At 38.5% G+C, this 60,948-nt stretch overlaps 1 protein-coding gene, 1 non-coding gene and 1 pseudogene across 11 annotated transcripts; all 3 read left to right on the plus strand.

Moving 5' to 3' along the window:
• Positions 1 to 15,057: 15,057 nt before the first annotated feature.
• Positions 15,058 to 59,261, plus strand: CFAP206 (cilia and flagella associated protein 206). 10 transcript variants are annotated; one of them, XM_042939312.1, is made up of 14 exons: positions 15,058 to 15,127; positions 15,704 to 15,816; positions 22,172 to 22,284; positions 22,893 to 22,976; positions 25,671 to 25,761; positions 27,258 to 27,446; positions 28,242 to 28,400; positions 29,643 to 29,851; positions 40,528 to 40,647; positions 42,018 to 42,216; positions 44,469 to 44,609; positions 47,687 to 47,880; positions 51,231 to 51,374; positions 58,817 to 59,261. In XM_042939312.1, the coding sequence occupies exons 3-14, from the start codon at positions 22,177 to 22,179 to the stop codon at positions 59,045 to 59,047; spliced, it is 1,869 nt and encodes a 622-aa protein (XP_042795246.1). In that variant the 5' UTR covers positions 15,058 to 15,127; positions 15,704 to 15,816; positions 22,172 to 22,176; the 3' UTR covers positions 59,048 to 59,261. The 10 variants fall into 10 exon arrangements, with proteins under 10 accessions (XP_042795246.1, XP_042795249.1, XP_042795247.1 ...); XM_042939315.1 differs by having other exon boundaries at positions 22,176 to 22,284; XM_042939313.1 differs by having other exon boundaries at positions 15,069 to 15,127; positions 15,717 to 15,816.
• LOC122220892 lies at positions 43,158 to 43,284 on the plus strand (annotated as a pseudogene).
• Positions 44,850 to 44,956, plus strand: LOC122220792. Its single transcript, XR_006202975.1, has one exon. It is a non-coding gene; the product is annotated as a U6 spliceosomal RNA (small nuclear RNA).
• Positions 59,262 to 60,948: the final 1,687 nt, after the last annotated feature.

Below are 60,948 nucleotides of genomic sequence, written 5' to 3' on the forward strand. Positions count from 1 at the left end.
GTTTCTAAATTGCTTCAAATATATGGTTTTTGCCCCAAATGCCCCTCACGCTGTGATAAAACATAAACATGCACTTAGCTATTTACTTGTGCCAGGAGCCGGGCAAGAGTTGAGAGAGGGTCAGTTTTTGAGAGTCTGCAAATGAAGAGGAGAAAAAAGATCTCTGGCATGGCTTTTAATCAATATCCAATCCATCAGCTCTTATTCACAAACTGTGTTTCTAAAGAGTTAACCTATGATTCATCCCTTCAGGGAGACCTCGAACTCAACTTGTGGAATAGTATGAACACTTACCCTCTTTCATCTCAAAGGATGGCATTAGGGTCCATTTGAGGGTCACTAGGAGTGCCATTGGGGACACAGGTTTCTGCAGAGGGAGAAGGTGATTGAGAAGACAGAAAAAGTGACAATGCTATTCTCCTCCATCATGGACACATCTGTACATATTCCTCCCCCCACCCCCATAATCCCAGGGCCAAGCCACCTCTCTTGCACCTCTCTGGTCCCTATTTTACCTACACTCAATTTTGTATTTCATTTATTTCTATTTAAACAAAAAAGCCCCGGGGCTCCTGGCTGGCTCAGTCAGTAGAGCATACAACGCTTGATCTCAGGGTAGTGAGTTCAAGCCACATGTTGGGTATAGAGCTTACTTAAAAAACAAAACAAAACAAACAAACAAACAAAAAAAACACCATAAACATAAAAAGCTTTATGACAGAAAAAAAGGGATTGTTTATAAAAAGTCATGAGGAGGGGCACCTGGCTGGTTCAGTCTAAGCATCTGACCTCGGCTCAGATCATGATCTCATAGTTCCTGAGTTTGAGCCCCATGTGGGGCATTGTGCTGACAGCTCAGAGCCTGGAGCCTGCTTAGGATTCTGTGTCCCCTCTCTCTCTGCCCCTCCCTCCCTCACACTCTGTCTCTCTCTCAAAAAAATTTTTTTTAATTAATTAATTAAATTTAATTTAATTAAGAATAGGTTATATAAACCTTTAGAAGGAAACATGAAAAAGTCTGGGTGAAAATAAAGTTAAAAGAAAAATCTGGGTGTGGGGGGAAATTGCTGAACTTGAAAAGGGTAAAAAACAGTAGCTTTTAGAGGAAATGGCTTTTGATTTTACCCAAATTAATTCCTCATGTTGCTAAGAAATCTGAGCTGAAAATATACTGCATTCTCTTCCTGAGTAAGTGATATCCATTTCCCAAAGACCATCTGTGGTCATTATGATGTCACCTTGGCAGAAACTTGAGGACATTAGTGGATCAGATGTCTTGAGTCTTAGTAAAACACCATTAACATTTTAAAATAAATGATTATATAACGGATTCCTACTTTCTTTGTAGAGGGGGCACTTCCAAAATATATCATCAAACATATTCTCTTTCAATTACAAATGGATTCAGATGTAATTTTTTCCACCATGTCAATGTCACACTTTATGACCCATCGCAGAAAAATAAATAAAATGGAGTGTTTTCTGGATTACTGGAATCTAAAAGTAAAGCCAGCCTTGAGGTCATGTTATCGTTTTGTAAAACCTAAAGCCGTCCTAAAGGTTAGCATCAGATTCAGAGTCATGTTTGCCTAGTCCTTATGTGATTGTAGTGTTTGAATAAGTGCCTATGGCAGATGTTTTTCATTTTTCCCAGAACTATGATTTTATGTAGAAAAACACCTAGCAGTGGCATATCAAACATGTCAAAAATGATAAGGTAAAATCTGGTACTTAATAAGGAAGGTGATTTGACTCCAAAATGTAATGAAAACCCTTAAAAATTGAATTGTTTTCATATCTTGTGTAGAGAATTTAGGCTGGAGATGGTAGGTTTGGTCATTCATTAAGCGTTTGTGGAAAACCTATTATGTGCAATCATTGTGCTAAATTTGCAGGAATTAGAGATATATCAGACAGTAGTGGGGGATGATGGGTTTATAAATAATAATAATAACAACACAATGCCAGAGTGCTCCAGGGAAAGCATTAACAACGGGATGTAGGAGTTGTGAGAAATATAATGGTTTAGTTGTGATCAGGGCCTTGAAGGACTAGTTGAATCTCAATTGGCAGATTTGGTAAAAAGAAGTTAGGGTAATCTAAGCAGAGAGAAATTTATGAGGAAAGGCACAGTCAGGGAAATGTAAACAAAATGGTACATAAAGTGGGGTCGTGAGGAATGAAGCTGGAAAGAGAGGTCACAGGTAATCATGGAGGCCCTCCAATACCATGCTACAGAATTAGGAATTTGCTAGTTAAGTCAACACATGATCATGAACATCTTCAAAATGGATCAGAGAAAGATATCCACAGTAAGATCAGGAAATAAGGAGCTAAATCAACCAGGTGATACTCCAGATTCATGACTCAGGAAGCTCTTCAGTTAAGAGGAACTTTTCTATTTAGGAAATAAAAAATAGGTAAAAGCTCTTTGCTGTCATTATTTGTTTTTGTAATTTGGAACATTGCTTTCTAATGGGGTGAGAAGACCTAAGGATTAACAAATTAAATCATGGAAAAGAGCTTTGCAAACAATAAAGTCTTTTATTTATTTATTTACCAGTTAACTTCCAGTATTGTCAACATCTAGTGTTATATTAGTTTTAGGTGTACAATATAGCGACTCAAAAATTCTATACATTACTCAGTGCTCATCATGATAAGTGTAATAGAGTCCTATTTATTTCTTTCATCCCAAGTAACATGAAACAATCATTTACATGAGTGGAAGAATAATATAACATTAAGGACATGGAAGAGAAGTATTTTGTTGCATAAAAACTAATAATACTCTTGAGGATAAAGTAAGAGAGGAGGAGAAAGGACGGTGCGCAGGGAGGGAGATGGAGGAAGGGAACAGGGAAGACAGGAGCAAAAAGGAAGATGGGGAAGAAAGGAAGGCACATGGATACAAGTATACCAGGTCCACAGAGAGAGACACAGGGTGGGTAGTGCTTAGGCACACAGCAGGCAAGAACTTCAGAACATCCCTCATTTGTTCACTTTCTCCTGACAACTTCTCTTCTTCCATCGCTGGCACTGTCTCCAAGGTTCTGAGCTGGGCATTTCTCGCTCTTCTCCAAATCAGGAGAACCTAGGGGTTATATTTAGGTCGTAGTTCACATGATAAGACTCTCAACAGCCTATGAACAGATAGCAATCTTAGGAATTGCCTACTTTACAAAAGGCCCCATACATGTATAATTTTACTGCAAAGACATTTCACTTCTCAAAGAGCCTTCATATCTACTATCTCCTTTGAGCTTCCAGTTATGTAGAACAAGCATTCTTACTCTCACTGTGCAGATAGAAGAGGAGAAATGGTTGTAAGGTCTTCCTGAGTGATATCCATTTACCAAAAGACCATCTGTGGCCATTATGATGTCACACTGGTAGAAACGAGGATATGAGAGGATCAGATGTCTGGAGAGTGAGTAGAAACTATCTCAAGTCTTGATAAAAAGCAATAATATTTTAAAATCAATGATTATATAACCTATCCCTGTTTTTTCTTTGGGGGAAAGTACAGTTTATTATAGTGTAAAGGGTATTAGGATAAGTCAAAAGATCTGAATTTTAATAGTAATAATGATATTATTAGCTAATAAAAATAGCTACATTTAGTAAACGTTTATGCCAGACACTGTGTTAAACCCCTTATGTGCTATTTCCATTCCCCTCTACTGCAACTGTATGAGGTCAGCACTGTTTTTTGGTAAATAATAGAGCTAAGGTGTAGGGAACTTAAGTAATTTGGCCAAGTGTTTTAGCTCAGGTTCTATATCACTCAAACTATTTATAACCTCTTTGGGTCTCTTATTTCCTTACAAATTACATTTGTAATTTCTAAGATGACTTGAAAAAGAATGAAGATATAGTTTGTTCACCAAAGGAAGACAGTCTGATACACAATGTCAGGGGTTGCTAAACTTTTTCTGTAAAGAACCAGATATGAAACATTTCCAGCTTTTCAGGCCATACCAGCTCTGTCACAACTCCTCAGCTCTGCCGATGTGGAGCAGAAGCTGTCATAACAACACCCAGGACAAGGGTGGCTGGGTTCCAATCCAAGTTTATTATGGACCCTGACATCTGAATTTGGTGTAACTGTCACATGTCACAAAGTATTACTGCTCTTTGTTTTTTTCAAGTAGTTAACAATATAACAATTATTCTTAGCTTACAAGCCATACAGGCAGGGTAATTAATTTGGCCTGCAGGGCAGATTTACAGAACTTTACTTTGTGTAAAGATGTCACAGATATCTACGTCCACAGAAAAGTTTTCCTTTTCTGTGCATCTACAAAACAGACATGATTGATAACATTATTTACAGTTGCATCTACAAAACAGACATGATTGATAACATTATTTCTAAACGATCAGGAAGGAAATATTTTTCGAGTAGAAGAAACTATTTCATCTATTCTTAACAATAACCACTGCCTCTGCAGTGCCTTATACTTGTGATATGTGCCATGTTAGAAGGCACTGCTGGAGGGGCGCCTGAGTGGCTCGGTCGGTTAAGCGGCTGACTCTTGGTTTAGACTCAGGTCATGATCTCACCACTCGAGAGATCAAGTCCCAAGGTAGGCTCTGCGCTGACAGCTTGGAGCCTGCTTGGGATTCTCTCTTTCTCCCTCTCTTTCTCTCTGCCCCTCTCATGTGCACATATACTCTCTCTCAAATTAAATAAATAATTTTTTTTTTAAAAGCAAGAATTGCTGGAACACATAAGAGCCTATATATCCTGGGACTAGATGGGGTGGATTCACTAGAGGCTAAGACCAAATTGATCCCAAAACAAGCCCCAGAAAAAGACTTCTAGGTAAAGAAAGCGTTGTTGCTAAATTCAGAAAGAGTTGTTTTTTTTTTTTTAAATAAAAGCATTAAACAGGCATTTAATTAAATTAATGGTTAGCTTTTTGAGCATCTCTAATTATGGGTCTCATTCTCCTCAAGGTAGTCAGGCTCCTGGCAGCAGCAGACAAAAAGGTTTGGAGGTAATGTCAGTAGAAGTGATCGTGAATATACTGTCCTCAATGATTTTATCTCCATACATAGTCTCCTTGATGATCTCCCAGTCATTAGCACCTCAGATTACAGTATCTGGAAACAAAAATGCCCATCAGCACCCTCTAATCCATGCGCATGCAGGCTCCTGTGCACATGCACATGTTTTGGGAGATGAGCTCTTGGCTGGAGTTCATTCATTGTATTGGCTTCATTAATCTCTTGGGCATTCTGGTATGAGAATTCTTTTTGATACCCTGGCCAACGACATTGGTTTGTGGCCATCTACTACTGTACATGTAAATATATTATAGAGGCATTAGATTTAGGATGTCCTATTAGCCTTAAAAACAGGTCTCATTCCTGGAGGGAGTGGCTAACGGGAAGGTATCTCCCCAAGAAAGCGTTCAATGCCAGGGTCTGTCATCTGTGGAAGAAGCAGGAAACAGGAATCTGAATTCTGTCTCATCCCACAGAAGGGTCTTATTTTTCCTGGACCAAGCCCTCTAATGGCCTCATGACTTTGAAGAGGAAGGGTGCCAGGTGAGTGCTCTTGTGGGGTAAACACAAGAATGGAGCCTCAGCAGGAAGGAAGGTCAAGCGTACATTTAGTTCAAGCAGGCCACATCTTTTTTATTTTTTTAAGTTTATTTATTTATTTTGAGAGAGAGAGAGAGAGAGCGAGGATGAGCTGGGGAGGGGCAGAGAGAGAGGGGACCAAGGATCCAAAGCAGGCTCTTTGCCCACAGCAGAGAGCCTGATATGGGGCTTGAACTCACAAACATGAGATTGTTACCTGAGCTGAAGTTGGATGCTCAACTGACTGAGCCACCAAGGCGCCCTCAGCAGGGTACATCTTATAAGCAGATTATGGTACTCTTTGTTACGCTCTTTCTTTCTTTGTTTTATTACCCTGGACTTTGGCAAATTCTGATTTAAATGTTCCAGACTTGCTTTAGGATTGCTGTGAGTTTTAAAAGCAAACGTGTCAAAGCCAAGGTGTTAAAAGGGGAGCAGTGCCCCCCTGAGGCCAGCTCATGGTGGCAGCAGTAACCAGTGAGGTCCCCAAGGGACAGTGCAAAGCATCTGTGGAGACTCACCTTCTTGTACCACTCCTGCAAGATTGAGAGTTGGTATAAGATGGGGAAGGTCATTTTCACTTTATAGCCTTCAAAATTTCTAAACTCCTTTGCAGAGAAGCATTCTTATGTAGTATGTATGAGATGATAGCATGTAGATTAGGCATAGGCTGGAGTCTGTGTGACCTCAAGCAAGTTACTCTACCTCTCTGTGCTTCAGTTTCCTCAAGGGCCAAATATGTATAAGCATACCTTTCTTAAATGACTTATTCAAAGGATTCAATAAGTTAGTATATAAACATACCTACCACGGTGCCTGGCTCATAGTACATCCTCAGTACAAGTTTCTTGGTATTACTGTAGTATCTCTTTTTTTATGTGCCTGATTAAATGGGACAAAATGATCTTCTTCTCTCAGTCTTCTGACTTACTGTAAAATTAGTAAACTGTGGTAAAGCTGTGGACATCAGCCCCTAAGATCCTAGCGCCAGGCGAGGCACCGTGAAAACTCCTGAAGAATGTTACAACACGGTTCTTGTTCTCTGAGTGCTTATAAGCAAATGGGAAAGGCTGACGTGTGAGTTTAATGGTGGCCACATGGTGTGATAGCCTTGATGGTGTTGGACAGGGGTCTTTTTAGCCTCGCTCGGGCTCAGTTTCCTCTTTTGCAAAATGGGGACTATAATAGTAACTACCTCATAGGGTTGTTACGAGAACTGAACAGGTTAATACAAGTGAAGTGCTTACAACAGTGCGGATGTGTGGTAGATGCTGGCCGTCAGCATATGTTACCATGAAGCGGTGCGTGGACGATGATGTGCCAGATGATGTGCCAACTGGTACAGCAGAGGTCCAAGGAGAGGTCGTTGTATGCTAGAGCAATGACAGAGTCTTCATGAATGCAATAAGGCTTGAACTGAGGATGTGGGTTGGGTGGGACTGGGACAGGCAAAGACAAGTTGAGGAAGGAATAATATTACCAAAAACACGAAGAAGGAAATTGACAGGGACGTTTTTGATTACAGACTGCCGTATTAATTCCTGCATGACAGAACCCTCTTTGAGAATTGCAGTATGTAATAAATGTATTTAAGTGAATATCTTATGACTTGCAAAATGAATATTCAGAAGAAATGAATATCTTCTGACTTGCAAAACAGATTGGGTACTCTGAGTTACTTCTCTCTAAAAGTGATTTATGTCAATTTCTCGGATTCTACAGAATTCTATAGAATTGTTGGTCTGGAACTAGCTTATGCAGTTAAGTAGTTGCGGGGAGAAGTGGAAGAATTTGTAGCTGTAGGATCCTGTTTTGACAGCAGATGGCTCCCTTACATATAGGTAAGAAAAGTGGCATGATGGTCTACATAGGAATCCTTTCCATCATTTGTGTGGTTATCACTTATTGTATATCATTGAGGCTGAATTTGGAAGTAATCCTTCTCAGTGTTTTTTTGTTTGTTTGTTTTTGTATGAAAGATGATATTAAAGCAGCAGGAGGAGCTTCCTTCTTAGGAGCTCTGCTTACCTCTGAGGATAACAACCTGATTATTATTCTTTCTGGTAATGAAAAGTCACACACTTGGCAATACTTATTCCCTTAATTCCCTCATAGAGGTTGTTGTTCAGCCTCAATAGTACCTCACTTATACATGCTGTAGACAGCACAAATTTGGTCTTCCCGCCATTCCAACGTGTTTTAGTGGTAACACTGATCACACACCAGGAAATTTTCATTTCACCCTTTCTTGACATTTAGACTCCACAAACCTCAGCTTTGTCTCACTCAGTATCAGAAGTAATAGCACTACTCTCTCTTTCCACCACGTGGGCCTTGGTAAACACACTTGGTAAACTCAGCCCCATCCTGGTCAGCTTGGCACATTTTCCCATACTATTTCTCCACGTCAGTTTGACCTTTGCTAGTGTCTTTTCCTTGGCGTACTGCTGGGGAAAGTACACAAATGGAGCAAATATGGGTCATTGCAGATTTAAAATAACAGGATTACAGTGTTGGGAGCTTACTTAGGGCTCCCCTTTTTTGTGGCTTTCTAAAATGAGGAAACAAGAGGGGCGCCTGGGTGGCGCAGTCGGTTAAGCGTCCGACTTCAGCCAGGTCACGATCTCGCGGTCTGTGAGTTCGAGCCCCGCGTCAGGCTCTGGGCTGATGGCTCGGAGCCTGGAGCCTGTTTCCGATTCTGTGTCTCCCTCTCTCTCTGCCCCTCCCCCGTTCATGCTCTGTCTCTCTCTGTCCCAAAAATAAATAAAAAAAAAAATAAAATAAAAAAAAAAAAAATAAAATGAGGAAACAAGAAAGGTTACCTGGTCCATCAATTCCACCTTTGCCTCCGCAGGCCAGTCTTAGGTCTCCCTTCCCTGCACATACCCTATCGACTCTCTTATTTATTCCATGAGCTGCATCCAGAATGTTTTATATAGGATAGGCTGGGGCAGCAACATACTGGAAGGAGCTGAGGACTTGCCTAGAAGCTATATTCACACAGCACACTCCTCTTTCTACTTAGATGTGTTTATTAAGGAAGTAAGATGAATCTAACGCTCTTGTCTCTAAGCCACCCCTTGTTTCCACTACTGTACTGTGCTCCTTGGCCTCCCTGCCCAACATGGTAATTGTCAAGTTTGTTTCAATGAGGGATGGAGAGTATGAGGCTGGAGTGTTGTGGAGCAGAGTATTTCCTCACCACGGCACTCTCTGTTCACACCCTCTCAGTCTTTTCAACCCTTAACCTTCACTGAATCATAAAACTCTTTGAGGATCTGATAAAATCATGACCCCTCTCTCCAAAAAAAATGCCCGTGTACACAGCAGTTTGAATATAGTATCAGGTCCATACAGCCTTAGAAGCTCCCTATGCACCTCTGATTAAAACTCTGTCTTAGAAAAAGAGATATTTTTTTCCTTCAGAAACAAAAACAAACAAAAAAAACAAAAAAACAAAATGGGGCACCTGGGGGGCTCAGTCGGTTAAGCATCCGACTTTGGCTCGGGTCATGATCTCACGGTCTGTGAGTTTGAGCCCCGCATCAGGCTCTGTGCTGACAGCTCAGAGCCTGGAGCCTGTTTCAGATTCTGTGTCTCCCTCTCTCTCTGCCCCTCCCCCGCTCATGCGCGCGCGCTCGCTCTCTCTCTCTCTCTCTCTCTCTCTCTCTCTGTCAAAAATAAATAAACATTTTAAAAAAATAAAAAAAACAAACAAAAACAAAAACACCTAACCATTCTACCTGCTGTGTCACATTCTTTCTTTATGATGTTTTCTTTTCTTTTTTTTTTTTTTTAACATTTTTTTAAATGTTTTATTTATTTTTGAGACAGAGAGAGAGACAGAGCATGAGCAGGGGAGGGGCAGAGAGAGAGCGGGACACAGAATCCAAAGCAGGATCCAGGCCCCGAGCTGTCAGCACAGGGCCAGACGCAGGGCTCGAACTCACGAACCGTGAGATCATGACCTGAGCCGAAGTCGGACACTCAACCAACTGAGCCACCCAGGCGCCCCTGATGTTTTCTTTTCTTACAATAATTGTTAGCACAGGATCTCTTCCAAGGGCTTTCTGTATCTTAAATAACCGGATGATCACAAGGACCATTTGGTCAGTAGGCACTGTTGTACAGATTAGAAAAGTAAGACCCACAGAGTTCAAGTAAGTTTTCCAAGTTCATGTCCAAAGCCTTAATCACTCCGCTCTATTTGTATGTTTCTTTTCTAGCATATTCAGCTTGTAGGTTTAAATGAGCAGATGCTATCCGAAAAGGCCATGTATTAATTTCCTAGGGCTGCGGTAATAAATTCACATGAACTGAGTAACTTAAAACAACAGAAATTTATTCTGTCACAGCTTTTAGAGCTCAGAAGTCTAAAGTAAAGGTATCGTCAGGCCCCACTACCTCTGGAAGCTTTAGGAGAAAACCTGTTGCTTGCCTGTTCCATCTTCTGGAGATTGCTGGCATCCCTTGGCTTGTAGCTACATCTCTCTGTGCTCCCTCTTCACATTGCTTTCTCCTCATTGTGTCTGTGTTCTCTTCCTTTGCCTCTCTCTTATAAGGATACTTGGAATGGTGTTTAGGGCCCACCTGGATAATCCAGGAGAATCTCCTCACTGACTCCTCACTCAGGGTCCTTAACTTAATTACATCTGCAAAGACTCTTTTTCCAAATAAGATAACATTGATAGGTTCCAGAGCTAAAAGGCCAAGACTGGATGATAATATATGTAAACAGTTTTTAACTGGGTGAATGACAGCACCTCAAGAACACACATAATAGATTAATTACAGCCTTGAGAGAGGTTTCCAGAGCAGTGTTTCTCAACTGTGGCTACACACTATAACCACTTGGGCATCTTGGAGAAATACCAGTGGAACCTATACCAGACCAGTTGATTCAGAATCTCTGGGAGTGGGGCTTGAACATCAGTACTTTTCCAATGGCCCTCAAATTAATAAAAGATATGCAAAACATATGCACAGGAAACTATAAAATATTATTGAGAGAAATTAAAGAACTAAGTAAATAGAAAAATATTTAATGCTCGTCCATTGAAAGACCCAATATTATAAAGAGGTTAAAGATTAATTTATAGATTCTAGTTGATCTATGGAAACCAAAAAATATCTAACCAGTAGTTTCATGAAAATTAACAAAATTACACTAAGTTTTACATGGAAGGGCAAAGAGCTAAAAATAACCAATATAATCTTAAAGAAGAACAATGGTTGTTTTGTTCTTACCAATATCTATTACAGAGCTACAATAATTAATACAGTATGGTATTGTGGCAAGGATGGATAAAAGACTAGAATACAGGTCCATAACAGCACATTTACACCTACTGACTTGTGGTAAAGGAGACACTGCAATATGATGAAGAAGAATGATCTTTTTAAATAAATGGTGTAAGACCAACTGGATATCCATATGGGGTGGGGGTGAGGGTAGGGAAGAATATTTGCTTCTACTTCACACCAATGACCAAAATCAGTTCGCAGTATAGCAGAGATCTAAATGAGAAAGGCAAAACAGTAAAGCTTCTAAAAGGCAACTTAAAATATCTTCAAGTGGTAGGTAGACTTTGGTGGTAGGTAAGCTTTTTCTTAAATAGAACATAAAATGTATTAACTGTAGAGAAAAAGATTGATAAATTAACCTCATTAAACCTAAATGTTTTGAAATTGACTGTTGTACCTGCTACCAACTTCTTATGATAGATTTTTCAGTTCATATTCTATTTTTATTTTCCAAATTCCTCACCCTCCTCTGCCTTCTCTCTTTCAGACTTTGTTCTCATCACAAAGATCCTACCCTGATCCTACCTTTTCTCATAATTTATTCTTCATTTCCTTGTTTGGGGAATTTCTGTAATGTTAAAGGGTTTCTAATCTGTTCTTCTGAGCCAAATAACTTTGTTATTACCACATTAAAAATTTGGATTTACTAGTGACAAGAAAATTGTGGTATATCCATACAATGAAATATTAATCAGTAAGAAGTGGGAATGAACTATTGATGTACACAATGACATGGATGAATCTCAAGACAATTATGCTATCTGAAAAAAAATAGAAAAGCAAAAAATACATATTGTATGATTCCATTTATATAAACATCTAGAAAATGCAAACTAATCTATTGAGACAGAAAGCAGATAAATGGTTGCCTGGGATGGAAGCATAAGGGAGGAATGAAAGGGAGATTACACTGAGACAGGAGGGAACTTGGGGCAGAGGGGCTGATGATATGTTCATTATCTTGATTGTGCTTATGGTTACCTGGTTACATACAATTTATTGTACCGGAAGTCTTCAGCAATTCTAATATTGGTTAAAAAATTACAAGTGTCAGTAAATTATGACATTTTTGGTATTTTAAGTCATGTTTATTACTCCATCAACAACATAGCTGATCTATTTTTTAAAGTGTCTAATACACAAGTGTATCGTTCTCCATTAGAATCAAAGACAGAATTTGTATATAATGCTAAAAAGATGGGGGATTCCTTGCTGGATATGGTATTTTTCTATTAGTTACTTTTTCAAAGTGTGTGTCTCTGGACCACTTGAACTAGAATAGCCTGGAGTGTTTGTCAAAATGCAAATTCCCATACCAGGAATAGCAGGGAGCTTCCTTAACCAAAAAAAAAAAAAAAGGGAGGGGGTATTTATTTCCAGCAAATACTATAATTAATGTGATAATATAAGCATTTCTCTGAAAATGATGGAGCTCGGTATTACCAATACTACACTTCAACATCTAACCAGAAGGCCAAATTAGAATAGTAAAAGATGAAAAGACAAGAAAGTAATGGAATAACTGATGGTACCTTACTTTCAGACTTACTACAAGCCTATAGTAAACAAGACAGTGTGGTATTGGTCAAAGAATAGACAGATCAATGGAATAGAATAGAGATACCAGCAATATTGATCCGCACAAATGTAGTCAGCTGATCTTTGACCAAAGGAGCAAGTACAATTCAAAGGAGAAAGGATAATCTTTTCAACAAATGTGCTGGAATAACTGGACATCCAGAAACATAAAAACAAGCCAACAAATACAAACCTTAAACCTGTCACAAAATTAACTCAAAATGGATCATAGACCTAACTGTACAAAACTGTAAGACCTCCTTGAGGATAACATAGGAAAAAAAAAAAAAAAACAATCTGCGTGCCCTTGGGTTTGGCAATCACTTTCTAAATAAAACATCAAAAGCACAATCCATGAAAGAAAAAATTGGTAAGTTGGACTTAATTAAAATTAAGAACTCTATTCTGCAAAAGAGCTGATTAAGAGCATGTAAAGACAACCATAGACTGGGACAGTCTTTGCAAAACACATATCTGATAAAAAACAACAACAACAACAACAACTATTTCTCAAAATACACAAAGAATTCTTGAAACTCAACAGCAAGAAAACAAACAACTTGATTTTTATTTAAAATTTATTTATTTTTGATAGAGACCGTGCATGAGAGGGAGAGGGGCAGAGAGAGGGAGGGAAAAAGAGAATCCCAAGCAGGCTCCAAGCTGTCAGTGCAGAGCCCAACTTGGGGCTTGATCTCACGAACTGAGAGATCATGACTTGAGGCAAAACCAAGAGTCAGATGCTTAACTGAGCCACCCAGGTGTCCCAAACAACTCAATTTTTTAAATGGACACAAAATATGAATAGACACCTCACAAAAACAGATATCCAGATAACAAACAACATTTGAAAAGATGTTTAACATATAGTCATTAAGGAGTTGCAAAATGAAAGCAGTGAGATACTATTACACACCTTTTAGAATGGGGAACATCCAAAATATTGACAATATCAAGTGCATGTGAAAATGTGGAGCACATGGAACTCTCATTCATTGCTGGTGAGAATGCAAAATGGTACAGCAACCTTGGAAGATAGTATGGCAGGTGTTTTTTTGAAAATTAAACATAGTCTTATGAGTCCGTAATTTCACTCTTTAGTATTTACCTAAAGGAGTGGAAATTCTTTTTTTTTCAAATTTTTAGTTAAATTCTAGTTAGTTAACATACAATGCAATATTGGTTTCAGGAGTAGAATTCAGTGATTCCTCACTTACATAAAATACCCAGTGCTCATCAGAACAAGTGCCCTCCTTAATGCCCATCACCCATCTAGCCCATTCCCCAACCACTTCTCTCCATCAACCCTCAGTTTGTTCTCTGTCTTTAAGAGTCTTTTATGATTTATTTCCCTCTCTCTCTTTTCACCCCACTTCGCATATGTTCATCTCTTTTGTTTCTTAAATGCCACATATAAGTGAAATTATATGGTAGTCTTTCTCTGACTGACTTATTTCACTTAGTGTAAGTAATCCCTTTTGAGTTAATTCTAGCTCCATCCATTCATGGCAAATGGCAAGATTTCATTCTTTTTGATGGCCGAATAATATTCCACTATGTATATATACCACATATTCTTTATTCATCAGTCAATGGACATTTCGGCTCTTTCCATAGTTTTGTTATTGTTGATAATGCTGCCACCAACATTGGGATGCACATATCCCTTCACATCTGTATTTTTGTGTCCTTTGGGTAAATACATAATAGTGCAATTGCTGGATCATAGGGTGGTTCTGTTTTTAGTTTCTTGAGGAAACTCCATACTGTTCTTCAGAGTGGCTGTACCAGTTTGTATTCCCACCAACAGTGCAGGAGGGAACTGTTTTATATCTTCATGGTCAAATGCAGTAGCCACTAGCCACATGTGGTAGGGAAACTGAGGAATTGAATTTTAAATTTCATCTAATTTTAACTAATTTAAATGTAAACAGATCATATGGCTGGTGGCTACCATTCTGGACAGTGCAGGTCTAATGATGAAGAGGCCAGATCAAGAAGGAACTTGCATCCCATGCAAGGGGAACTGGATTTTCTCCTGTAGGTAATGAGAAGTCTCCAAACGGCTGTACATAGGGAATTATACGATCAGCTTTGCCTTTGGGAGTGGAGCAGGCTGGAAGCAAAGGAAACATGTAAGAGATTCCAGTAATGGACCTCAGAACATGGTAGTTAGGGAAGGGAATGGCTATGAGACACGCTAAAAAGGTAGGATATATAGGCTTAGTGATGGATCTGAGTGTGAAAGATCAGGGAGAGAGAGAAGCAGGGTTACCCAAAGCAGGTTTGGGACTGCTTAAATTACGGGGCCTGTTAATAAATTAAAGGCAATTCATCCCAATAAAGAATGAAGAGAGCAGGACTGGTTTGGAGAGAAGATTGGTGTTAGAGATAATGAGCTTGGAGTGGAGTGAGAAATCCAGGCGATACATTATCCCTTGCAGTGTGTCAGGAGGAACTGGCAATCCAGCCTGCCCCATCAGAGGAACAATTGAAAGGAAATAATTTGATGGGTCTTTGGCCTTTATTTGGTCATAAGAAGACAGCTGCTGAAAGTGGAATGTAACTCTTTTATAATTTCAGCAAACCTGGAAGGGGAGCCAAAAAAAAATCCCTCCTCACAAAAATGAGGACTTATGGGCTTCAGAGCAAGGTGAGTTCCTTGATAACTGAGAAAATATTCTTCCTTTAATAAAGGTTTAGACTGTACCAAATTAAAGTTCACCTTTGGGAGTCATGCCATAGTTCTCCCCATTGTGGGGAAAATAACAAAGATGAAATTCAATCTGGAACCAAATCCCCACCCCCACCCCCCATGCCTACCTCCAACACCTGGTCTCCTAAGAAGTCTTATAAGCCTAGGGGTTAGTTAACTCAGCCCCCACCTTCTGAAGCCCAGGTACCACTAGAAACTGTTCAGCTCTAGTTTGAGGCATGGAAGGAAGGGGAGAAGACTGAGGCAGTCTCTTCTTGGGGCTGCGTAAAGGGGTGTTTGGGGATAAGTAGGGCATCCTGAATCAGGAGAGCCAAGGTAGAGTCAGAAGTTCTTCTGGAGACCTATAATTTAAATGCTTTCTCCTTTCCCTCTAAAATTGTTATTTCCTTCTGAAATTTATCCAACCCTCCAGTAAAGACGTTAAAGACTTCCAAAATTTCTCTTTTTTTCATTCACCCACACCTATACTCACCTTCTTTATCCAAATAATCTGGTGTGACTATTTCATACCAGGCTCTGTTCTTAGGTCCACAAAACATGTTCCCTGCCTTCAAGGAGCCTATGGTCTAATAGAAGAGACAGACAAGAAAATAGACTTCCCTAGAGTACTGACAGCTCTGTCAAATGTAAGTACTGTGGGGAAGGGGAATGGGGAGTGATTGCTTAATGGGTATGGAACTTTCTTTGGGGAGTGGTGAAAATGTTTTGGAATTAGATAGATGTTAAGGTTTAGGACCCTAAACCTAATATTGTCAGGCCACAGAAAGCTTCAAAATAGACATGACTTCTGGAAACACGGAGAAATTAGCCAGGTGAAGAGGGAAAAGGGACATCATCTAGAGGGAGTAACCTATACGCAAGGGAGGCCAGTGAGCAATCCAACATGATCAGAAAATGGAAAGAGTGTTCTGTGAGGAGGAGGGAGGCAGTTGCAAGAGCTGAGGTTGGATGGGTGGAGCTGAGATCACACCATGAAAGCCCTTACATGCCATGCCTAGGAGTTTGAACTTCACCCCAAAGCCACTCAGAAGCCTTCATGAGATTTTAAGCAGGAGAATGACACAATAAGATTTATATTTTTAAAATATCATTTTAGTATAGGCAAAGATTTGGAGGGTATAACACTGAAGTCAGGGAGCTCAGTTAGTCGGCTGCTGCAGTAATCCAGACAAGAAAAGATTGCTTCAGTTAATTCAGGAGAAGTGGGAATGGAGAGAACTGAATGGATTTGACAGACATTAATGAAGACTTGGTTATGAGTTAAAGATTGGGGAAATGGGTGTGGGAGTGGGTGGGTAAAGACAGGAAGACACTCGCAGTAATATTGTCCACATACACAAAATGGGTAAGTAGGGCATATCAGAGTTCATCATGGGGGCTCCCAAGGAACGCTACCCATCTCCAGACTTAGACTTGAGAATCTTGGCCACAGAGCCTATAATAGCAAAGGTTGTTGTGCTTGGATCTTGTTTTCCTGATGAGGATTATTATAAGGGAAAAATAATTTTAAGAAAGAACCACTACTGCCTTCACTTTTTTTTAGAGGTTTCAATTTCATGATAATAGAATTCACTGGTTTAATTTGTTTCATTTTGTGTTTTTATAATTTTGATTCATCCGTAATACATGAAAGAGCAGGACCCCATGCTCGGTTATCTGCAGTAAAAGTTTCAACTTCCCCCTGATTTGTGAAAATCTGATCCTAAGGCTTGTTGTTTGTCTACTGGTTGACTCATATGATGGACAAAAAGATAGGAAACAAAGAATTAATGCTTTCACTCATCATTTGTTACCTTTAAAAAAATGTTTATTTATTTATTTTTGAGAGAGAGAGCATAGCAGGGAAGGGCAGAGAGAGAGGGAGAGAGAGAATCCCAAGCAGGCACCAAGCTCTCAGTGCAGAGCCTGACATGGGGCTCGAACCCATGAACCATGTGATCATGACCTGAGCCGAAGTTGTAAACTCAACCGACTGAACCACCCAGGTGCCCCTCATCATTTATTGCCTTTAAAGATAGTTTGCAATCATAAAGAAAAGTAGATTTTTAAAAATAATTTTTAAAATTTAATTAATTAATTAATTTATTTATTTAAAGTATGGTTGACATGCAACATTAGTTTCAGGTGTACAACATAATGAATAAATACTTAATACCTCATGAAATACTTACCATGATAAGTGTAGTTATCATCTGCCATGATTTGTCACCATACAGCATTATTACAGTATTATTGATTTTTTTCCCTAGGTTATGCTTTGCATACCTGCATACTTGTGACTTACTTGTTTTATAACTGGAAGTTTGTACCTCTTAATTCCCTTTACCTACTTCACCCCATAACATTTTTTCCTCTAGCTTTATTGTAAGGACACAGTATATAATACATACAACATACAAAATACATGTTAATCAACTGTGTTATGGGTAAGTTTCTGGTTAACAGTAGGCTATTAGTAATTAAGTTTTTGCAGAGTCAAAAACTTTTGATTTTTGAGGGAGGAGGTGGGTGTCAGAGCACCCAAAGATGTTCAAGGGTCAACTGTCTTTCCTGTTTCAGAAAAATTGTCAGTAGCCTGTTTAAAAATAAAACTTTGTTGGGGCGCCTAGGTGGCTCAGTCGGTTGGGTATCCGACTTCGGCTCAGGTCATGATCTCGCGGTCCGTGAGTTCGAGCCCCCGTGTCGGGCTCTGTGCTGACAGCTCAGAGCCTGGAGCCTGTTTCAGATTCTGTGTCTCCCTCTCTCTCTGCCCCTCCCCCGTTCATGCTCTGTCTCTCCCTGTCTCAAAAATAAATAAACGTTAAAAAAAAAAAAAAAAAAAAAATAAAAAAAAATAAAAATAAAACTTTGTTGATACTGGTTTCTAGTATCGGTTTAATCCCATTTTGTACTTCCATGTCAGTAGGCAGGCCTAATGAACATTACTGTTAAGGAATAAAACCTCATTATCCCAACTTTAGTCGTGGGTGTGTCCTTATAATGTGCTTCCTTGAATGTGTGGTTTTCTCTTCTGACATCTTACACCATCCTATTACAGACTTCCTTTAAACAGTGCATGAAGTTAAACTGTGATCCTTTTTATTTAAAAAAAAAAACAAAAAACCCAGGTACTTTTATATAAACTCCAACAATACAGCCCCTCCATTTTCTTATCCTCTCCACACTGGATCCTGCCTCCCCTGGCTCCCTTTTAAAGGTGGCACCGACTTGGTTAAGTGACAGACTTTTGATTTGGGCTCAGGTCATGATCTCACCATCTGTGAGTTGGAGTCCTGCATTTGGCTCTGTGATGACTTTAAGAAAAATAAAGCTTCAGTTAGTTCACTAGCAAAATAGGTTTATTCAGGAATAACAGATGACTGCAACTTGGGATAAGAGCGGTAGGCAAAAACAACAAACAAAGCAAAGGAACATTATTTAATTGAGAAGGAGGAAGTTGGGAGGGGTTGTTTTGAATAAAAGTCCATTGGAGAAAAGCAAGAATTTAGGGGGATGAAGGTTTCTCACTGGCTGAGTTGCAGGGGTAGTCAATTTCTTATAGGCTACAATATACATCTTTCTCTGTTGGGGCCTGTAATTGATGATTCTTTCCTTTTGAGGGTTCTTTTGTTGAAGTGTGTAACTGACAATTCTTCCTATAATTTAATGGTGAAGAGGTAGAGGCTCCCCCTACCAGGCTCCCCTTCTAGCCTCTCAACTGCGCTTTTAGTGACGTTTCCTTTTATTAATTTTTCACAAAAGTAAGTACTCTTTTTTAGGAAATCTTGTGTTTTGATACAATTAACCACTGAGGTGTAGTGAACCTGTAGTCTACTTCGGGTTTAGGACCTTCCATATTCTGTTTCGGTTTTTAAAATCTCTTGCCCATCCTTCCCGGGAAAATCTGCAGCTTGGGCCCAGCCACGCCTCCCTACGTTGGTCCCACCCATGCCGGCCCCGCCCATTCTGGCCCAGCGTTCCATCTCCATGGTTACCGGGCCCTCGTGGAGTACCCTGAAGTCCCGCAAAGCGGGGAAAAAGGGAAACCATCGTATAGACTGGCCACCGGCTCTCCAAGCCACCGTCAGCCGCGAGGAGGGAGCACGGACAGCGGGTAGAGCCCCTGAGGCTGGAGACTCTCTGTGCAGCCTCGGTTGAGACCTAACTGTCGGTCAGAACTCCTTTCCTTGCGCCCAGGCTGAGCGGAAACAGGTTGCTTCCGGCCGGAGTCGCCCAGGCCCGCAGGTCAGACCTCTAACTCGCTCTGAGCCGGCATCAGAGGTTCGGGTCTCTCCGGGGTGCTACTCGCACCCCTAAAGGCCAGATGTTGGGAGATGTAGAGCTTCAAGTGGGAAGGAGGAGGGTACTGAGGGGAGTCAGTAGTGACCCCCTGCGCGGGGCCCACGGCACTCGGGAACGCGCACAGACTTGGGCGCACGCACAGACGGACACGCGCACACGCGCAACTAACACTTTTTGAATACTAGTTACACGTTGTATTAAGCGCTTGCGTTATGCCACGTGCTGTTTTAAACACTAAGTGTGTAGAACTTACTTAGGTCTTGGGACAACTCTGGGGAGAGGGTAGTAGTCTCATCAAATTTTTTAGAGGAGGAAGCCGGCTTATGCAGAGGGGAAGCAAATGTCGAGTCTCAGGTACATGGCAATGAGAAAGAACGAAATATGGCCCTTTGTAGCAACGTGGATGGAACTGGAGAGTGTGATGCTAAGTGAAGTAAGCCATACAGAGAAAGACAGATACCATATGTTTTCACTCTTATGTGGATCCTGAGAAACTTAACAGAAACCCATGGAGGAGGGGAAAGAAAAAAAAAAAAAAAAGAGGTTAGAGTGGGAGAGAGCCAAAGCATAAGAGACTGTTAAAAACTGAGAACAAACTGAGGTTTGATGGGGGGTGGGAGGGAGGGGGGTGGGTGATGGGTATTGAGGAGGGCACCTTTTGGGATGAGCACTGGGTGTTGTATGGAAACCAATTTGACAATAAATTTCATATATTGAAAAAAAAATAACCAAGGAAATGAAATTTCAAAAAAAAAAAAAAAAGAAAAGAAAATGAACAAGTCACCGTGGATCCCAGGCAGTCTGGTTCTGCTGGACAAAATGCGAAGTGCTACCTTATCTGAACACAAATAATGCAGAGAGTTAGCTTTATCTACCCGAATTGTCTTTGTTATTCTCTACATGCAAAGAAATCCTGTGCTCAGTTACTGATGGATGCTTAGGAAGATCGGAAAACTCAATAATCATTAAAACCTACCACCCTTTACTGGTTTGTAGTAAATGGAATTAATACTTAATACTAGGAGTTCATTTAAAAATTGTTTGATATTTCACATAATAGATTTTGATTTCTTTCTTTTATGTTTTTAATCAAAAGTCCAAACTCCAACTTGGATGTGTAGGAAAGAGAATTTAGATGATCCAAGCAAGAATTGTTTTCCAAGAGTCTCATATAATTATTAAAGATCATTTAGTGAATGTGGTGGCATAAGCGTTTCCTCTTTCAAACTGTAATCTGCCATCTGCCCATAGGCCTGATGTTTCTCATTATATCTACCTCCCCAATAATGTTTAGTTATCCAATTAAAAAAATATAAATATGCTTTTGGTGACTATCATTTAAATTGTCAACCCAAAAACAAACCAGTTCAAGGGATAAGGCGGTTGTTTGGGATAAAATGATTGGGGTCAGGGGTGTACAGGTTTAGGTAGAAACCCAAATAGTGTACTGATTAAAGGAGGTGGCCTCAGGGTTTTTATGGAAAAAAAAGTGTAGGTAAGTTTTTAAAAAAGAGCTCATTGGTGCTGACAGGCAGGGCTAGATTTATACTTCATTCATTGGTCAGGTGAAGTAGTCACTAGTCAAAAGTTCGTATTTATCATCATGCTTTTCAAACAGGATTTTCTTGTTCTTGCCGACATGGAATGTTGGCAGTTTGGCTTAGTTCAAAGATTCAGAGAAGGGGACGTGTGAGGCAGTTCCCCTGAAATGGCTGCTCCTACTCTATTTTAAAAATGTCTCTACTTAGGTCATTTTCACAAAATTGGAAATATTTCAGTCCCAGTTTGACGTCCTGATTGCTCTTTCTGTCATCAACAAAATCCCTCATTTTTATAAATATAGAAGTTTTTTATCTTTATAGATGCTAATGCATGCTGATAAGTTGAGATAAATAATTGTATGACTCTTTACAAATATAATAAGAAATCTAAAGAGGAAAAAATCATATATAAATACTGTTAGGGTGGCAAAGAATTGCACGAAGAGTAGAGCAAGAGGCAGGACAGAGTTTATTTACTCTCCACGGGAGGAGAGGGGCCAGATATCCAGAGAGATGTCGCCGGGACTTCTTTTGGGTTGGGCCTTTTTAAAAAAAAATTTTTTTTTAAGTTTATTTATTTATTTTGAGAGACAGAGCAAGCAGGGTAAGGGCAGAGAGAGAGGGAAGGGGGAGAGAGGGAATCCCAACCAGGCTCCAAACCACCAGCATGGATCCCAACACGAGATTCGAACTCACAAACTGTGAGATCATGACCTGAGCCGAAACCAAGAATCAGAGGCTTAACCTACTGAGCCACCCAGGCGCCCCTGGGCTGAGCCTTTTAAGGGTTTTGTTTGTTTGTTTTTCTTCTTTTAGGATGTGAGAGGGTTGCACCTGTACCCATGGTGGGTGTGGGGAGGTGGGGAGGGGGTCAATTCTTGTCCAGGTAGAGCAGGAGGCAGCAGGTTTCTCCTGGGGCTCTGTCTGGGGCTTGTCTGAGATGAGGGTTGTGGTCAGGCTAGAGAAGAATATGTTTTATAGTTGGGGTCTATTTTCTGACAGTGTAGGGAGGGCCCTGTGACCTAGGAAAACAAAGAGTCGGGGCCAAGTGCAGCCACCTGTGAATTTTGTCTGTAAGCTTGGCTGGGGGTTGGGGGTGGGGTTTTTGAATAGAGTCATTTCAAATATAATTCTTAAAAAAAAACATTGTTTTATTTAGCTAGAATGCCTCCCACTCAGGCAGAAAGTGTTATAAAGAATATCATTCGAGAAATAGGACAAGAATGTGCAGCCCATGGAGAGACTGTTTCTGAAACTCTGGCAGCTTTTATGGTAAGAATGAATATTTTTTTGAATTACTGCTTTATTAAAAAATAGCCTTAAGTGGTACCCATTTCGCTCTTAAAATTCTGTGAAGCTTTCCTAAATGTTATTCAGTTGAAAACATTGAGACCATTGGACAAGTTAGCAAAAAAATGTTTTTCAATGAAGCATGTCAGTTCTAGATATATAGAAACTGATTTAGAAGATCTTGATTGGTTTTGGAAACATCAATTATGTCATACGTCAGAGTTTTAACGTGTATTTTTGTTCACCTTTGTAAAAATTACTCATTGCCTTGGTCTCTATGTTCTTGCTTTTGTTTTAATGATACACAATAAAAATGTGATAAAATATTCAAATAGTTTCCCTATCTAGAGTCTACTCACTGCTTTCAAGTTATTTCTCCATATAATTTTTTGAACACCATATTCAAATTTGATGTTTATTGCTTCCTTTCTTCGACCTGTAATGAAGGTGCTGATGAATTGGATGATAATAAAATCAGCTGAATAATCGACCCCTGAGTAATCAGGAGGCAGCTGTTTAAAAAATGGAAACAAAATAGTTTCATAATTATATGAGATAAAATGATTTAATAGATTCTTTCCTATTCACAGGTGAAAGCTGTTGTCTTGGACCCAAGTAATGGCTTTAACATGGATAGAACCCTCATGAAAAGTGACGTACAGAAACTTGTTAAGGTGGTTATACAACAGTTCTCAAATTTTAAATTATTTATTTGCAATTCTGAGTACAATAGTTGTGTTAGCCATTAGTGCTGTGCTTCATGAAATAAGACCCTACCAACTAGTGGTAGAAACAAGTGTGAGATGTATTGTTTCTCATAAAGTCTAGAGATACACAGGTTGTTTTTCCTGGCTTCCTGGGCCACCATCCTGTATAGGCTTTCATGCAATGGTTACAAGATAGCTACTCCATCTCTAGGTAGGTGTGAGGGAAGAGGGCAAAGGGCAAAGTGTGTGTGCCAGTTGGGTCTGTCACTTTCTATTAAGAAAGTAATAGCTTTCTCAGAACTTTTCTCATGTGCTTACATTTATTGACCAGAATGATAATGCAAGTGAACCTGGGACATTGATTTCTTTTTCTTTTTTTCAACAGAACAAATCTTTGTCCCAGTCCAGATTGGGGCTATTAGGAAGGACGGGTATGGATATTGGCAGGCAGCGGTATCTTCACAGTATTTTAGAGACCTCTTGTTATTAATCTAATGTTACATTGAAAACATTATTATTTTTTAAGTTCTTTTAGTGTTTATTTATTTTTGAGAGACAGAGAGACAGTGCGAGCATGGCAGAGGGAGAGGGAGACACAGAATCCAAAGCAGGCTCCAGGCTCTGAGCTGTCAGCACAGAGCCCGACATGGGGCTCGAACCCACAAACTGTGAGATCATGACCTGAGCCAAAGTTGGGACGCTTAATTGACTGAGCTACCCAGGCGCCCCACATCGAGAACATTATTAACTGACTTGTCATACAGTATAAAATTACATAGTACTAAATTAAGATTCATATAATTATTGATTCAGTGTAATTTGTGCTTTTCAATTCTGGAGGAAAAATTGAAGCTCTAGCAAATAATTCATAGTTAGAAATAAAGTATATTTGCCTGAAAACTAGTTTTAGGAACCAAAGAAGGCAGAAATTTTAGACATCATTAGTTTTTTCACGTGTTTTGAGTTTGACTCACTGGATATAGGTGCTTACATATTTATTTTGTAAATATTCCTAAATGTATTTCCTAAAAATTGAACATAATTTTTTCCCCCAGGCTTAATGATTTTAATTTTAATTCCCTCCTTCACATAAAGGACTTTATAAACAAGCTTTCCCAAGCTGGTGTATGGATATTTCCTGGGCTCAAGCAAATGGCAGAGAAAATTTTCATCACCCCATCACCCATCGTCTCTCATAGCCAACAATTCACACAATGGAGCACAGGTCTATATGCAGCTTCCAGAGGGATCAGGAAGAGCTTTGGAAGCCTGGAGCTGTTAGGATGATTTTGCAGTAGAGATTCCATGATTACGCAGGGCAGCCTAGAGCTGGGTCTTTCTGTGATGATTGTCTGTCTGTCTGTCTGTATGTATGTATTTTGAGAGACAGAGAACGTGAGTGGAGGAGGGGCAGAGAGGGAAACAGAGAATCCCAAGCAGGCTCAGCGCTGTGAGTGCAGACTCTGACTTGGGGCTTGACCTCACGAACTGTGAGCTCATGACCTAAGCCAGGATCAAGAGTCAGTCACTTAACTGACTGAACAACCCAGGAGCCCTCTGTGCTGATTTTAAATGTGGTATGAAACCTGTTCTTAGCAATAGGGGAAATGGCCGTGATGGTCGGTCAGAAATTTTATTGGAAAGATCTGGAGGAAAATCAAGGAGAGGCAGAAAATAAATTTTTCTCTTTTTCAGGGCTCAAGAAGAGTTTTTGTTTTTTCCTCTAACTTACCTAAGTTAAAAACAATCAAACTCAATTTACTTTTAATGTGACAGGTACATAAATTATCAATGTACCTCTTGCTTCAGAGGACAAAGATTGTTTCCTTTTTTTCTCAATTAAAAATCATGTGGATGAGTTAATTTTTGTATTTGTGAAGGAAGTTTGTTTTTAGAACAGTACTTTTCCACCTGGAGGGATCTAGGTGCACAGGCTCCATAAAAGCACAGGTTGCAGGCCTTGGTCTTATATTCAGTCTCCGTCCTCCCAGGAAAGCAGGGTTGGTGCTCAGGAAGGTGCAAGGAGGGTGTTGCCGCTGCTATGTCTGCTGCCTGCATATATAAAGCCTAAGAGGTGAGATAGGAAAGAGAGAAAGAATTCAGGTTGATCATCTAATCTAAAGAGAAGTAGAATGGGCCATCTATGTGGGAGGAAAATGGGAGAAAACAGACCAGGGGAGGAAATTTTGAAATAGAAACCAGAGCCAAAGAGATTTTGTGAGAGAGGAACAGCCTTTTATGAAATAAAAGTAACCCCCAAAATCAGCAAAGAATGAGTGTTGCTTAAGAGGCTCAAATAAATAGTAATGAGGGGCTCTAGATGAGCTCTGGACAGGAGCCTAAGCTTCGTGGAGCATTTACTCATATCCAGACTGGATAGACAAACCAAAGGGTCAGATTTCTCGCCTTTGACTAGACTATTAGCCACCTGCATATGGTGATATTGCTGATCTCAGGGAAATAACTTATTACTTAATAAACGTTGTGGTGGGGTAAACTGTGAAGCATGAAGTCCTCAAAGAGCAAAATAATAAAAGGGGCTATTGGTGGATAAATGTCAGAAACCATTGCCTTGATGTTTCTCTTAATTTTTGAAAATAACTGTAGGAAATACTTATATTTCAGAAAATATAACCAGAAACATGGGATATTCTTTTCTAGCTTTGTGTATCTCGGCTATTGGATAGTAAAAATCCATCCCTGGACACCATTAAGATGCAAGTCTACTTTGATATGAATTATACAAGTCGAGGTAACATATCTACCTATTTTGATACCCTTTTTAAAGGATTCATATTGTATTGCAAGTAATAAGGGCATCATTTGGTTGACAGTGATTAATTTAATTTTTTAGTCTATCTTTTGAAAAATTTTCCAACTTTGAAGAATGTAATGAAGGTGGATATGCTCAATGAGAAAAACATTAATGGCCTTTGTGAGTGTTAAAAGTAAAGTCTAATTATTATGCCTATGATAGTTATGTTTCCAAGTCCATTGTGCTTTAACCATTTTATCGCTAACACTATAATTAGAAATTAAAACAATCAGCCCACTGAAGTTAAGAGTTTCTAATTTGCTGATTTTTTTGTTTTTGCTTTATATTATCTTATAGTGCTTACCTAAATTAGGTAACTATCTCAAAATGAAATGAATGACGAGAAATTGAAGTTTAGAACTTATTTCCTTATGTAAGTAGTTTAATATATACATCAAAGGTACACTGGAAACAAGAGAAAGAGGAAAATAAATTCCTCTATAGACTAGACTCCCTCTGCCCCACTGCAATACCATTATTATTAACCATTTGGTGAAGTGTATTCAACTTGCAGTTATGCTACATATATAAATTACATATCTTGCTTTTTTGCTTAATAATAATGAAATTTTAAAGTGATCATGGAATTGATGAAATTGTAATTTAGATTTTTAAATTTCATAAAGTTCCCAGTTGTTTTTGTGGTAAGGGTTTAGATATATATTGTACATGGTTGGTATGTTAATTATTGCCCTTGTAATAGTAAAATAGGATGTCTTACTGAGTTAGTTGCAAGAATTGTCCTACGTGAATTGTGGTTTCTGTCACAATTAGGCCTAGTCCTCACCATATCACAGGAAGAGGGGAGAGGGATATAATTCTCAATGCAACATCAGATTACCAGTAATGCTATTCAAAGTAAATTTATCTAGACCTAAAATAATCGAACAGGAATATTTACATATATGTATATTTATACTATACATGCTTGCATATAGTACACTACCTGGGCTTACATGTAGTGTAAATATATGTGTGTGTGTGTGTGTGTGTGTGTGTGTGTATGTGTATATATAATATATATATATATTATAAACACACATACTAGAAACATATATGTATATATATATGTTTCTAGTATGTGTGTTTATAATATATATATATTATAAATTGTCTTTTATGCTTTTCCTGCTTAATTAGGAGGTTTTAGCCCTCTTAGATATTACTGTTGGGTTGTCTGTTGAAAGTCTTATGTATTTTGAAAAAACATGCCATTTAAAGCCCTGTAATAATCTTTCCTACTAGATTTTTGCCTTGAGGTTACTTACTGACCACTGTTTATTTTTTATTGTGATTATTACACCTTAAGAAAACACTTGTTTTTGTGCAATAGAGTTGCCATACCCAAGCTATTTTTTTCCTCTGGTCCTACTTTCTTCTGTGATGAGAATTCTAAGTCAAATATGTGGAACATTGTCCTTTGCCAATTTTAGAGGAATTTCTTGAAGAACATCACCGAATCCTGGAGTCTAGATTAGGCTCTGTTATCAGAGAAATTACAGATAACAGAGCATGCACTAGAGAAGAATTGGAAAGCCTCTACCGAAAGATTGTCAGCTATGTGTTACTACGTTCTGGGCTGGGATCCCCTACAGATATCAAGGTTGTCAGAGAGGCAACAGGTAAAAAATTTGTATGATTCCCATTCCATATGTGAAAAGATATGAACATTGTATATCTTGTAAAAGCTGTTAAATTAAAAGTATTGAAGACTGAATTTCCCTTTTTATCTGGAAAAAAAAATCAGCACAAATAAGAGGTTAAAACTTAGCCAGATTCGTTTTACAGTGTTTATTAACTCTAAAACCCAAGTAGCACCTCTGGAAAGTGCATATTGTTAATTTTCTTGGAGCTGCACATGTCCAGGGATCCATCATTCCTCATGAGAGAAACACTGGCAGCGTGATTAACAGTGCCAGGCTGATCAGGTAATGGGGACTGTTGGAAAGGGAGATTTCATATTGATTAAAGGCGTTGCATTTGTCACCTAAAATGGATGATGGAAAAGGACGCTGTTTTAGCCTCAGGAAGTATTTGCCCACTTTGATAATTTAAGGTAAGGAAGACGCAAGATTTCTAGTCTTTTTTGGCTTTCTTCCACAATTATTTTAAAGCAGTGATTCTTCTATTCAGAATTCTAATTAGAAAGCTTGTTTTAATGCCCATTGTCAAAAATTACTGATGGGTGCTTAATTATTGAAAATAGATACAAGGCAATGGCATTATTTTCAGGAACCCAGCTTTGACATGTGATAAATGTTGTTATATATTCTGTAACCAGGTATCAGAAATGCAAAGAATCATATAAGTAGCTCTGTAAGGACAGGCCTCTCAACTTTCTGCTGAAAGAATGCTATAGTTTAGGATCTGATATCTTTATTCTACCATTTTGTTGTCCTTTTTGTGGTTTGTTTTAGCTGCCCTACAGAGTATTTTCCCTCAGGCTGAGCTTGGGACGTTTCTAACACTTTCTAAGAAGGACAAAGAACGCCAACTGAAAGAACTTACCATGGTTGTTACTGGGATTCGTTTATTTAACCGAGACTGTGGAAAAGGTGGAGAAGGCATTGATGACTGTAGGTATATCCTTAGGTTAAGTCTACAAGTTATGCAGGTTTAAAATCTAACCTGCACAGTGAGGAAAATAACGTACAGTACTCCGCTGGCATTCTTAGATTTAAGGTGTTCAGTTTTGACTCTACCTTAGGCACAACTACTTTCATAATGGATGGTAATTTTTAGTTTTTCTGGGGCAAGACTTGCAGTATTATAAACCACGAAGCTAGTGGGGGAGAGTGAATCAGTAGAAGGAATGAGGAGCCTGCCTCGAGGCCAGCCTCCTTAATTCAATGGGCTCTGTGTTCTTTATTCCAAGTCAAATAACCAATTAAAAAAATAAAAATAACCCTGAAAACAGTGGCTGATGCAATTAACAGAATGCAAAGGTATAAGAGGGGATATTTGCAAATCTGCAAATCCAGGAGCATTTACTGTGCTGTTACATACTTAATGCATTCACCATCTGTAAGTTTGAAAGCACTCATGAAATACTTGATTAGGGACTCAGTAGAACGAACTTCCTTATGAATTTGGTATACATGTAGGCCCACTGAGAAGATGTTAGTATCTTTTTACCAGATCACTTATCTAGTATAACAGGGTCAGTTTTTATGTTTTAAAAACTGTTCTAGAAAGTCAAGTTCCTATTCTTTATAAAGTTCCTTATCTTGCTAGACTGTTCTGTTTTTTTCGGTATCCTGATGAGTTTCCTTTTTTTTTTTTTAATGTTTGTTTATTTTTGAGAGAGAGAGACAGAGTGTGAGTGGGGGAGAGGCAGAGAGAAAGAGAGACACAGAATTTGAAGCAGGCTCTAGGCTCTGAGCTGTCAGCTGAAGTCATATGCTTAACTGACTAAGCCACCCAGTGCCCCAATATCCTGATGAGTTTCCTTAGTCACATACTTCCCCCCCTTTCTTTCTTTTTTTTTTTTTTTTAACAAAATATGCCTTTTCTAGAGGTACATGATCAGTAGCACATAATACCAAAGCCTATCTATTCTTTAGATTCTTCTATATTTTAGTGGCAAAAGCTGATCTGCTCTACAATGTCTTTTGTTTGGACAGATTTCACCCCACCCCCACCCCCCGCCCAGTTCTTTATTTCATGGTGTAGGGAGAAATATATGAAATATATACCTTCTTATTATTAATTTGGTTAAGGAAAAAAAACTAACTAAATTTAATGCTCAAAATGCAACCACTTCGTAGGCTTCTTCTTTGTAGATTCTTTCATGTCTCTCAATATACTTTTAAAAACAGTGCCAGCTATTCTACAGGAAGCAATCCCAGCCACCACTCAACACATCGATTCCCAACTTCAGATTGCGCAGGACCAGGCATACCGCTACACAGCCATCCTTGAGACAGTAGCAGAGAACCCACTCTTGAGTATGGAACTTCAGCCATATATGTTAAAAGAAGCACTGTATAATATGCGGCAATATGAGACCTTCCTTCAGATCATTTTGGTGAGTTAATGTCATAAGATCTGGCCTTTTCCATAGAATGCAACTACTTTATACATTATGGGCATAAATATTAAAAATATTTATATATTTTGTTTAATATATATTAAACAAAAGGTAGAATCAGGTTACTGATACAGGAGGCAGCCTTAATAACTGCTCGGTTTATATTGCATATGCTGGGCTGAGAACTAAAATAGAAATGGGGAAGCTGGATTTTTATTTTAATGAAAAATATTGATAGGAATTGATTTGTGAAGTTGTTGATTGTCTCTGGTGCTCAGTGGAATGATTGTTAGTATGCTGTAGTTAAGCAGAGGTGTGTGTGTGTGTGTATGTAAGTAATACTGTATTGTTTTCATGCAAAGCAAGTATCTAATGTACATTTTGGCAGGTAGTTGGCCAAATAATTTTTATGTAATTGTTCTTGCAAAAATTGGTTGAAAAGATTTTTATTGCTAATATTTTTATTTTTAAAATATTTTTTTCATGTTTATTTTTGAGAGAGAGCGCGCATGTGCATGCATGCGCGTGCACACACACACACACACACACACACACACACACACACACACACACACGAGTGAGTGGGGGAGGGGCAGAGGGAGACAGACAGACAGACAGATAGAGGATCCAAAGCAGGCTCTGTGCTGACAGCAGAAAGCCTAATGCAGGGCTCGAACTCACAAACTATGAGATCATGACCTGAGCTGAAGTTGGATGCCTAACTGACTGAGCCACCCAGGCATCCCTATTTCTAGTATTTTTAGATCTATTGAACAAGCCACACAGTAACCCCACATAGTTGGAAAATATGGTAAAGTGGTGATTTTAAACTTTTTTTAAAAAGTGGCAGAGCACTTTCAGATACAATTTTACTCAGAACCCTAAAAGTATAAAACAGGTATCTAGGTGAAAGGATTGAGGGACCTTTTCACCAAGGAACATCCCCATTCCACCCTAGGGTTCTAGGGGACACAGTTTGTTAACTGCATCTTGACAGTGAGCTGTGTTCCTACCAGTCGATGTTTTTTGTTTGTTTGTTTGTTTTTGTTTTTAGCTTTATTGAGACATAATTGACAACACTGTAAGATATTAAAAATGTACAATGTGATGATTTGATGTATGTATACATTGTGAAAGTGTTTCTTCCATTGAGTTAATTAACACATTCATCCCACTGGTCACTGTTTACCTTTACACAATGTCTACTTTCCAATAACTGTGAGACTCAGGGTCAGTGAACTTCTTTCATATGAGTGAATACCAGTGTCTTGAAGGACAGAACAGGATGTGTTTTTAATTCGTATCTTGATGACTTGATACTCCTTCTGGATGCATTTGATCTATCTTCTCTCCTTACCTTCACTGTAGGGAATAGAAAGAAAGACATCCAGATGACATGACTTCATGGCAAGAAACTAGGTTGTGGTCCTCACAACTGGCCAACTATCTAATTGCCTTCAGAGATGAGGATTGTAAATCAGCTATTCTAATGGTTTAGAATCATTTTTTAATGTTTATTTTTGAGAGAGAGAGAGAGAGAAAGAGAGGAAGGGGCAGAGAGAGGGGTGGATAGAAGATTTGAAGCAGGCTCCTTACAGCAGAGAGCCTGATGAGGGGCTTAAACCCATGAACCATGAGACCATGACCTGAGCTGAAGTTGAATGCTCGACTGAGTCACCCAGGCGCCCCTAAATCGAATTATTCTTTAGGTGGATGTTCCTCTGACATTGATTTGTGGCTATCAGCCTTATCTAACTAGTCAGATACTGAGAGGATTTTATAATCAGTTTATCTTGAAGTACATGTAGATCTGTAGGATTAAGAATCCCACATTGACTTCATCATCTGTGTTTGGAAGGGATACCATAAGAAAGAACCTTCAGAAACTGTCACACATAATGTAAGGATGTTGTAGAGAATGTCATCCATTATGTAGCATCTTCTCGGAGTTTTCATTTGTGGATCATGCTCAGCTAATTTCCAGCCTGAAAGTCTCATTGTTGTTTTCATCCGCAGAGCTAGAGGGACAGCGAGTAGAGTATATAAGCAATGAGTGTGGGCTCTGCAACTAGAATGCTTGTGTTCTAATCCTGACTTTGCCACTTACTCAATCCGTGTCTTTGAGGAAATTGCTTAACTTCTCTGTCTTGGTTTCCACATCTGTAAAGTGGGATTATTGATAGTCTTCAGTATACAAGTAAGGTAGAACAGTGCCCGGCACATAGTTATGTGCTCAATAAATTGCTGTTGCTGCTAATGTTATTATTTTTAAAATGTTTTAATGTTTATTTATTTTTGAGAGAGAGAGAAAGAGCACAAGCAGGGGAGGGGCAGAGAGAGAGGGAGACATAGTATCCGAAGCAGCTCCAGGCTCTGAACTGTCAGCACAGAGCCCGATATGGGGCTTGAACCCATAACTGTGAGATCATGACCTGAGCCAAAGTCGGTCGCTTAACCAACTGAGCTACCCAGGATCCCCAGATAATGTTTATTATTGCCACCGTCATTGTTGTTAGGACTTAAGCAGAATGGCTCTGATTTTATTTCTGGAGGAGAACAAACTGAAGAGCTCTTATTTTTCTAGACAGTATCTCAGGTCTAAGCCCTTTGCTGCTTACTCTATTGAGAAAGTTAACTTTCTGGTCTCCCCACTCTTTGTGACTGTTTTATGCTAACTTTAGTCAGGGTCAGAATGAGTTCTCTTAATCATCTGACTCTTTTTGGCTTAGTCGGTGTTTTTGTTGTTTTGTTTTTAAATATCCAATCTTCTCCCATCAATCTACCTGAGTTACAGTTAAGGTTGCTTGTTATAGAATGGATATAGGTTAATCGGTATTATCTCTGGGTTATAAAATATGTCAGTTTATGTTGAGCTGAGAATTTTTCCTATCTATGAAATCTGTGAATATTCTTTTCTAAAGTCACATTATTTGAAAGGATGTATTAATATAACTTTTTGAAGGTTTGAATTTGATTTTAAACTTTTTTTTTTGCCAATATTACATAAAGTTTATGTAAACATTCATTTAAAAAATTTAATTATAGCCTGGGTAAAGTAATGAGTTATTTTATTTTATGTTAGGATTTTATCTGCTTCAGGAAACAAATTCAGATATTCTTCTTTTTTACATTTCTTTAACGTTTATTTATTTTTGAGAGACAGAGAGAGAGACAGTGTGAGTTGGGGAGGGGCAGAGAGAGAGGGAGACACAGAATCTGAAGCAGAAGCAGGTTCCAGGCTTTGAGCTGTCAGCACAGAGCCTGTTGCAAGGCTTGAACTCACGGCGGCGAGATTATGACTGGAGCTGAAGTCGGGCACTTAACTGACTGAGCCACCCAGGCACCGCAACAAATTCAGATATTCTGAAAGAGACGAGGGAGGGGTGATCACAGTCTTGTTGGCTGTCTTAGCTGAAGGAACAGAATTCCATCCTCTGTGGGGCTCTGAAGTGCAAGGCAGTCACCAGAGAAAGCCACTCATTGTTATGGTGCAAGTAAATGCTGCATTTCACATGTAACATTCGTAAAATGTGTAAGTCAAGACTTTAGTAGATTTCTTCTCCCTAAGCTATGTTCACAGAGCCTATTCACAGAGTAGACAACATTAGACTTCTTGATTTTTTCCTGATAATGCCAGTAAAAAAAAAAAATCAGGTAGGTGGAATTTATGTTTGTTTTAGACTTGTTGAAAATGTCCATGGAACAAATTATGAGGAATTTATTAATTAAAAGGGACTGGGTGGCTTTTAAAGGAAGGGGTTAAAAATTAAAAGGGACTGGGTGGCTTTTAAAAGGAAGGGGTACCTGGGTGGCTCAGTCAGTTGAGCGTACAACTCTTGATTTCAGCTCAGGTCATGATTCCAGGGTTGTGGGATTTAGCAGCATGTCTGGCTCCACATTGAGTGTGGAGCCTGCCTGAGATTTTCTCTCTCTATCCCTCTGCCCCTTCTCTGCTCGAGAGCAGATGCTGTCCACTCGAGATGCTGTCTCTTATAAAAAAAAAAACAACAAAGAAAAGAGTGGGGAAGAAGCATGCTGGCATCATATGCTTTTCCAAAGCAGTTTTTTGACTCATTATGAACACAAATTTAAAAAAAAATTTTTTTTTAACGTTTATTTATTTTTGAGACAGAGCATGAACAGGGGAGGGGCAGAGAGAAAGGGAGACACAGAATGTGAAACAGGCTCCAGGCTCTGAGCTGTCAGCACAGAGCCCGACGCGGGGCTCGAACTCACGGACCGGGAGATCGTGACCTGAGCCGAAGTCGGACGCGTAACCAACCGAGCCACCCAGGCGCTCCTGAACAAAAACTTTTAAAAAAGAGATAGCATTCCTAGAGGACAAATTTTATTATTATTTTTTTCACCAACAGTCTCATGAGAAATATGTTTAAGTGTTAGGATGCTGTCAACTTCATGGTGTCAGATACAAGTGTTTCACAATGCAAAATTTATCTTTGGCAACCAGAGCTCTTGTTTTCCTGAAGTGAGAGACCCATTTCATTTATTTCAGGAAAATACCTGCCAAATAGCTAAGGCTCAAAAGTCATAGTTTGTCAGTCAGTTGCTCTTTCAAGTAAAAATCATGTTCTGCGGGGAGAAAAGATGGTAGTTCAGCTCAAAATTCAATCAGTAAATGTTTTCCTCGAGAGAACTATGCATTTTAATATCCAGCAGATGTGTTTTATATGTACTTTCCATCCCATCTTACTGATTGTTAAAAAGCTTGTACTTATGGATCAAGATTTAGTAAAATTAATACTTTTTACTGCATCATCAAAGATATTCTTCTTAAAAATTTCTTAAAATGTTTGTTTTTGAGTGTGTGTGTGCGCGCGCGCGCGCGCGCGCGCGCGCGCGCGCGAGCAAGAGTGGGGGAGGGGCAGAGAGAGAGGAAGATCTAGAATCAGAAGCAGGCTCCAGGCTCTGAGCTCTCAGCACAGAGCCCAAGGCGGGCTTGAACTTTACAAGCTGCCATGAGATCATGACCTGAGGCAAAGTGGGTCACTTAACCAACTGAGACACCCAGGTGCCCTGTGCATTGTCAAAGATATTCTTAAGTGAAACTGGCTTTTTAAATTGAAATATAATTGACACATAACATATATTGGTTTCAGTTTTACAACATAGTGATTTACAACATACACATAGTGTTTGTGTATATTGCAAATTGACTACCACAATAAGTAACATCCTTCACCACACATAGTTACAAAACCTTTTTTCTTGTGATGAGAAGTTTTAAGATTTACTCTCTGCAACTTTCAAACATCTGATACAGTATTATTAGCTATAGTCACCATATTGTTACATTATATCCCCGGGACTTGTTTATCTTACCAATAAGTTTGTACTTTCTAATCTCCTTCACCCATTTCACCCACGGCCCACCCCCTGCCTATGGTAACTACTAGTCTGTTCTCTGTATTTAAAAAATTGCTTTTTATTTTTATTTTTGTAGATCCCACCTATAAGATCATACAATATTTGTCTTTCTCTCTCTGACTTATATCACTTAGCATAATGCCCTCAAGGTCCATCCATGTTGTCACAACGGGCAGGGTTTCCCTCTTTTTTTTTTTGTGACTGAATAATATTCCAGTGTGTGTGTGTGTGCGTGCGTGTGTGCGTGTGTGTGCGCGTGTGTGTGCGCGTGTGTGTCTGGGTCTGTGTGTGTACACACACCCATATGTATATGCCATATTTTCTTTATCTGTTCATTCATCAATGGTCACTTAGGTTGCTTCCATGTCTTGACTATTGTAAATAATGCTGCAATGAACATGGGGGTGCCTATGTCCTTTGGACATATACTGAGAAGTGGAATTGCTAGATCGATCATATGGTAGTTTAATTTTTTTTTTTTGCATTTTTTAAGTTTATTTATTTATTTTTAAATTAATTAATTTTTAAATTTACATCCAAGTTAGTTAGCATGATTTCAGGAGTAAATTCCTTAATGTCCCTTACCCATTTAGCCCATCCCCCCTCCCCAAACCCCTCTAGCAACCCTCTGTTTGTTTTCTATATTTAAGAGTCTGTTAGGTTCGGTCCCCCTCTCTGTTTTTATATTAATTTTACTTCCATTATGTTCATTGTTTTGAACGTTTTGTATCTTAAAGTCCTCATATGAGTGAAGTCATATGATATTTGTCTTTCTCTGACTGACTAATTTCACTTAGCATAATACCCTCCAGTTCTGTCCAGATAGTTGCAAATGGCTTTTTGATTGCTGAATAATACTCCATTGTACATATATACCCATTTTCTTTATCCATTCATCCATCGATGGACATTTGGGCTCTTTCCATACTTTGGCTATTGTCGATAGTGCTGCTATAAACATTGGGGTGCATGTGCCCCTTCGAAACAGCACACCTGTATCTCTTGAATAAATACCTAGTAGTGAAATTGCTAGGTTGTAGGGTAGTTCTATTTTTAATTTTTTGAGGAACTTCTATACTGTTTTCCAGAGTGGCAGCACCAGTTTGCATTCCTACCAGCCCTAACACCATTTATGAAACTAAGGCAGACTAAACTGTTAACTTCCTAGTAAGATAAAATCACAGATCCACCAGCAGTGCAAAAGAGATCTTCTTTCTCCGCATCCTCACCAACATCTGTTGTTGCCTGAGTTGTTAATGTTAGCCATTCTGACAGGTGTAAGGTGTTATCTCACTGTGATTTTGATTTGTATTTCCCTGATGATGAGTGATGTTGAGCATTTTTTCATGTGTCGGTTGGCCATCTGGATGTCTTCTTTGGAGAAGTGTCTATTCATGTCTTTTGCCCATTTCTTCACTGGATTATTTGTTTTTTGGGTGTTGAGTTTGATGAGTTCTTTATAGATTTTGGATACAAACCCTTTATCTGATATGTCATTTGCAAATATCTTCTCCCATTCCATTGATTGCCTTTTAGTTCTGCTGATTGTTTCCTTTGCTGTGCAGAAGCGTTTTATTTTATTGAGGTCCCAGTAGTTGATTTTTGCTTTTGTCTCCCTTGCCTCCGGAGACGTGTTGAGTAAGAAGTTGCTGCAGACAAGATCAAAAAGGTTTTTGCCTGCTTTCTCCTCGAGGATTTTGATGGCTTCCTGTCTTACATTTAGGTCTTATTTTGAGTTTATTTTTGTGTATGGTGAAGAAAGTGGTCCAGGTTCGTTCTTCTGCATGTCGCTGTCCAGTTAGCCCAGCACCACTTGCTCAAGAGACTGTCTTTCTTCCATTGGATATTCTTTTCTGCTTTGTCAAAGATTAGTTGGCCATATGTTTGTGGGTCCATTTCTGGGTTCTCTATTCTGTTCCACTGATCTGAGTGTCTGTTCTTGTGCCAGTACCATACTGTCTTGATGATTACAGCTTTATAATACAGTTTGAGGTCTGGGATTGTGATGCCTCCTGCTTTGGTTTTCTTTTTCAAGATTGCTTTGGCTATTCGGTGTCTTTTCTGGTTCCATACAAATTTTAGGATTATTTGTTCTAGCTCTGTGAAGAGTGCTGGTGTTTTTTGATAGGGGTTACAGTGGTAGTTCTATTTTCAATTTTTTGAAGAATCTTCATACCATTTTTCATAGTGGCTGCACCAATTTATTTTCCCCACCAACAGTGCATGAGGGTTTGCTTTTCTCCACATCTTTGCTGACACTTGTTACCACTTGTCTTTTGATACTGATAGGTGTGAGGTGATCCCTCATTGTGGTTTTAATTTGCCTTTCCCTGATGGTAAGTGATGTCAAGCATTTTTCCATGTACCTGTTGGCTATTTGTATGTCTTCTTTGGAAAAATGTTATTTGGATCCTCTGGCCATTTGTTAATTGGATTGTTCGGGTTTTGTTGTTCTTGTTGCTGCTGCTGTTTTTGCTGTTTATTTATAGGAGTTCTTTGTATACTTTGGATGTTAACCTCTTATCAGATATATGACTTGCAAATATTTTATCCCATTCAGCAAGTTGCCTTTCCATTTTGTTGATGGTTTCCTTTGCTGTATAGAAGCTTTTTGGTTTGTTATAGACTCACTTGTTTACTTTTGTTCTTGTTTCTTTTGCTTCTGGTGTCAAATCAAAAAAATATCACCAAGACTGATGTCAAGAGGCTTACTGCTCCATGTTTTCTTCTAGAAATTTCAGGATTTCAGGTCTTAGATTCATGTCTTTAATCCAATATGACTTGATTTTCTGTATGTTTCATTCTTTTGCACGTTGCTGTCCAGTTTTCCCAGCACCATTTATTCAAGAGACTGTCCTTTCCACATTGTATATTATTGCTTTCTTTGTCATAAATTAGTTGACCGTATATGATGGGTTTATTTCTGGGCTCTGTATTCTGTTGATCTATGTGTCTGTTTCTATGCCACTAACATACTGTTTTGATTACTATAGCTTTGCAATATAGTTTGAAATTAGGAAGCATGATGCCTCCAGCTTTGTTCTTTTCTCAAGCTTGCTTGGGTACATGGGGGTCTTTTATGGCTCCATACAAGTTAGAGGATTGTTTTTCTATTTCTTTGAAAAATGCCACTGGAATTTTTAACGTTTATTTATTTTGAGACAGAGAGAGACAGAGCATGAACGGGGGAGGGGCAGAGAGAGAGGGAGACACAGAACCGGAAGCAGGCTCCAGGCTCTGAGCCATCAGCCCAGAGCCCGATGCGGGGCTCGAACTCACGGAACGTGAGATTGTGACCTGAGCCGAAGTCGGTCACCCAACCGACTGAGCCACCCAGGCGCCCCATCCACTGGAATTTTTATAGGAATTGCACTGAATCTATAGATGGATTTGGGTAGTATGGACATTTTAACAATATTAACTCTTCCCGTCCATGAACACAGACTGTCTTTCTACTTATTTGTGAGGACCATTTTACACTAAAACTTCCACATAGTTGTCAACAAGTTCTTTTTGATAAAATGTTAACAGAGTGATTGTTTTAGGTCATAATCAGGAAAAATCAAGTATTTCTGTATGCCTACTCTGTTGGTGTCCTCTGAAAGCATAGCTCTGGGGAGGAAGTCTAGAGTATTTTCAATTATAGATTTAATGAAGTCATGTATTGAATGTAACTTTTACTTTGGAGAGCATATTATTTCTGTTTCTTGTTGCTGTTGCACAAATCTGAAGAGACTTTAGGGACCCCATTTTCATATTTTATTTTTATTTTTAAGTTTATTTATTTTGAGAGACAGAGACAGCATGAGTGGGGAGGGTCAGACAGTGAGGGAGAGAGAGAGAGAGAGAGAGTGAGAATCTCAAGTAGGCTCCATGCTGTCAGCGTAGAACCCAACGTGGGGCTCGAACTCATGAGACTGTGAGATCATGACCTGAGACGAAACCGAGAGTCAGACACTTAACTGAGTGAGCCACCCAGACACCCCTCATATTTGATTTCTAAAACAAAACTAACAAACAAGGGGGAAAACTCTATGAGGTAGGCAAGGGACCTATTAGATGGGATAGATAGGATTACATGGAGCATGTAGCAAGGGGAAGGAGATGCTTAAAGAAAAGTATAGGTAAAATTAAAACAGGATGCATGTTAAGATCTGTGAATAAAATATTTCATTAGTTGAAATACAATAATATTTGATATTTTAAAAGAAGTAATATTTTTGTCAATTAAAAATAGTCTAGTAGGGGTGCCTGGGTGGCTCATTCTGGTAGTCTGCTCTGCTCCTGATCTCACGTTCAGTGAGATTGAGCCCCGCTTCTCGCTCTGTGCTGACAGCATGGAGCTGGCTTGGGATTCTCTCTCTTCCTCCCTCTCTCTGCCCCTCCTTTGCTCGTGTGTGCACAATGCACTCTCTCTCTCTCTGTCTCTCTCTCAAAATAAATAAACTTAAAAAAAATAGTCTAGTAAAGCATATACTTGGGCTCATATTTGAAGACTCAGATACATTTTTTTTTCCTCCAAGTAACTGTCACTCTTTTACAATGTACTGATAAACCCATACCACCGCTATTTCTGGTCACATCTTAGACAGTACAATATAATGGGTAAGAGCTGGGTTCTGGGCTCCATTGGTCTGGGATAGAACCATGATTCCACCCTTTATTAGCTGTGTATCCTTGGGCACTTTACTTACCTGTCTACATCTTAGTTTTCTTATTTATACTTACGTCCTTTTTGTACTTATAAGTATTTACTATGATGCTTAGCACATAGAATAAATGTTAGTAATTATTTCAGATTCAGCATTTAATACCTTATTTTCAGATTACTATTGTCATATCAGAAATACATTGTTTTTCTTTCAGTGATGTGATTTTTAAGATGTTCTGCATTCTTGGATGTAATTTTAAAAAAATCTTGGTATCAAAATTGTTTTCAGAGGAACACCTCATTAATTTTATCATTAAGCAGTGGGAAAATAACAGCTGAACAAAGTTGTGTCGTAGGATCCCCTTCTCAGGAATGCAGTTATACTGCCTGTCAAAGAATACCTTGAGAAAAAGAATACTTTTGGGAAAAAATTATAGCTATTGTATTTCAAAAGATTCATCTATCCAACAAATATTTCTGGAGTGCCGTTGGCACACCAGCACTGTTCTTGGTTTGCAGATACCATGGAGAATAGAATTTCTGCTCCCGTTGTGCTTAGGAGCAGGTCGGGCTTAAAACACATGAATTTTTTAGTGACGTTATAAAAATATTAATGCAAATTATGTTGTTTTCACAGTCAGATATAATTACCTGTGCTCAAGAAGTAGAAATGATGATAAAGCAGTTAGGAGCCCAACTGGAACAATTAAAAATGACTGTAAAATCAAAGACTGCTGTCCCAACATCACAAGTCTTTGTAAGTATTTGCCATCAACTTTGACCTTGCTTAAGAGTGAATATACCTTTGAGTCCTATACAATCGAATCATAAGTAATCATAATTATAGTTAATCACTAAAAATATAATATTGGTTTTTGTACAAGTTGATCCTGTTCTTTATGGTTGTTTTGTAATAACCGTGTAAGTTGGATGCGGGACTTCCCTCTGCAGGCAGTTGCTACTAAAGGAAACGCGGGTATATATTATGATAGCCATAATACCAGCACGGGCTGTGGCAACAAAACGAATCTGTAATGCAGTGTTGAGAACACGTTCACAGTGGCTGGTTAGAGATTGCCTTCAGCCAAGGGGTGATGTGACTTGTGTCCTTTATGAAGAGACAGAGGATAATCCCTGTGTTTACCAGGCCTGCACTTACACTGACTTTCTGATTATCTGTACCATCTTAGGGGCAAATCTGGTAGCCCAAAGGAGATGTAGGGTGCACATGCAATATTTTATAGAGCATTTTGAGGCCTTGACAATTTTGTGTAACCATTCCCAATGTTAGGTTTTAAAAGCCAAGAAACAAAAGGCTAAGTTGTTTTACCTATGAGTAGGGCCTAATTAGTTTCTGTATATGTTTATTCAATAAGTCAGTGACCTTTAGTATGAATAAAAAACATTTTATCTCATGGCACCTGATGGCTCAGTAGGTTAAATATCTGACTCTTGATTTCTGCTCAGGCCATGATCTCCTGGTTCATGGATTTGAGCCCCGTGTCGGGCTCTGTGCTGACAATGTGGAGCCTACTTGGGATTCTCTCTCTCTCCCTCTCTCTCTGCCCCTCCCCCAATCTCCCTCCCTCTCTCTCTCTCTCTCTCTCTCTCAGCCTCTCCCCAAAATAAATAATATAAACATTAAAAAAAGTTTTTATCTCACTGATCTAAAATCTTTAACTTGCAGCTCACAAGATATGCCTCAAGATATATCTGTAGACTTTCAGGTTCTTTTAATCATGATTGAACCAGATTAATCTAATAGTAATGAGTCATATTTAACTTTTTTACAAAAAGAAGATATTTTCCTCTTGGCTTTTTGAGGTCAAGCATCCATAAATCTTTCTTAGGTGATCGATGTGTTTGGCTTTTTGGGTGGGTGGGGGGCGTAAATTAACTTTATGACAATCACACCAACACGAATAGTTTGAGATAAAATACAAGTTTTTTTTCTCATAATTTATGAATCCTTTTGCTATGTAGATTTTATTGTTTAACTTCACAAGACTTTGACTTGTCTTCAGAAGAATTTCTTTACTAACACAAATTTGTTTTTGTTTTTAAGAGCACAGTGATTTGTAATTCTATTAAACAGTTACATTTTAAACATTCTTTTCTCTTCTTCAGCCCATCTTCATTGCACTTTCCAATCTGTGGACTAGCTTCCAGGATGAAACTGTTTTGATTAGTGTCCTCAGTAATTTGACAACTCACCTTGAGCCATTCTTGGGTGCTCATGAACTCCTCTTTCCTGAGAAAGTAATGCAGAATCTTCTTGATGGGCTGACTGTGAAGACTGATGTGTGTAGGATGAAGGAACACATGGGTAATAGAAACCATCCTTGACTTCCTCTTCCTCTTAAAAGTGCCTCTAGAATAAAGGCACTCTTTTAAAATTTTCACGCTTGGGGCACCTGGCTGGGTCAGTCAGTGGAGCATCCAACGCTTGATCTTGGGGTCATGAGTTAGAGCCCCATGTTGAGCATAAAGTTTGTTTTTAAAAAAAGTAAAATTTTCATGCTCTATCCTTTTGATAAGGTATTAAACATCTTTCTTGATTAAAAGAGTACTAATGTTCATTATGAAAAGTGCAGGAAACAGAAAATATGTAAGCTAAGTACCTTACTATCCAGTAATAAGCATTCTTTTGTAAAAAAAAAAAAATTAATGTTTATTTATTTATTTTGAGACAGAGAGCAAGTGGGGAGGGGAAGAGAGAGAATCCCAAGCAGGTTCCACACTATAAGTGCAGAGCCCAATGCAGGACTCGATCTCACAGACCATGAGATCGTGATCTGAGCCAAGGTCATGATCTGAGCCGAAATCAAGAGTCGGCTGCTTAACCTACTGAGCCACCCAGGTGCCCCCAATAATAAGCATTCTTAATGTTATTGTCAGGGTTTTGGTTAGCAATGACTTTCCTTGCTTATGTGTTTCTGTTGTAGTCTTAGTGATCTTATTATTGATTTATAGTAGGAGAAGATATTAATGTTTGCCATATTTAGACCTCTATTTCTTTAGCATGTCATTTGCCATATATCTACCTCAGATTCAGGCTGAAATTTATAAATCAATGAAATTTATCCCTGTAAAATTGAGCTTATTTTAGACCCTTTAAGAGATGCACTGATTCTTATAAGAAGGCTGTCTTTATCAACAAACTACTTTTTACTTTTTTGGTATCTTTTGTCTTAAAGACAATGGGAAGTTCTTGAGAAATGCCAAAATAGAGTCTGGGCATTGTTGCCTAAAAAGAAAGTTTTTTCCATCGCTTCTCGGCCTTTTGGCTAAGATCAAGTGTAAAAAGAAAGTTTTTTCCAGAAAATGAGATTTGATAATTTACTCTCTAAATTTCTTTTACAAATTCAAATTTTGTATAAGTGGAAAATAAAAATGAAGTTGTAATTTCCATTCTTCAACTACCGGACTTAAAAAATAAACTTGAAAACTAAATTAGAAAGACTGAAAAGCATCCTTCCAGGTAAAGTTTTTCCTACTTATTTTATTATATTAAAACAACATATCTACACAAATACCAAGTGAAATTAAAAAGTTAAAGTCACTTAGGGGCGCCTGGGTGGCTCAGTTGTTTAAGTGTCTGACTTCGGCTCAGGTAATGGTCTCACAGTTCGTGGGTTTGGGCCCCGCATCTGGCTCTGTGCTGACAACTCAGAGCTTGGAGCCTGCTTTGAATTCTGTAACTCCCTCTCCCTCTGCCCCTTCCCGGCTCGTGCTCTCATCTCTCAAAAATAAATAAATGTTAAAAAAAAATTTAAAAAAAGGTTAAAGTCACTTCAGCAGTAAATATTAAACTACTTCAACAGTAGATTTTAAACTCACCATTATTGGCAAGACAGTTTACTTCTTGGAGTTAAACATGTCACTTTCCACTATATGTCACAACTTTTTATTCACCAGAACACTATTTATCATGTTACTGCTCCAGTGAATTGGGAGACCGAATGTTCTTCTAAAAGAATTTAATTAACACTTGCCACATCTCCTCTCTGTTTTGAGGCTTTCAGGCATATCAGGAAAAAAGAAGGAAGGTTTATTTTCCCCAAAGTATGCATTTACTTCTAGTTGTAGTCACAAGGGCATTTGTGGTATTGCTGTTTTGATGTAGAGCCAGACCCAGAAGTATAGTAGGATTGCCAAAGCTAAGAACCTTTGGGATCAGTGTTTTACAAATATGTGTTTTTGTTTGTGTAAAAAATGTGGACTATTTGTTTATCACATGTAAATAAGTAAGCCAGCCACCATTAGGAAGGATTTTTAAAAGTGTAAAGAACAAAGATTGTGCACCTTGTTATCAAAATTAAATTACTAAGAGAGATTTCCTTGAAGCTTTCTGCTCAGAACATTCTCAGCTGTTTCAGGAAACAATAGTCCTAGTATAGGAGCATCACATTTAAAGAATTTGCCCACCTAGTGTATTATGAAGAGCCATACAGTCTTGAATGAAGTTGATTTCTCTCTATTTTAGTCACACAACAGCCAGTCTTTTCTGCATATTTTCTTGGGTTGTTTACTCTTCTCCTTGACTGAAGTTTTTCTTGTCCTCCTCTTTTATTTTAGAAGATAGAGTACGTCCGGTGGATTTCAGAAAACAAGAATGGCTTTTCCCAGAAACAACGGCCAATTTTGATAAATTGTTAATTCAGTATCGAGGATTTTGTGCTTATACATTTGCTACAACAGATGGTCTTCTTCTTCCAGGTATATTGTGGGAAATGATATTGCTTTGACTTCCCATTTTTTCTTTAAATAAAGCTGTCCTTGTCACTTACTTATTCATTTTTTTTTCACTTATCATTTTTTAAAACTTTATGGGATCTGACGGTGAACTAGGAAAGGAGCCACAAAGATGATCCAGACCAAAATCTTCATTTTTGAAGTGCTCACAGAATAATCCGGTGGACTGACATAAACAAGAATTACACACAAATGATAAGTGAGGTGCTCGCTTCGGCAGCACATATACTAAAATCAGAGCAATACAGAGAAGATCAGCATGGCCCCTGCGCAAGGATGACATGCAAATTCATGAAGCTTCCACATTTAGAAACGAAAACAAATAAGTGATAGAATGTGTATATAATGAAATCTGGATGCTACATTATCATAAAAGAGGGATGACTCATATGGCCAATGAGGGACTCCAGAAATTCACATGGCGTTACTAAAATATATCATCTTCCAAAGTAATTAGTTGAAAGAGCAACACTAATTTGGCTGATTATGTTTATTAAAAAAATACTCTGTTGCTTTATGGTTGTGTTCTATTAACATAGATCAGGATTTCTGTATAAGTCAGATCCACCTAAGGAAATGGCCAATATTTTATCAAGTAAAATCTCTCTGTGTATATTACTAGAGCTTCTCCCCTAACAAAGAGTAAGTCAGAAATTGAGGTGAAATAAATTATTATCCAAAAAGTGCTGTGTGAATTGGAAATAAAAAGTCAGCTAGGGCTAGAATGAAAACAGTTGGACAAAATTATTTCTGATTTACCTTACACCATTAACCTCTTTTTTCCTTTTCTTCTTTCTTTGTCATTTCTTTTGTTATATTTCGTAGTTGGATATTACTTTTTTTATTAGAAAGAATTATAGGAACTACATACAGGCTAGAGAACATGCATACTGACTTTTTTTTAAGTTTATTTTTGAGAGAGAGAAAGAGAGTGCGTGTGAGGGGAGGGGCAGAGAGAGAAGGTGAGAGAGAGAATTCTAAACAGGCTCTTGTATTGTCAGCACAGAGCCCAATGCAGGGCTCCAACTCACGAGCTGTGAGATCATGACCTGAGCCAAAACCAAGAATTGGACTCTTCAACTGACTGAGCCACCAAGATGCCCCTGACTCATTTTTTATGGTATTAGATTTTTCATAATGGAAGTAAGAGGTTTACCATAGGGAGCTGAGAGAATAGTATTCTGAGGCCCCATGAGGGTCAGTGATACTGGTGGGGGTGGGGGGGGTAACAATCAAAAGCCGTGAAGAAATAAGAAGTGATGGAATATAGATGGTTTCTTTCTTTCCTTCTCTTCTCTTCTTTTCTCTTTTCCTTTTCTTTCCCCTTCCTTCCTTCTTTCCTTCTTCCTTCCTTCTTCCCTTCCTTCCTTCCTTCCTTCCATCCATCCATGCATCCATCCATGCATCATCCATCCATCCATCCATCACAAATAAGAACGGAAGGGAGTCACAAGAGACACAAACGCAAAGAACCATAGCTGTAGGGTGATGACAGAGGTAGCATGATATAATTGAAAAAGCTATGGGCTAAGGTTCAGGAGAGCCTGGCTTCTAGTCCAGGAGGTCTGTTTGGCCCCTTCAAGCTTCCACTATCTGGGATTCTAATAAAGAGAGAGAAATAGGAAAGTAGAAGAGCTTGTGGGGCTATGGGTTTCGGAATCCTCTCTCAATAAGCTAGCCCTGACTACTTTGTTCACTACATTATTTCTGTTTGCTACATTATTTTCTGGGCAGCAGCAAACTGCACTAACTCAGAGGAATTCTGTAGGACTTTTCCCCTTCCATTCAGGACTCCAGACCACATGACTTAAATCCCAAGGCTTACTAACTAGTTAGGATCCTTTTCAATGACTACACCGGTTTTATTGCCAATCACTTTCCCTTGCCTACTCAAGCCTCACTGGCTTTCTTGTTATTCTTGAACATCTCAAGCCCATTTTCACCTCAGAGCCTTTATGCTTGCTATTTATTCCTTCTACTTGGAAAACTCTGTCTATCCCCCAGATAGCTACATACCTTGCTCCTTCATTTTATTTAGCATTCCTAGATCACCCAATTTAAAATATCAACCACACCCTTCTTCCTTTTATTATGTGTTTAACAAGCTTATTTATTTTTTTTGAGGGTGGGGGGGAATGAATCTTAAGCAGGCTCCACACCCAGCACGGAACCCAATGCGGGACTCAATCTCATGACCTGAGATCGTGACTTGAGCTGAAATCAAGAATCGGACACTTAACTGGCCAGGTGCCCCTTGGCTTTATTTTTAACCTTTTTTTGCAGTACTCTCTGGCCTATGGTATATTTGTTGATTTGTTGAGAGCAGCAATTTTGTTTTTATTTCCTTAGTGCCAGGAATAGGGCCAATAAATTTTGTTGAACAAATGAAAAAATAAATAAGGCAGTACTATTGTTTCATATATAATTCCCACCAACTATGTGGATATTTAATAACCCTTATTTTTGTAGTATCTGTTCACAGTGGGAAATACTTTCTAACATAGAGACTTGTATTTTGGGGATGCCTGGTTGGCTTGGTCGATGGAGCATGCAGCTCTTGATCTTGGGGTCATGAGTTTGAGCCCCATGTTGGGTGTAGAGATTACTTAAAAGTAAAAATCTTAAAAAAAAAAAAAAGGAAACGTATTTTGGGTAAGTTGTCCCATTTTTGTAGTTTTTATAGAATTATTTTTAAAACAATGCTTATAGTAGTTAGTTTAAAGGAGATTTGAAACTACGAGATGACTACGTGCCTTCCCATAAAAGATTTTCAAACATTTTAGATCTGTATAGTAAAATAATTTTTACATAAAACCATTCGTTAAAATTAATTTAATATGAATTTCACATAAAATAGAATTTAACAAAATGTATAATTTAAAATTGCTAATTTTAGCATTTTAACAAAATGAAAACATGTTAAATATGCATAAGTCATATGTTAAATATGCAGTATGTAGGGGATGATTCTATGGATGTATTATAAACATAGAATCACTTACTATTTTATATCTCATTCATTTCCTTTTCTTAATTTTCAGGAAATCCAGCAATTGGAATTTTGAAATATAAAGAAAAGTATTACACTTTTAATACCAGAGATGCTGCATATTTATTTGCAGAAAGTCCTGAAAATTATATTGATTTAATTAAGGAAAAAGCAAAAAAAAATGCAGAATTAATTCAGCTACTGGAACTTCATCAACAGTTCGAAACCCTCATTCCATATTCTCAGGTAAGCAGAGTCAGTATTTTAAGAATTTATGACATTTAAAAGTATAGTTAATTAGAAAGTTATACATTGTTGTTCCAAAGTCCAAACAGAGACTGGATCAGAAGAGGGCCTTTAATGCTATTGGAAAGAGATTCACCCCGAAGAAGGAAACTAATGAAATCCACAAAGAATAATGAAAACAAGATAAGGAGTCAAATTGATAAATTAGACTGGAAAAATCTGGAAGAGAAAGACTACGTTTAGATAAATAACTGAGTCTGTAGGATTTCCTTATCTAAAATTAAAGAACTTAGCACAGATAACACAGGTGATAACTTAGAGTTGTAAGATAATACTTTCTGATATATTTTATTACCTGATAGGGTAAGCTCTTTCCTTTGCCTTGTATTTTTTCAAAATTGTCTTAGTCATGCATGGTAGTTTTCCTAATAAATTTGCTAAGTTTCCCCCAAAATCTTACTGAGATTTTAACTGGAAATGAATTAAAATAATAAAAGAATTTTTATGTTTATTATATTAGGTTGTCCCATTCATAGTACCATTTAGTTTTTTTTAATAATTACTAGTTTCCTTAATTATATCTTAATAAAGCTTAATGGTTTTAGTTCTATTTTCTACTGTGCCCACTTCTAAACCTGTATGTGATCCCAGCAGTGGCTGGTGATGCTAATATTAATACATGGTTTTCCCCCTCAGTATGATGACCCCTCCATTGAGTTAACAATTCTCATATGGAATGGGTTTGTTTCTAGGCTTTTAATTGTGTTCCACTGGCTTGTGCTCTCCCAGTTTTGTATTTCATTCTGTTTTTTTAAAGCTTATTTATTTATTTTGAGAAAGAGAGAGAGCGAGTACAGGCAGGAAAGGGGCAGAGAAAGAGGGAGAGGGAGAAAGAATCCCAAGCAGGGTCCACACTGCTAGCACAGAACCCCGTATATGGGGTTTGAACCCATGAACTTAATATGGGAGGTGTATTTTGGGAGGGGAAAACCTAACATCACTCATTCCTAAGTCAAATGCCCCTCTCCAATTTTCACAATTGGTAGCCTATGTGAATACTTTGACCTGAGCCGAAACCAGGAGTTAGATGCTCAACCGACTGAGCCACCCAGGCACCCCTCTGTTTTTCATTCTTTTTGTGATGTCTTCTCATGAATGAAAGTTTTTCATTTTAATATGTCATTTATTAATCTTTTCTTCACATCTCAAATTTTGTCTTGTTTAAGAAATCTTCATGTATCTTAGATCATAAAAATATTCTCCTATATTGTTTTGTAAAAAAATATGGATTTTGGATTTGCCTTTCACACCTGACTCTTTAATTGACTTGGATTTGATTTTTGTGTCTATTGGGAGGTGAAGATCCAATTTTAATTTTTTTTCTATTTGAGTAATGAATTTTCCCAGACCATTTGTTCAGTACTCTTTCCTTTCTCCATATCTATAGTGTCTTATATGCACAGGCTTAATTTTTAATCTCTCTATTCTATTCAGTTCAATTTTTAAAAAATTCCTGTATCTATATCTTACTATAGCTTTATAGTAAGTTTTGATACCTAGTAGAGTGAGTTCTCCCACCCTTTCCTCTCTAAAGGATCTTGGCTATACTTGAGTCTTTACTTTCCATATAAATTTGAGAATTTATATTGTCAGGTTCCATAAAAAACCTTGAAGGAATTATGAATTTGCATGTCTATAGACAAGAATTATTTGACCATGCCACCACTTATTTATAACTTACAGAGTTGTAAGATACTTCAAAGACAGTGAAAGGTTAGAATCAGATCATCAGAAATGTATGCTATATGTAGATAATGCATAGTTTTCCATTAAACAATTTTCCCCTATATTTTGGGTCTTGTTTTTTTCCTTTCTTTCTGTGTATTTAATTCCCAGCTCTTCTTCAGTGACCTTAAGTACCTATGGAAGTGAGTTTTCTCCCTTCATATTTCAAAGCTGTAGTTCTTATAATTATTTACTTGCCATTTACTTGTACTGTGTAATATTGCTAATCATCTTGCAACATGTTTTTATCTACCCAACTATATCACAACATCGTTCTGAAGGCAAAAAAAAATTATATCTTATGTTAGGTGGTAGGCAATCAGTAATTATCTCCTGTTTGATTTGAGTAAGAAGTTAATCTTACATGGCATATATATATATATATATATATATGTGTGTGTGTGTGTGTGTGTGTGTGTGTGTGTGTATATGTACATATGTACATATGTATATGTAATCTTACATGGCATATATATGTGTGTATGTATATGTATATACATATATATACACACACATATACACATATATGTGTATATATATACACATATACATATATATACACATACATACAATGAAATATTACTCAGGCATAACAAAGAATGAAACCTTGCCATTTGTAACAACATGGATGGATCAAGAGGATGTAATGCCAAGTGAAATAAGGCAGTCAGAGAAAGACAAATACCATATGATTTCATTCATATGTGGAGTTTAAGAAACAAAAGCAAATGGGCAAAGAGATAAAGATACAAAAAAACCAGACTGTTAAATACAGAGAACAAACTTGTGGTTGTTAGAGGAGAGGTAGGTGAGGAGATGGGTGAAATAGGTGAAGGGAATTAAGAGTCCACTTATCGTGATGAGTACAGAGTAATGTATAGAATTGTTGAATCACTATATTATACACCTGAAACTAATATAACACTGGGTTAGTTACACTGGAATTAAAAAAAAAGTTAATCTGTCCCTCCTGTGCACTATGATCTGAGTTCCTTAAACCTCTACCACCCTCTCCAGCAACTTCATATATAGCACAATCATATCTTATTTAGCCTGGAATTAATATTTAATATTTTAATAGTGAGCTTGTGGGTATCCCAGCAGAAAATCAAAATATCCAACTAAAACAAAACCAAGTGTATGCATAGTTTGGGGTTTAGATATATCCTAAAGATGTTTTGATACTTTAAACAAATGTGATTCATATTTAACATTTAATGGCTATTTTAAACTTCAGTCAGTTTTCAACAAAGTATTCATGTATGCTACCGATTGTGAAAATTGGAGAGGGGCATTTGACTTGAATGAGTGATGTTAGGTTTTCCCCTCCCAAAATATACCTCCCATATTAAGTTCACAAAGTCAGGTACAAAGAAAGCCATAATGCCCAGGAAAATTATCACATTTAGTTCACTACTATTAGCTTATTTTCTCTGCTGTCTTTATGAGTATATTCCATGTTGAAAAATTCTTATTTTTCTAATCTTTTTGTCAGTTTATTTTTAGTTATCTCTAAATAATGCTGCTTTTTAATAAATACTAATTACAGAACTTCATTTCTTTAGATGAAAGATGTTGACAAACATCATATAAAACCAATTACAAAGTGTGAAAGTAGCACACAAACAGATACGCACATATTGCCACCAACGATTGTGAGATCATATGAGTGGAATGAATGGGAATTGAGAAGAAAAGCTATAAAATTGGTTTGTAACAATATTTTCTAAAATTATTTATAGGTTGGGGAATTTGTTTTCTTCAGCTAAGACAGCAGAAGAGATGATATTTTGTACATGTGTTACATTCAGCCACAAATTAAAGCAGAATTAGTCCCAAAAGTTACAGGTCCAGGGCACAGGACCAAAAGGGATTGTTTTGGTACGAGCAGGGTGGGTCTCTCAAGGGTAGTTGTTGTGATAAGATGGCAATAGATGTTCTAGATTCATTGAATCAATTTCTAGAAAATAGGCATGCTGTCCAACAATTTCTACCAGCGTCCCTGGCCTCTAGCTTTCCTTGTTTCTGCTCCTGTGGCTTCCATGGGTGTACACACTGGCCATTTACTTGGAACTCTGCCTCATCTTTCTTCTTTCTCGCTTCAGCCTGTGTATTTGCTTCTCCCTCCACTTGGCCCTCATGGTGTGGGAGTTTCCAGGAAGATGGTGCTAAAGCTGAGAGCTATAGGTTAGGGAACTTTAATGTGTTGTTAGTCATAGAGTGGGTAATTTAAATTACTTGTATAAACTAGTGGGATGTATACAGAGTTCTTTGCATATAATTTGCCAGCTTTACATTGTAAGATTGTCTTCTAATTTTAAGCACATACGGAAGCATGAAACTATTCTCAAATTATACCATCCAGTGACTAGAACAATGGTAGTTGCTCTCTCTTTCTTTCTATATCCATCTATTGTTGTAATCTATGAGATTTAGAGCACTTTCAGCTTCCTCTAATCATTTAAAGTATATCTTTGTCTTTTGTAGTCTTTTTTTTTTTTTTTTTTTTTTTGAGGAGCAGAATGTTAACCTCTCTTGTGTCCCCTCTTACGTCAGCATGTTCTCTATAGGCACTGAGCTCTCTTGTCCTTCTAATTCTCAGTCACCTTAATCATAAGAGGTGCCTGCCCTCAAAGCTTGGCTTTGGAAATCTCATCCCTGTGTGACTCAGTGGAATTCTTCCCTCTCACCCTTTTTACAGTACCTTGTCATTTTAGACAATAAGTATTTAGAGTACGAAGGAAATAAACTTTTATATCTATAGCCTTTTCTTGGTATATTTTATCCATCTCTTTAACTGAAATCAGGTATGGGAGTAAATGAAGACTACCCAAATCAGAACAGAGGCTATTTATTCAAAGTTTTCTATAGCAAGGGAGTCAACCATCATCACTGGCCGTTGGCAGGAACTCCAAAGCAGGCAGGGAAAGTGGGAAAGCCTTATAGTGAAAAAAAGAGGAAGGCTTCAAGCATGCTCTGACTGGAGATTGTTGACATGGGGAAAATGGAAGCAGGCTAACTCAAAGTTGGGACTCTTATGTGAATGGTTTGGTGGGCATAGTTGGCTTTCTCTGGTTGGTCCTCAGTTGGGGGACCAAGGTGGGGGGGGGGGTAGCAAAAAAATAGGGAAGCTGGCCAAGTCCTGTCTGTTCCAGGCTTATAGCTACAGCTATAGAGGTTGTGGAACTGAGTTCTATTGTCATACAAGGTCTAGCTTTTGGCAGTTTGTATATTCAGTGTCTCATAGGCTTTTCACCAATCATGGCATTTCTCTTGCCACCCTTTGTGATGGCAGCTTTTCAGTCCCTTAATTTCCTGGGATGAGGAAGGATCAGCTTCCTGGTATGTCTTCCAGATCCTCGTTCCATTAGCATTCCTATCAGTTACTCTTCTGTAGTACATGAAGCTCCATCCCCAATGTTCTTTTGTGTTATCTACTAAACTCACTTGAGCCCATCAGATACCTATGGGTAACACAGATATTACACACTTGTTCTTCAGAAACTAATTGTCTAGCAAGTGACACTGATACACTAAAAATATCTCAATACCTCTTGGTAAGTGGTAGAATAGAAGTGAAATAAAAAATGAACCCTGGTGACATTTTAAGTTGGTCTGAGGTATAAATAGGCAAAGGAGAAGAGGGGAATGATGGTTGGATGGATATGAGAGGTAGAGGTGCCAGCATAGGTCTGGACTGGAAATGTTAAAAAAATGGCATATTCTGTGGGGCTGCACTGCATACCGACTGAACTCTTCTTCTCATTCTTCAACCTCCACTTAATTCTGAGGCTCACCTTAGACCTAATTCTCCTCTGGAATCACATCACGTCAAATGCTGGCTCCCTATATATGACCAGTACAATGTGCTGGTAAGACAAAACTGAGTGTATTGCTTAAAGCTATAGGAGGAATCAGCACCTCAGCAGAGCCTAGGCAGTGTCTTGAGGGGGAAGAGCAAGGTCAGAATGTATTGAGAATGTGAAGTTTGGGGGAAGGTAGGTCTTTCAAAGCCAAGAGTAGGTCAGGGGATGGGATGAGAGCTTGAATTAGATTAGGTAAAGATCATGAAAAAGCAGCCCAGCACTGATGGGAAGAATCTGTGTGTTGGTACTTACTACTGAAGGTGTGTCTTTTGGGATGTTCTGTAGTGAACAATCAAGTTATTTGCTTTGGTAAGAGTCTCTTGGAATGATCAAATTATGCTAATGAAGATGTCCAAATAGAAAAGTCATACTAATGTAGACAATAAACTCAGTGTGGAGGAAGTAGTTTTGGTTCTCAGTCATCCACGGTGTCTCAAAATCTGGAATATTTCCTCTCCTTCCAGGTCTCTACATTTTTATTGTATTTTATTTTATTTTATTTTATTTTTATTTTTATTTATTTATTTATAATATAATATATTCTCAAATTGGTTTCCATACAAACCCAGTGCCCAGGTGCCCTCCTCAATTCCCATCACCCACTTTCCCCTCTCCCCCCACACCCCCATCAACCCTCAGTTTGTTCTCCTATTTAAGAGTCTCTTATGGTTTGCCTCCCTCCCTCTCTGTAACTTTTTCTTCCCCTTCCCCTCCCCCATGGTCTTCTGTTAAGTTTCTCGAGATCCACATGAGTGAAAACATATGGTATCTGTCTTTCTCTGACTGACTTATTTCACTTAGCATAATACCCTCCAGTTTCATCCACATTGCTGCAAATGGCCAGATTCCATTCTTTCTCATTGCCAAGTAGTATTCCATTGTATACATAAACCACATCTTCTTTATCCATTTGTCAGTTGATGGACATTTAGGTTCTTCCCATAATTTTGCTACTGTTGAAAGTGCTGCTATGAACATTGGGGTACAAGTGCCCCTATGCATCAGCACTCCTGATTTCATTTGTTTCCATATATTTTTAAATTTCTTATGTAATGGCCTGGTTGACCCATTCGTTTTTTAGTAGGGTGTTCTTTAACCTCCATGCTTTTGGAGGTTTTCTAGACTTATTCCTGTGGTTAATTTCAAGTTTCATAGCATTGAGATCTGAAAGTGTGCATGGTATGATCTCAATTCTTTTATATCTATTGAGGGCTGTTTTGTGACCCAGTATGTGATCTATCTTGGAGGATGTTCCATGTGCACTCGAGAAGAAAGTATAGCTTTGGGATGCAGAGTTCTAAATATATCTGTCAAGTCCATCTGGTCCAGTGGATCATTCAGGGCCATTGTTTCTTTACTGATTCTCTGTCTAGATGATCTATCCATTGTTGTCAGTGGAGTATTAAAGTCCCCTGCAATTACCACATTCTTATCAATAAGGTTGCTTATGTTTGTGATTAATCGTTTTATACAGTTGGGTGCTCTTGAATTTGGTGCATAGGCATTTATAATTGTTAGCTCTTCCTGATGGATAGACCCTGTAATTATTATATAATGCCCTTCTTCATCTCTTGTTATGGCCTTTAATTTAAAGTCTAGTTTGTGTGATGTAAGTATGACTCCTCCAGCTTTCTTTTGACTTCCAGTTGCATGATAGGTAGTTCTCCATCCCCTCACTTTCAATCTGAAGATGTCCTCGGGTCTAAAATGAGTCTCTTTAGACAGCAAATGGATGGGTCTTGGTTTTTTTAATCCATTCTGATACCCTATGTCTTTTGATCGGAGCACTTAGTCCATTTACATTCAGTGTTGTTATTAAAAGATACGGGTTTAGAGTCGTTGTGTTATCTGTAGATTTCATGCTTGTAGTGATGTCTCTGGTACTTTGTGGTCCTTGCAACATTTTACTCACAGAATCTCCCTTAGGATCTCTTGTAGGGCTGGTTTAGTGGTGATGAATTCCTTCAGGTTTTGTTTGTTTTGGAAAATCTTTATCTCTCCTTCTATTCTCAGTGACAGGCTTGCTGGATAAAGGATTCTCGGCTGCATATTTTTCCTGTTCAACACGTTGAAGATTTCCTGCCATTCCTTTCTGGCACGCCAAGTTTCAGTAGATAGGTCTGCTACTACCCTTATGTGCCTACCTTTGTATGTTAAGTCCTGTTTATCCCTAGCTGCTTTCAGAATTCTCTTTATCCTTGTATTTTGCCAGTTTCACTATGATATGCTGTACAGAAGATCGATTCAAGTTACGTCTGAAAGGAGTTCTCTGTGCCTCTTGGATTTCAATGCCCGTTTCCTTCCCCAGATTGGGGAAGTTCTCAGCTATGATTTGTTCAAGTACACCTTCAGCCCCTTTCTCTCTCTCTCTTTCTTCTGGATTCTTATGATATGGATATTGTTCCCTTTGATTGAATCATGTAGTTCACTAATTCCCCCACGTGATCCTGGATTTTTTTTTTTTATCTCTTTTTTCTCAGCTTCTTCTTTTCCCATAATTATATCTTCTAATTCACCTATTCTCTCCTCTGCCTCTTCAATCCTCGCTGTGACTGCCTCCATTATGTTTTGCACCTAATTTATAGCATTTTTTAACTCATCATGACTATTTTTAGTTCCTTGATCTCTGCAGCAATAGATTCTCTGCTGTCTTCTATGCTTTTTCCAAGCCCAATGATTAATTTTATGACTGTTATTCTAAATTCTTGTTCAGTTATGTTGCTTTTATCTGTTTTGATCCATTCTTTAGTGTCACTTCTTCCTGGAATTTCTTTTGAGGAAAATTCTTCTGTATCATCATTTTGGCTAGTTTTTTGTCCCTTATGAATTTTAAAAGCTTGTTATATGCTCTGCATTGTGAGCACTGCTATATTAAAGGGGGGGGGTCATACACTGTCCAGGGCCTGGCTCTTCAGGAGATGTTTTTTGGAGTGTGTTACTTGTTCTCTGTTGTGACTTTGGTTATTTTATTTCCCTATTCGTAATGATGTTTTGGACTCTCCATCAGGTGTGCTTTGATTTGTTCCTTGAAGTAGCCCTGGAAAAGAAAAACAAACAAACAAACAGGAAACAAAAATACGCAAACACACAAATAAAACAAACAGAAACAAAAAACTAAAAACAATCCAAAAATAAAATACTAGGAACACCAGCTACAAATAAAGAACAGGGTGGAGGCGGTACTGATTGAAGAACACATACAAAGAGAGAAATGACAGGGGTGGGCGTTGGGGGGGAGAAAAAATAAACATTGACCAGGCAGAGAGACTAAAAGGCTTAATCCAGAGAGAGAGAGAGAGGAAAATAAGGAAGGATGTGGGGAAAAAGAAACAAAGATCATGTTACCCAGACAGAGAAACTAGAAGACATGATTCTTCCAGAGAGAGAGAAAGGAAAGTAAATGAGGTGTAGAACACGTATCTAGAGAACGGATTAAATATGTCTGTTTAAACAAACCAATAACCAGAATAGCCAGCCTAGAGGAGGAAAGAGATAAGAAGGAGAAATGGAAGGGAGAATATATCTAAATAACAAGAATTATCCTAGGATTAATCCAGGCAATGCAGCAGTGCTAGTCTGGAGGAGGGGGCCGACTGCCTCCAAAGCGTCTATCCCTCTCCAGTAGATATGCAGTTACCCAGTAGATATGCATGGTTTGGTGTAGGCTGGTCCCGCCCCTCCACTGTGGTTTCCATGGTGGGATCTCTGAGGCCTCACCTTGGTGGTGGTGGGGAGAAAGATGACGACCCCCCACCCCCACCCCCAGTCTCTTCTCCACAACCCGGTGTCCCAAATCACTCCTTTGGAGCCATCCTCACTGGCCGCAGCCGCAAATGAGGCTATCTGTCTGGCTCCACTGACTCCCGTCCCAGGCTCTTGGCTGGGATTTAAATCCCTGCTCCATGTGCCCTGGTACTGGGGAAGCGCCTCTCTATCTAGGCCCCATATGTGGTCCTGGCTGGTTTTGTCCTGTGCTGAAGCACTTCAGGGGAGAGGACCGGTTTCTCCTGCAGTGGACTGTGCCCTAATCTACCACTGAACCCAGAGATGGCTCCCCTCCTCCCCAGGTGCATGAACCAGGCAGCCTGCCCCAGTCTGAAGAAAGCCCCGCAGTTAGAGATGGGATCCTTCTCCATCCTGGTCCGAGGGTTTTCTCTTGTCCAGATATAGTCCTATGCTTCCCTAGCCACTCTTTCTCTTCCTTTTGGCTCTCTGCAGAAGGGGATCCCTCCCCTCCGTGCCTATGCGGACTGTTTTATCTCCCCCCATTTGCAATCACCCACCCATGGCCCTTCAGTTGGTCCCTGTTTCTCCCCGGTAGACTCAGTCTCTTTTTCTCCAAGATTCTTGAGGTTCAAAGTCCTTTGGCTTCAGCCCTTCTTTGAGAGATGCGAGAGGTCCAGATCCCCCTACTTCTCTGCCATGTTGGACCCATTTATGCTACGCCGGTCTCTACCTTTTTAAGTGACAGGCTTTTATGCTTCTGAGTTCTTTTCTTGGACTTCTTTGTTACTTCAGTAACTCCTAGTCTCCTTTTTTGTTTGCTTGTTTTTTAAAGTTTATTTATTTTGACAGAGAAAGAATGAGTGGGGCAGGGGCAGAGAGAGAGAGGGAAAGAATCCCAAGCAGGCTCCACACTCACGCAGAGCCCGATATGGGGCTCAATCTCAGGGACTGTGATATCACAACCTGAGCCAGAATCAAGAGTCGGATGCTCAACTGACTGAGCAACCCAGGCACCCCACTCCTTGTCTCCTTTCAGTAAAACTCCTCTTTGCGTCCCAGCCTGAGTAATCTGTTTAACTTCATGTTTATTAATAATCCATAAACAGAGCAAGCAAGATGTAGAATAATGTAAAATATAACCTGAAGACATCAGAACTTTTTATATTAAAAGTCTTGGGTGAAGCCCATTTAAAAAAGAAACGAAATCTTAAATTTTTGTCTTTTAAAAAAATAAACCGAGTATGGTGGAAAAATCCAAGTTGTATAAATCTCAAAATATAATAATGAAGGAATTAAAAGATTATATTAACAAATAATTGGGCTCACTGTTAAGTGTGATCTGTATGTTCTTTCTTTGGGTCTGTTTTCAACATTTTATGTATTTTCTCACTTCTTGGCAAAGGATATTTATTATGTTCTAGTTTTTCTAATGTTTTAATGTTTTGTAGAAAAATGCTGTGTTGTAGGGCTAATTTCTTTGTGGACTGAGAAAAAAGATTCGGCCAAATTATTTGTTCTTTAGAGATGGGTTAATTCCTGTGTATTCTCTTTCTTCTTAGGCCAATTTGTGTCGGAAGGTTACTCACTCAGTACAAACTGACCTTAGTCACATGAGAAGAGAAAATTGTTCACAGGTGTACCCACCAAAGGATGCCAGCACGCAGTCTATGAGAGAAAGCAGCACCCGAGTGCCCAGGCCCCAGATTTACATAGCTGGTCTTCGTGGGGGACAGGGTAAAATCACATATGGGGTCAAGGTGAACTTAACTAGAGCTGTTGATGAGACCTAGTTAAAGACTGTATTTTTAAAGTAGATATCACCAAGTTATGAACAGTGGCAAATATTGACAAATATCTTTGCATCAATGGAAATTACTAAATTTTGTGAATCTAGCACATTCATTGGTTGTGTGAATGTTTTCTGGATTCTGTCAAACTGCTACAAAAAACTAAAAGTTGTTCTCTGGAGCACATTTTTCATTCTATTAAAATTGAAAAATAAAACTCTGTCCACTCAGCTTCTATTTGTTAGAAAAAGTTCGGCAGCATTAAAGGCTGAAATTATGATGTATTTAGATATTAATATATTTAGAAGATTATGACTAAGATAGCTTATTTATATCTAAAATCATTTTTAATGGTAAACATTAAAACTTTAAAACCTAGGCAATATTTTAGCCTCATTAAAGTATTAAATGTTAACGGGATTAAATTGATGTATAATAAACCTCACTAATTTGGAACAATTAGAGCAGAGGTCCACATGAATTTTTAAAATCTGGAAATTTTACATAAAATCTGGATTTCTAGTCCCTTGGGAAAAAAATCTGAATATTTGCCAATACTTGGCTAGTATTCCTGTGAGTAGTAGCTGTGCCCTTTCATAGGCCAAACACTTCTAGCCCCAGTCCCTGCTGTCTTTTTGGTCTCCCGCATTACTCCTGTGCCTTATTTGCCTGGCCCTATAGGCAGTTGTACATAGGGCCCATGTGAATTACTAATAGCTGAATTTTAGAGCTGTAGTTTTATTACTGTCTTACAAACTTCTTTTTTTTTTTAAAGTTTATTTATTTTTAAGAGGGAGAGAGAGACACAGCATGTACTCATGGGAGTGGGGGAAGGGCAGAGAGAGGGAGAGAGAGAATCCGAAGCAGGCTCCATGCTTCAGCTCAGAATGAGACTTGGGGGTCGAACCCATGAATGGTGAGATCATGACCTGAGCTGAAACCAAGAGCCCGGCACTTAACTGACTGAACCACCCACATGCCCAATATATATATTTTAAGTTTATTTCTTTATTTTATTGCTTTCTTACATATATCTAATACCAGTCCTAGATAATAAAGACTCCCTGGTGGAGGGACTGTTAAACATGCTTTAATAGCCAGGGGATCATTTATATTTAATGTATTTTTTGTGCCTTGGTGACTTTTAAGGTGTTTATATAATTTGCTGTGTATGTATAGTGTTATCTATAATGTGAATATGTTTCAAAATGCACTTTGCACAGATATCATAAAGGTAAACTTTAAATAGACTTTCTTTAAAAAATTTTTTTTAAAGTTATTTATTTATTTTGAGAGAGAGTTGGGGGGGGTAGGGACAGAGGGAGAGGGAAAGAGAGAGAATCCCAAGCAGACTCTATGGTGTCAGTGCAGAGGATAACGCAGGGCCCCAAACCATGAACTGTGAGATCATGACCTGAGCTGAAGTACAATGCTTAACTGAGCCACCCAGGCGCCCCCTGACCTACTTCTAAGTGTTCATAATTTTCATACCTGAAGTTTAAAAATGGTGTTAGAGTATCCTGGGTGCTTCAGTCAGTTAAGCGTTGGACTCTTGATTTTGGCTCAGGTTATGATGTCCTGGTTCGTGGGATCGAGCCCTGCATGGGGCTCAGTGCTGATAGCTCAGGGCCTGCTTAGGATTCTCTCTCTCTCCCTCTCTCTCTGCCCCTCCATTGCTCTTTCTCTAAAAATAAATAGTAAACATTAAAAAATAAAAATGATGTTAAAGATAAGACTGGCTGTTGGGGCAAGGCCTGGGGCTAGGAGTGGGGGGCAGGGTTCTGTCCTTGAAGAAGGTGGGAGGTTAGAGCTAACACTAATTTTTACAGCATCAGGTATTTGATTTTATATGTTCTGTCAAACCTCATTCGGTTCTGCAATATTTCTAAACACAGAAAAGAATG

Source organism: Panthera leo, chromosome B2 (genome assembly GCF_018350215.1).
Source record: "Panthera leo isolate Ple1 chromosome B2, P.leo_Ple1_pat1.1, whole genome shotgun sequence".
NCBI lineage: Eukaryota > Metazoa > Chordata > Mammalia > Carnivora > Felidae > Panthera > Panthera leo.

Excerpts from the sequence above, each read along its gene's own strand:
- CFAP206 (XM_042939309.1), top strand. The coding sequence starts at position 19,795 with ATGCAGAGGGGAAGCAAATGTCGAGTCTCAG. Across the intron at positions 22,977-25,670 it reads ACGTACAGAAACTTGTTAAG|CTTTGTGTATCTCGGCTATT; the intron begins GTGGTTATACAA and ends ATTCTTTTCTAG. Across the intron at positions 28,401-29,642 it reads TGGAGAAGGCATTGATGACT|TGCCAGCTATTCTACAGGAA; the intron begins GTAGGTATATCC and ends TTTTAAAAACAG.